The sequence below is a fragment of the Brassica napus genome, chromosome C7 (genome assembly GCF_020379485.1).
Source record: "Brassica napus cultivar Da-Ae chromosome C7, Da-Ae, whole genome shotgun sequence".
Lineage (NCBI taxonomy): Eukaryota > Viridiplantae > Streptophyta > Magnoliopsida > Brassicales > Brassicaceae > Brassica > Brassica napus.
Window position 1 is genome coordinate 3,797,150 of NC_063450.1, and position 71,855 is coordinate 3,869,004.

The 71,855-nt window shown below is 40.8% G+C and overlaps 3 protein-coding genes, 1 non-coding gene and 2 pseudogenes across 12 annotated transcripts; 3 read left to right on the forward strand and 3 right to left on the reverse strand.

Annotated features, from left to right (window-relative positions):
- Positions 1-840: 840 nt before the first annotated feature.
- On the forward strand, positions 841-3,858 carry LOC106357622. 2 transcript variants are annotated; one of them, XM_022712653.2, is made up of 3 exons: positions 841-1,778; positions 1,994-2,042; positions 3,550-3,858. In XM_022712653.2, exons 1-2 carry the CDS (start codon positions 912-914, stop codon positions 2,027-2,029), a joined length of 903 nt encoding a protein of 300 aa, XP_022568374.1. In that variant the 5' UTR covers positions 841-911; the 3' UTR covers positions 2,030-2,042; positions 3,550-3,858. The 2 variants fall into 2 exon arrangements, with proteins under 2 accessions (XP_022568374.1, XP_013652748.2); XM_013797294.3 differs by lacking the exon at positions 1,994-2,042 and having other exon boundaries at positions 843-1,778.
- LOC106357620 lies at positions 3,791-7,600 on the reverse strand. Of its 8 annotated transcripts, none has more exons than XM_022712651.2 (8): positions 7,390-7,582; positions 6,488-6,722; positions 5,181-6,385; positions 5,020-5,077; positions 4,825-4,928; positions 4,562-4,652; positions 4,287-4,334; positions 3,791-4,184 (listed from the first exon to the last, which is right to left on the reverse strand). In XM_022712651.2, exons 2-8 carry the CDS (start codon positions 6,632-6,634, stop codon positions 4,116-4,118), a joined length of 1,722 nt encoding a protein of 573 aa, XP_022568372.1. In that variant the 5' UTR covers positions 6,635-6,722; positions 7,390-7,582; the 3' UTR covers positions 3,791-4,115. The 8 variants fall into 8 exon arrangements, with proteins under 8 accessions (XP_022568372.1, XP_022568370.1, XP_048618207.1 ...); XM_022712649.2 differs by adding an exon at positions 6,810-6,968 and having other exon boundaries at positions 5,181-6,722; XM_048762250.1 differs by having other exon boundaries at positions 5,020-5,074; positions 7,390-7,572.
- A 13,564-nt stretch (positions 7,601-21,164) lies between these two features.
- On the reverse strand, positions 21,165-29,848 carry LOC125589896. The gene is made up of 2 exons (XM_048762562.1): positions 28,438-29,848; positions 21,165-28,265 (listed from the first exon to the last, which is right to left on the reverse strand). Exon 1 carries the CDS (start codon positions 29,657-29,659, stop codon positions 28,679-28,681), a length of 981 nt encoding a protein of 326 aa, XP_048618519.1. The 5' UTR covers positions 29,660-29,848; the 3' UTR covers positions 21,165-28,265; positions 28,438-28,678.
- A 320-nt stretch (positions 29,849-30,168) lies between these two features.
- Positions 30,169-34,826, forward strand: LOC125589897 (annotated as a pseudogene).
- Positions 34,827-44,754: 9,928 nt separating this feature from the next.
- LOC125590748 lies at positions 44,755-44,861 on the forward strand. Its single transcript, XR_007326752.1, has one exon. It is a non-coding gene; the product is annotated as a small nucleolar RNA R71 (small nucleolar RNA).
- A 25,293-nt stretch (positions 44,862-70,154) lies between these two features.
- On the reverse strand, positions 70,155-70,252 carry LOC125590917 (annotated as a pseudogene).
- Between the last annotated feature and the right edge of the window lie 1,603 nt (positions 70,253-71,855).

The following is a 71,855-nucleotide window of genomic DNA, read 5'->3' on the forward strand; positions in this document are numbered from 1 at the left end:
ATGATGACATGGCTAACAAGATTGATGACATGGCTTATAGTTAATATGACATGGACAATCACATTTATTACTGACATATATTTTTGGTACACTTTATAGAATATAACAATAACTAATACATTACATTTAATGTTGATTTATATTTTTGTTAAACTTCTTAAAATATGGTAATAATTCATAAATCATCACTAAAATAAATATATTGAAATATGCATTATAAATTTCGAAATACATTATTTATTGTATTTTTATAATTATACAATTTTTATTACTAATATTTTCAAAATTTTCTACATCTTTTTAAAAAAATTAATAAATTGTTAATCGTAATTTCATTAGTTTCTTTTAGATATCTACAAATTTTATAAATATTGTTTAGTTATAATTTTTAATAACTATATAATTTTTATATGATTTTTAGTAATTTTATACAAGTTGATTTAATACATTTAACCAAAATAAATAGATAAAAATTTTATCTAAGATTCGAATTTTAAATATATTACATATATATTATTAAATGTAATTTAAAATAAATAAAATTATATTTTTCTTAATTTTATGGTTAAATAGTCAACTTTATATTAAATATTAGTCAAAAATAATAAAATATATATTATTAATAAATTTTATTTTAAATATAATTTAATTTTTTTAAAATTTATCACTGCACATGAAAGTATCTATAGAAAATCAAGGGGAAAACAATGTCATGTTTAATAGCAATAGATAAAAGATTGATAAAATAATAGAATGGCCACCTTTTACCAATTCAAATTGCGGCCAATAGTGGGCTTTTAAGTGGGCCTTGAAGCTTTTATTAAAAAAAAAGAAGCCAATTTACACGCAACAAATACTCTCGAGATATCTCCGTCTCGTGTCGTCTCGTCTCGTCTCTCTATCCCTCTCGAATGGACTCTCTGGTAGCGAGCTACGCTTCGTCGGACGAAGAAGAAGAACTCGAGCCATCTACACAATCCCTCACCGTAAAATCATCATCTTCTTCCTCCGTGTTCTCAGCTATTCCTCAACCTAACCAATCCAGATCTTCCAAAGACGAGGCTTTTAATTCATCTTCGTCGTCTTTCCTCTCCTCTCTCCCTCCTCCCAAATCCTCCACCTCTCGCCAACAAAACCCATCTCCGTCCTTACCTAAACGCGTCGTTCAGATCAAGCTTCCTGTAAACCCTAGACCGACCAATCTCGATGACGAAGACGACGAAGAAGAGGAGAAAGCGAGGAAGAAGCGTAAACAGATGGAATCCGCCGCTGCGGCGTCAAACAATTCGTCAGTGAAATCCTTCTTATCCGCCATGCCTGCTCCAAAGAGCTCTCAAGCACTCGGCGCTCTTCCTTCACTGGGGTCAGGATCAGGATCGGGGCGAAGATCGATTCTTGAAACAGAGACGCCAAGTACTGATCAAACGCAGTCGTTTAGTAGCGAGGCGGAACAAGTAGATGCTGGATACGAGCAGAACCCTAGTGGAAATGTGGATGCTTTTGGTTACGGTGGATATGAGCAGAACTCTAGTGGAAGTGGAGATGTTGTGTCTGCTTATGATGGTGGTAATGCTTGGAACGGTGGTGGTGGGTTTGAAGGGACGACGGGAGTGCCTGAGGCGTTTATGGCGATGGATAGTGGTGCGAGGAGAGGAAGGAGAGGGAGGAATGATTTTCCCACGGAGATAGTTGAGGTTAAGCAGGATGAGCTCATGAAGAATAGGCCAAGAGTTGATCAAGTTAAATCTACTGGGATTGCCTTTGGTCCTGCGTATCAGGTTTCTCTTTGCTCTTCTTTTACTGCTAGAATTTGGGATTTGTCTCTTCTTGATCTGTTTTGGTGAATCAAAAGTACTTTAGATTGCTTATAGGATGATGATGAATGTTTGGGAACCCCTGAAATCTTAACTGTAGAAAGCGTGTAGAATATGAATTGTAAATTGTCCAGTAATGAGTAGGATGTTTAGTTTCTAAACTCTTACTCTTGCTTCAGATCTGTTTGCTACAAGAACTAGGGAGTTGTCTGTGATTCGTCTGATTTGGTGAGTCAAAAGCACTTTAATTCCATTTAAATAGCTTCAAGGATGATGATGATGACTGTTTGAGAAACCATTACATTTAACCGTAAAAGTAGACAGAATATGAATCATCTCCTATAATGAGTATTGAGTAGGTTTGTTTAGCTTCAATCTTTTACTCTCTTTCTTGATACCTTTTTGCTCTACTGTACGAACTTGCGAATTGCTGTGATCGCTTTATTGGGTGATAAGAGTATTTGAGAAAAGCCTGGCATTTGACTTTATTTCCTGCTTGCTGCTTCTATTTTGAAGTTTGTTCTGTCATTGTGCACAACCTTTTTGTGGGGATTTATAAGGAGAGAGCTAGTCAAATGAGTAGGATGTTTAGCTTCTAAACTCTTGCTCTTTCTTGAGATCTGTTTGCTGCAAGAACTTGGGAGTTGTCTGTGATTGTGTAAATCAGAAGCACATATCGTCCATTTAGATAAGCTTCAAGGATGATGATGAGTGTTTGAGAAATTTTGAAATTTAACTGTAAAGGCAGAAAGAATATGAATTGTAAATCATCTCCTATAATGAGTATTGAGTGGGTTTGTTTAGCTTCAAACTCTTACTCTCTCTTGAAACCGTTTTGCTAAAAGAACTTGGGAATTGCTGTGATGGGTCTGAGTATGTGAATTTAATTTTTTTTTCTCTTCGGAGATTTCCATTTGAGGGCTTAATCGGGTGATGAGTATTTGAGAAAAACCTGAAATTTAACTGTTGAAAGTAAAAAGAGTAGGAGTCCTGAGTTTACCTGCTGCTTGCTGCTTCTATTTTGAAGTTTGTTCTGTCGTTGTGCACAACCTTTTTGTGGGAATTTATAGGGAGAGAGCTAGTTGATACGACACCTAACTTGATATCTTAAAGCCCTTTTCTTTCATTGAGATAGCGTTAAGGACGATGATGAATGTTTGAGAAACCCGAAATTTAACCATAGAAAGCAAACATAATATGAATTGTAAATGGTCTCCAATAACTAGTAGGTTTGTTTAGCTTCCAACACTCGACTCTTCCCTGGATATTTTTTTGCTGTAAGAACGTTGGATTTGTCTCTAGTGTCTGTGATTGCTTTGGTATGGTTAGTCTAAGAGCCTTTTCTTCCATTTAGATAGCTTAAAGGATGGTGATGACTGTTTGAGAAACCCTGAAACTTAACTGTAACAGGCATATAGAATATGAATTGTAAATCATATCCTATAATGAGTAGGTTTTCCATGCGTGTAACCTCGCTCTTTCTCATTTTGCTGCAAGAACTTGGGAGTTATCTGTGATTGCTCTGATTATGTAAATTTAATGGGTGATGAGTGTTTGGTAAAATCCTAAAAGTTTGTTTTATCTTATGTTGGTGGCTTCCATTGTCAAGTTTATGTGTCTCGCTGGACAATTTATTGGTCAAGAATTATAGGAAGATAGAGCTGCTTGATTCCATACCAAGCTTGAATTCTTTGTATTGCCTTTTAACGTTTTTTTGTTTACATTTGTCTTGCAGCCTGAGTCATCCTCATCTAAGGGGAAAGTGTCAAAGCTTCATAAGAGAAAGCATCAGATCACTGCCTTATTCATGGACATGAAGCACAAAGAGTCGGAGCTAGCAGAGAGGCGTTCAAAAGGATTGCTCACTAAAGCCGAGACACAAGCTAAATACGGATGGTGATTTGCTCTTTGTTTCTCTTAATCATGTGAGATTGGCAACAGATTTTCTGTAACTCTTTTTCTTTTCTTTTCTAAGCTTTGAATGTAATACTCATTTACTTATATGAATGAATCTACACTCAGCAGAATGCTTTACAAGGCTTTATCACTTTGAAAATAATTCTCAGATTTTAATCCAGAGCCTGCCCCCGAACACAAAAGATCTATTCACCCACTACTGTTTTGGGAGCTAACAAAAACCCGAACCTGATCAATCTTTTATAGAGCATCTCAGCATCCTGAAGTTTCGCAATTGGTACAAAACTCATTTGCGTTTAACAAAATTTTCTGAACTACCTTTCTAGAGTCTGATGCAAAAGCATATGCAATTGATGTTGGCTAAGCTTGCGTCCATCAATATTTTCATTTTTGTGATCCGCTTCGCCCCTTTGGTCCTATCTTTCGTGTTTTGGCGTCTGAACGCGGTCTAAGCTGCATTGTAAAGTGACCATTCAGTTCTTATAACCTTGATGATGATTTGGATGATAGAAAAGAAAGTTGGAAGATAAAGAAGCAGTGGAAAAGACGACAAACCATGTTGATGTACTTGAGTTGTTGCATAATCTCATCTGTTTCCAGTTCCTGAGGAAACAAACAGAAGATGCATTGTATTAACTCCTAATGTATTCCTTAGGAGTATGTAGAAAACCTGTCTTAAGAATCAGTGACGTGTTCATGGAGGAAGATGAAGCAAGACTACATGAATGTACACTGCTTAGGCTTTCACAGCTACTAACTTTTCACCCTTGAAAGGATTCTTTTTGAGGAGGAAAAGAAGATGTGAGAATTGTTAGTAAGAGAGTTCGGACCTGAGGGACGGCACAATCAGCATGCAATGGATCCCAAAAGACGGAGCAGAAGCATTCCCACTTGTTGGTCTGTACCTCTGAGCGAGGAGCCCTGAGTATAAACTAAGCATACTGAGTAATTCATTTTACACCAATGGCAACAGTTAACAGATATGAGACAAGGAGGGAGATAACGGTAAAAGCCTAAAATGCTTGATGAAAAGGTGAAAGATATCAACATCCAGGAAGAGGAGAAATAGAACGTGTTAAAATGTTCAGGTTACCTACGCCACTTTCCGCATATATCACCATTTCTATCCTCCTCTCTGCATTGGAGCCAATTTTCTGCAGACTGTGGTTTCTTACCATTCTTGACCACCTTGAGATCCTGCAAAGAGAGAAAGATGACAATCCTCTGAAATCCACTTAACACTATGGCAACTTAAAAAACATTACTATCCACTAATTGAGGAGCTTACATGCATATATTCTGACTCATCAATCACCAAGGGCGCACCAAGAAAAGAAGTATCACTGCTTTAAGATCAAGCAAAAGCCACTCATTTTGGTGAAAGAACATCTTTTATTTCACAATAGGACTCAAAAATTCAGAGAACTGGTGATAATTGAAGTTAAATACCTCATGATTGGACCTGACCAGTCTGGAACATCTGCTTGAAACTCTTTTCCTACTCGAATTCTAATCACAAATGGTCCTCTAACTCTCCATTTCCGTTCCCGTGATCTCCCCTTAATCTTTGTCTTTGATGGCTTCTTTTTCAAACAGGATCGACAGACCCAGTCATCCATCTCCGCAGCTTCTTTCACTCGAACACGGCAGCACCTTGGATGGTATGCTTCTTCACATTCATCACAAATTAACATCTTCTCCACAATTCCTGCCTTATCACAACGTTTGCATTGTCTGAAAGGGCTGATACTACCGTCTGTATCAGAGGAATCGCAATCTGTAGCTTCATTTTCTCCATTTTTACTGGAACCTGAAGCAAGTTGAGAGCTGGATTGTGAAGAGCAGCTGTCATTTGTTCCATCAGAAGAAGATAGTTGTTTACCACGAGAAATACTATTTAGTTTAGGCTTCTTCCGCGTATACACTAGAAAGCCATTAACCCGAGCACCAACAGATCTAAGTTCCAGAGATCTGCACGCTTGTTCAGCATGAGAAATACTATTTGCTTTGGTTTTCTTCCGCCTATACACTAGAAAGCCATCAATATGGGCACCAATAGATTTCCCTCTCAGCTTCCTCCGGCTATACATAAGCAAGCCATCAGATGCATCACCAGTTCTCTTGGTTCCCCAAGTGTGACATTCAGCAAAACTGCCATTAGATTTCACCAACGGGTTACTTTGGCTGTAAAGATGTCGATGACCACTATTCTTGACTTCTACAGGGTTAGATCCAGTAAAGCCCCCATCAGCTTTAACTATCTGCTCCCTTTGGCTAGATTCAAAAGAGTCAGCTTGATCCCCGCCACAACTGTTAGACTTTACTCCACCTTTCTTTCTGCGGCTGTACATGAGACAAAGATCTAATTGATTGTCTCTTCTCTTGGTTTCTCCACAGTTGTGCCCAGAGACAACAGCATCATCAATCCCATCAGCCCTTCTTATAGTTTCGCCTCTCTTTTTCTTTCGGCTATAGACAAGGCAGTTGTTGAAGCGATTTTTCCTTTTTGTGCTTTCTCCAGGGTTATAAACTGGGACAATAGAGTCATCAAATGAATCATCCTGTTTCTTGCATTTTCCTAGGTTATGTTCCTCAGGTACCACACTCCTCTTTCTTCGACTATACACAAGAGAAGTCAGGACCTTTTCCGGTACCTTATGCATAACATTTTGCTCAGGACAACTTACTTGAAGTTTTGGATGTTCTTCTGATTCATTAAGATCCATTGCATCAGGAACAGCAACAAGAAAGCTTACTTGAGAGTGTTCGGGAAGTTTGTGGATCATGTGATAAGTTACAGCAAGCGACGACATCCAATCATTTGCAGGAAATGGGTCTTGATATTCGGATGTGTTCAGTAGACTAGTTTCAAGGGAAGAGCTGAACAAAGTTTCCACCAACATGTTTGCAAAGTATCTGAAAGCACATCCCTTATCTAAGCACCGGTGACTCTGTTGGTCAACTTCTTTATGAGTCCCTCCAGACAGTAAACTGGGAAACAAAACATGGAAAAAGATTCAATATACAGAAAACAAACTCCATAATGGAGTAACAATAGGTTCCCTTCTGATTACTAACTTGGATCAATTTCAAGCTGGTACATAATTTTAGCCTTATCTGAGTAACTGTGTGGTATTGATCATCTCCAATCTCACATGAAAAACCCAGTTCGTCTCTATAATGATAAGGTGGAAACTTTCCACCCAGATTTCTTGGGTGTTCTTCAGTTCTGGGATGCTATTTCAGATCCAAAATCCAGCACCCAGGTTTAGAAAAAAAAACCGCAAAGATTCGGATCTAACTTTGACTCAAATCTAGAAACCCATCCACTTTTCACCACAGCAACCCACATGGATTATAAGCAAATCTATAGCATCTTAAACCCAATCAGGTACATAAAACGATTATGCAGCAAGGAAATTTATTTTCTATGCTAAAATTCCAGTTGCAAATCGAAGCAAATCTTCCTTAAGCCTGAGAAATTCATAACAAGGACACATACGCTAGAACAAAAATCAATTTACACACAAAACCATAGGAGACTAAAACACCCATTCACAAATTCGATTCCAGTAATGCACAAACATTCTCACAAATCAGGTACAACTATAAACAAGTTTCTTGGAGGAAGAGCACAAACAAGAGCAATCGCATTTACCAAATGACCACGAAGAATCAATAGAAACGCTTTTTGGGATTATTCTCCTAGCTGCTGTGGCCTTCTTCTGCACTTTGCCCCACTTCTTTCTCTCTCACTAGTCGCTCTCTAATCTCTCTCTAATCGCTCTCTCTATAACAACTTTCTTTTGATTTTCCTATGGACTTTTTTTTTCCTTATATAACTTCTTCAGAATCTGTTTTATAATTTCACCGCTCTTATATTTGTTTTTGCTTGTGTAAAAAAAGGGGTCTTGTTATGAAATAACTTATAATTTATAGTATCGAGAAATTTAAATAAGAGTAGAATTTAATACCCGTAGGAAGCAAATAACACTACTATAAGTGAGAGAGTTTATTATAAGTAAGAAGAAGAAGATGTAATGGTTCTTTTCTTATAAACTCTTGTTCTTGTTTATGGTGTACAAAATAGTGAGATGAGTGATGATATTTATAGTGAACAACAATGCATAAAATATCAAAGATGGTGCTTGATTTGGTAAATGAGTGGGTGATCATAGTGCTTGATGAGTAGATGATCATAGTGCTTGATGAGTAGATGATCATAGTGCTTGAGTTGGTAAAGGAGTGGAGGATCATTTCAAAGTTTATCTTATAACACTCCCCCTTGATCATCCATCTTGTATTAAATTAAGTTTCGTAACACTCCCCTTGGGAACCGGTGTCACTCTCCGCTCTCGCTTAACGTCTTTGTTGCCTCGTTAAAAACCTTTCTAGGAAAACCCAATGGGAAAAACCATAGTTAGGTAAAAAGAGTACAACTACGTAAGCTCCCCCTCGATTGAGCAGTCATAGATCCTTCTGATGACGCATTCCAATGTTATGGACATGTTTTCTGAATACCGAAGTAGGAAGTGCTTTTGTGAAGAGGTCGGCTGCATTGTCGCATGATCGGACATATCTTACTTCAATCTCTTTCTTCTTCTCGAGCTCTTGGGTGTATGAGAAGAACTTTGGATGTATATGTTTTGTTCTATCACTTTTGATATATCCTTCCTTCGTTTGAGCAACACATGCTGCATTGTCTTCATATAGAATAGTTGGCCCCGTACTTTTGTCAATCCCACTACTTGAACAAATGTGTTGGCTTATTGATCTTAGCCATACACATTCTTTACTTGCTTCATGGAGTGCGATGATCTCAGCATGATTTGAAGAGGTAGCCACAAGCGTTTGTTTCTGAGAACGCCAAGATATAGCAGTGCCTCCGATCGTAAAAACATATCCTGTTTGCGATCGGGCTTTGTGTGGATCTGAAAGATATCCTGCATCTGCAAAACCAACCATTTGACCATTTGAATCTTTAGGGTAAAATAAGCCTAAATCAATAGTCCCTTGTAGGTAACGAAAGACATGTTTAATTCCATTCCAATGTCTTCGTGTTGGAGATGAGCTAAATCTTGCTAGAAGATTAACAGCGAATGATATATCAGGCCGTGTACAATTTGCAAGGTACATCAACGCTCCAATTGCACTTAGATATGGTACTTCCGGACCAAGTATCTCTTCTTTTTCCTCAGGTGGTCGAAATGGATCACTTTCAATGTTAAGTGATCTAACGACCATCGGGGTGCTAAGAGGAGTTGATTTATCCATGTTAAATCGTTTCAACACTCTTTTAGTGTATGTGGATTGATGCACAAATATACCATTTTGTGAATGTTCTATTTGTAGGCCAAGACAATACTGTGTCTGTCCAAGATCTTTCATCTCAAATTCTCCTTTGAGATAGTCTGATGCCTTTTGTATTTCTTTTTGAGTTCCAATAATATTTAGATCATCAACATATACCGCGATTATCACAAATCCGGATGTTGTTTTCTTGATGAAAACACATGGGCATATAGGATCATTCACATATCCTTCTTTTGTTAAATGTTCACTGAGACGATTGTACCACATACGTCCAGATTGTTTTAACCCATATAATGATCTTTGCAATTTTATTGCACATAACTCTTTAGGTTTGGAACTTAATGCTTCTGGCATTTTAAATCCATCAGGGATTTTCATGTAGATATCAGTATCTAATGATCCGTATAGATAAGCTGTAACAACATCCATGAGACGCATCTCAAGATTTTTATCAGCGGCTAGACTCATCAGGAATCTAAATGTGATCGCATCCATTACAGGAGAATATGTTTCCTCATAATCAATACCAGGTCTTTGAGAAAATCCTTGGGCTACAAGGCGAGCTTTATACCTTGTAATCTCATTTTTCTCATTTCGTTTTCGAACGAAAATCCATCTGTACCCAACTGGTCTCACATCTTCAGGTGTGAGTACAATAGATCCAAACACTTTTCGTTTGTTAAGCGAATCAAGTTCGATTTGTATTGCTTCTTTCCATTTATTCCAATCATGTCTCTTTTGACATTCATATATGGATTTCGGTTCTGGATCATCGGTATCTTCATTTACCTCACCTGACACGATATATGAGAAAGCATCATCAAGATCATTTTGTTCATTTCTATTCCATATCCTTTTATTATGGATGTAATTAATAGAAATCTCATGATTATCTTTCGATTCATGATGCTCTGATTCATCAGAGTCCTTATCATTTATTTCTTCCAAAATATTTTCTGCTATTTTGGGTGCATCATATATTTCAGCTTTCTTCTGTTTCCTAGGATTCTTATCCTTAGAACCAGCAGGTCTACCACGCTTCAGGCGTGTTTTTGGCTCTCGTGTGTCATCCTCCTTTTCTTGTTCATTTGGCATTTTGATACGAGCAGGAGCATTTGCAGCTGGTATATGAGATTTAGTTACCGTCTTGGTATCTGCAAATGCATCAGGTAGCTGGTTAGCTATACTCTGTAAATGCATAATTCGTCGAACTTCTAGTTCTGACTCTTTAGTAGGAGGATCAAGATATAACAATGATGGTACACTCCATTTTATATCACTTCCAACATTTTTGTTTTCTCCCCCTAGAACTGGGAATACATTTTCGTCAAAATGACAATCAGCAAAACGTGCTGTAAAGACGTCACCAGTCTGTGGTTCTAGGTATCTTATAATTGATGGAGAATCACAACCAACATATATTCCCAACCTTCTTTGTGGTCCCATCTTTGTTCGTTGTGGTGGTGCTACAGGCACATATACCGCACAACCAAAGATTCTAAAGTGGGAAATGTTTGGTTCTCGACCAAACGCTAACTGAAGTGGGGAATACTTATGGTATGCACTCGGTCTGATCCGAATGAGTGCTTCTGCATGCAAAATGGCATGTCCCCATACAGAGGTTGGAAGTTTTGATCTCATGATCAATGGTCTTGCAATCAATTGCAGACGCTTAATTAAAGATTCAGCCAAACCATTTTGCGTATGAACATGAGCAACTGAATGTTCAACTTCAATTCCCATTACCATACAATAGTCATTGAATGCTTGGGATGTGAATTCACCAGCGTTGTCTAGTCTAACTCTTTTAATAGTATAATCAGGAAACTGTGCTCGCAGTTTGATTATCTGAGTTAGAAATCTCGCAAATGCCACATTTCGAGATGATAATAGACAAACGTGTGACCATCTACTGGATGCGTCAATTAATACCATAAAATAGTGGAATGGTCCACATGGTGGATGTATCGGTCCACATATATCACCTTGAATTCTTTCAAGGAACTTTGGTGATTCTTTATCGATTTTGGTTGGCGATGGCCTTACGATCAATTTTCCTAGAGAACATGCAACACATGTCATTTTATTCCCTTGAGAAATCTCCTGGATTTTCAGTGAATGACCATGTGAGCTCTCTATGATTCTACGCATCATTGTACAGCCTGGATGGCCAAGGCGATCATGCCATAACGTGAACTCTTCTGGGTTCCGTTTTACTACAAGATTTGATTCGATCTCATCGATATAAGTATGATGTAATCCCGAAGGAAGTTCTGGAAACTTTTCCAATATGTGCTTTCTGCCACATTTTTCAGAAATTACATACATGTATTTCTTTCCATCCTCAGTTGCAGACTGAGTATCATATCCGTGAAGATATATGTCTTTAAAACTCAACAAATTCCTTTTAGAACTCGGAGAATATAAAGCATTATTTATGGAAAATTTTGTTCCATTCGGCAAAGTAAAGTTTGCTTTACCAGTTCCTTCAATCACGTCTGCAGGACCTGATATTGTATTGACGACAATTCTTGTCGGTTTTATATCAGAGAAATATCTCTTTTGTCTCAGAATAGTGTGCGTTGTTCCACTATCTGGTATGCATATTTCACGAATCCGTTTCTTGGATTTTGCTCCATTAGTATTTTGATCCATTTCTGAAATTATTATAAACATTAAATAAAAGTGAAACGTGAAATTTATTCATTGATTATATAAAGAAAACACACAATAATTATACATATATTGTTGTTAAAACAACATTATTCTTTGAAAACATAATTATTATACATTACAAATGAGGACTATTCAGCAGTCTTATTAGAAACATTTTCGTACTCTTCAAGAGTATTCTAGTCCAGCTCATTTGCGAAATCAGAGGATTCAAGGTATGAGGTCCCTTCAACGTTTTCCGTGAGGTTCACCTCTTTAGCCTTTCCTTTTATGGATTCTTGATATAACTTGCACAAATGTGGGGGAGTACGACAGGTACGGGACCAATGTCCTTTACATCCACATCTGTAACATACAGTCTCACTTTTCTTTGTGGTATCCTCTTCGGTTTCTTTGCCTTTATGAGGTTGTTCAGATCTAACCCATTTGTTAGATCTAATACTTTTAGGATAGTAAGGCTTTCCACGTTTGTTGTTGAAACGCCGACCACGACCTCGGTTGGTATGGTTTCTCCTTCCCGAATATTCTACCGCCGTAGCATTCACTTCGGGAAATGCCTTGGCTCCCGTAGGTCGGGAATTATGGTTTTTGATTAGTAACTCATCGTTCTTTTCAGCCAACATGAGTGTTACCATCAATTCAGAAAATTTGGTGTACCCACATTTTCTGTAAATTCGGGATAAGACGTTGTGTTCTTTGTGGAAGGTATTGTATGTCTTGTCAAGCATTTCTGCTTCGGTGACAGGGTTACCACAATATTTTAATTGTGCAACTATCCTTAAGATAGTGGAATTGTAATCTCTAACCCTTTGGAAATCCTGAAACCTCAGGGTTTTCCACTCTTCAAGAGCGTGAGGGAGATTGATTTCCTTTTGATTATCGAATCTGTCTTTCAAGGCTTGCCATAGTACAGCTGGGTCCTCAACGTCTCCATAGTCGTGAGTTAGATTCTCATCTAAGTGCTTCTTCAGGAAGATTATCGCCTCGGCTATATGCTCGGGTGGCGATTTGTTACCGACTTTTATAGCTTCGGATATCTTTTTTATTACAAGATAAGGTTTCACATTTGTGACCCATCTGACATAGTTTTCGCCGGTTACTTTTAGAGCGGGAACTGGAGTTTCTCGATGTTTGCCATTTGTATTTCTAAAACACAAAATAGTAATTTTATTAGAACTTCATAATTTAAAAACCGTTTACATTAACCATACAAGCAATTACAAGGAGAAGCGATGTAAATAAAATTAAACCGATAATCATCTTAAATTCACTTGGAGTAAATTCTCCATCGAATAAACCATAAATAGAAACACAAATAAAAATGGCACATAAAAACAAAAGTGCGCGAATCATCTTTCTTGAAAAATTGGAGGAGAGCGATTTGAAATTTTTGAGAGAAGATGAAATATTTTGGATGATGAAATGAAGTGAAAATGAGTTGTATTTATAGATGAAAATTATTGTTCATGACCGTTGGAGAAAAGGGAAATTTTTGAAAAAATTTCTTTGTGACCGTTGGGTTAAATCGAGTGCACCAAAAATTAGTCTGAAAATATCGTATTAAACGGTCAATCAAATCTATAAAATTTCATAAAAGTGAAAAATTATGACAATGAAATATTTATGTTATATGACAACAAATCATGCGACGGCTCAGCCGATCAATGCAGAATAATAAATAAATTATACGGCGGCTCGGCCGACCAATTAATAATAAACAGAATATAAGGCGGCTCAGCCGACCAATAAATAATAAACAGGATATAAGGCGGCTCGGCCGACCAATAAATAATAAACAGGATATAAGGCGGCTCGGCCGACCAATAAATAAATTAAATTACTAGTAAATAATATAGGCGGTATTCCGGCCATTATAACATGATATAAATAATAGTAGAGGCGGTATACCGACCATTATAACAGGGTATAAATGATACAAATAAATTTTACCGAATCGCAGAGTGATCGTGCTGATAACGTGTTATGAAATAACTTATAATTTATAGTATCGAGAAATTTAAATAAGAGTAGAATTTAATACCCGTAGGAAGCAAATAACACTACTATAAGTGAGAGAGTTTATTATAAGTAAGAAGAAGAAGATGTAATGGTTCTTTTCTTATAAACTCTTGTTCTTGTTTATGGTGTACAAAATAGTGAGATGAGTGATGATATTTATAGTGAACAACAATGCATAAAATATCAAAGATGGTGCTTGATTTGGTAAATGAGTGGGTGATCATAGTGCTTGATGAGTAGATGATCATAGTGCTTGATGAGTAGATGATCATAGTGCTTGAGTTGGTAAAGGAGTGGAGGATCATTTCAAAGTTTATCTTATAACAGGTCTCTCTTTTTTTAAAAAATTTCTTGCATTCTAATAATCCATTTAATCTGAACTAGTATAACAGTTACAGATTTCAATCTTTAGAAACAAAATTAAAAAGTCAAATAACAATGATATTTACACAACCATAGTGTTGAGCTGTACAAGTGTCTACACATGTCCATCGAATCAACAAATAACACACAACTACAAGTCTACTACATCTGATTCTTCTGCAACATAACACATATCTCCTAGAAGCTGAAACATTCTGTTATGGGAACACACAACTATTGAATCCTAAACAAGAAGACTTGCCTAAGCAATTCCTAGAACTTTCTGGTAACAAAATGCTTCATAGTCGTTTTCTTGTCTCTTTCTCTTCAAGTGCTTAAGCTTTGTCAAGGGCCTATAACTCAATGGTGACGAAAGTGTGACAATTCAGTAACTGCAAAAGGACTGTGCTTACTTATTGCTATGGTCAGACAACATCACAAGTTATGAGAGCAGTAGTAATATATCATGATTTTTGGACTTACAACTAAGAGTTAATTAGTATAAGAAAACTAGCTGTGTTGTTCTACTGTGTCTTTTAATCTGCGACTAAAGAGACACTTTCCTGCTGGAAGAAGCAGTCGCGTTTGCAGAACCTTGAACTTGATTATAAGCCCACAATTTTCAGAGAGTGAGGTAGTTAAGAGAAACCTTTTTTAGACTATCTTTAAGAGCTCATCTTCTTACTCCATAATGTCAGATGTTGTTGCACCATTTGCTGACCTGAATAACGAAACTTAAGCATATGATTACCAATAAGAACCAACACTGCGAATACAATACTTTTAGCCTAACACATAATAACTTTGGATGCTGGACTCCTATACAAACTGAAAACAGATGCTTTTCTCACATTAACAATCTTCGGTTCAAAGTTCGACTCTAATGAAAGCATGCTCTTCATGGCTTTTCTGACACCTGGCTTATGATTACCGTTAAGAACCAACACTGACAAACCAATGTCTTTATTAGCTATTTGAATGAGGATGTTGTAACCTTAACACATTTTAACTTTAGATGCTTGATTCCTATACCAATTGAAAACATATGCTTTTCTCACATATACAATCTTTGGTTCAAAAGCTAACTCTAATGAACTGTACAGGCCTACATGTGTCCATGTAATCAAATAATACATCTGACTCTGCAACCTAACAACATATCTCCTAGAAGCTGAAACCTCTCTGTTATGGGAACAAAAGTATAAGAATCCTAAACTAGAAGACTTGCCTAAGCACTTCCTAGACTTTCTGGGTACTACATCTTCAGGTCCAAACGAAGCTTTAATTTTCATTAGAACATTTATACAAGTTTTTTATTAATTAAAAAAGCCTTATCATTCTAGAAAGTGGCCATAACATTCTAAAGAACAAATGTATACAACAACTCCATCGTTGGAAACCTTAAGAACAAAAGGGAGCTTGCGTCGAGAGTTGCAAGCAGCGCAACGTGGTCTACAAATAGAGGTGTTGGACACCACTTCTTCATTGGAGCTTGTCAATGTCAGTGAACGCTGCTGGATATATTTGCTGTAACTTCCAGCTGCGGAGGCAACATAAATAAAAGAACCTGGCATGATATATGAGAAGTCTCCAATAAGGCATGAAATATGCAAAACGACTCCACAGTCGTTGCATGTGTAGAAACCTTTCATTGCGTCCACTTTTGTTTCACATGCCTCACACCAATACTTGTCATCCATATTCATGTCACCATATGATAAGAAGAGAGGATGACAATCACACTATTTTTCATTACCTGTTTAGGTAACATAGGAAATTGGCGACGAGAAAGGCGATTACGGAAACGAGAAAAGATCTACGATCCCAGCTGTCTCCTCAGGCAGTCGGGATGGTTTTGAAGGAGGCTCCGGCTGATCCTCCGCCTCTGGTCACGCAGAATTGATCATGGGTAAAGGTAGCACAGACGAAGAAAGTTATGAAGACGTATGAATTTGAAATCGGAGTTTCAGAAGGAAAGAAATCTGTGGAGGTTCCATCTGAGATCGTTGAGAAATCAAGTCCGCTATGGGATGATTTTGTAATAATAAGGTTTTTGGTAACGGCTCCACACATTGCAAAGGTACATGTCATTCTGAACAAGATCTGGCTATTTGGGAATAAATCTCAGAAACTAGATGTCTTTGAAATGGATTCGACGACGATGCGAGTAAGAATCACAAACCTTATGGTTCGTGAAAAGGTGGTACGAAGAGGGATGTGGAACATCGCAGGAGTACCGATGGTGGTTTCGAAATGGTCTCCGGAGGAAGATTCTTTGAAGGGGAAGCTGATACCTCTTTGGGTTCATCTGACAAATGTACCGATGAGTATGTATTCCTGGGAGGGTCTGAGTTTCATAACAAGTGCGACGGGAGTGCCGGATCATCTACATCCTGAGACATTAGCTTGTACAAACTTTGAAGTTGCGAAAGTGTTTGTTAATGCTGATCTGACGAAGGAACTACCTGAACATATAAGCTACACAATCAAAGGGGAGGAAGTTACTGTCAATTTTGCTTACCCATGGCTCCCATTGAGGTGTACTACATGTGGAAAATGGGGTCATATTGCTAAGGTGTGCAGCGGCAATAAAAGAGAGACCGTGGAAGAAATAATAAAGGAGACATAGAAGGAGACAGAGAAGGAGACAGAGAAGGAAATACAAAAGGAAGGTGTAGAAGACTTACCAAAAACACCCAACTCGGATGAAAGAAATGTAGGAAAGGAGGAACAGGGAGGAAGAAGTGAGATAAAGAGTAAGGAAAAGGGAGAACTGGAAAGGGAGAGTAAGAAGAAGAGTGAAGAATGGAAGGATGTATCTGAAGGAAGAGTGAGTAGAAGTTCAAATATGCAGAGTTTGAAATATGGTCAAGTTATTATTGCTACACCCTCAAGATATCCAGTTTTGAGTAACTCAGGGGAGAATGGAGAAGAACTAGAACAAGGGGAGATAGAGCAAAAGGAAGAAGATGAGAAAGAGGAGGATGAGATGGATAACATTAGCCACGAGGAAGAGGAACAAATGGAGATGGAAGGGGGATATACTAGGCAATATCTTCCTAGAAAATCAAAGTATAACCACAGAGCTGTCTCAGTAGACACCTTAATTCTTACTAAGGAGAAGAACCTTGGTAGTTTGAAGAAGGGTGCTCGAAAGAAACACTAATGGCTAGCTTCTTTTGGAATGTTCGCGGATTCAACAACAACTAAGCATGCAGTAGTCCGGAACTGGATAAAGGAGCAGTCATTTCATTTTGGGTGTTTAATTGAAACGAGAGTAAAGGAGAGAAAGGCAAAAAGAATTGTGGAGGAGGTTTTTTTATGGATGGGATTTTTTATCAAACTATGAAGATAATCAACTGGGTCGCTTGTGGGTTATATGGAGATCAACAGTGCGGATGACACCCATTTATAAGAGTGATCAGATGATTACTTGCTCGGTGTTAATGCCAGGGAGTAAGGATGAGTTTTTTTGTTCTTTTATCTACACAGCAAATACGGTGGAGGAGAGGAAAAGGTTATGGGAAGATGTAAAGAATCATCATGATTCTCCTATATTCAGAAACAAGAAATGGATGCTGATGGGAGATTATAATGAGATATTGGAAGGGGGGGGGGGGGAGCATTCTGGTTTTGAAAATTCTCCAAGAATTCCAATGGGAATGAGGGATTTTCAAGAAACAGTAAGATACTGCAGCTTCACGGATATGGGTTATCAGGGGCCAAGATTCACATGGTGTAATAAAAGAGAAAAAGGGTTGATATGCAAGAAGCTGGATACGGTTTTAATAAATGAAGAATGGTTGAACAGTTCGAGAGCGTTTTGTAACTTTGATTCGGGAGGGTGTTCAGACCATTTGAGGTGTAGAATTCAACTAGATGTGGAAGAAAAACAGAAAAGGAGACCTTTCAAATTCACCAATGCAGTAGCAAAAATGCCAGAGTTTATGCCTTTAGTGGAGGAACAATGGAGAGATCATGAAGCTTTGTTCCATTCAACTTCTGCAATGTACGCTTACAAAAAGATTGAAGGCTTTAAAACAACCGTTGAGATCGTTGAGTAAAGATAAACTTGGAGATCCACCGAAGCGAACTAGAGAAGCACATAAGTGGTTATGTATAAAGCAGAAAGAAACTCTGGGAAATCCCACTACAGAAGCAATGCATGGAGAGATAAAAGCTTATGATAGATGGCAGAGACTGGCTATTTTAGAGGAGGAGTATCTAAAACAGAAGTCGAAGATGCATTGGTTGGATGTTGGAGATGGAAACAACAAGTTTTTTCATAGTATAATAAAGATCAGAGAAATCAGGAATACAATACACGAAGTCCAACGTGTTGATGGAACAAAGGCTACTACTGATGAAGAGATAAAAGTGGAAGCTGAGAAATTTTTTGAGGAGTTTATGACTTTCCAACCACCGGATTTCGAAGGGACTACAGTGGAGGAAATGAAGGAGCTTTTGGGGTTTCAGTGTAATGAGTTGGATTGTGCAAAGTTGATTCGAGAAGTCACTAGTGATGAGATAAGGGAGGTATTGTTCAAAATGCCAGCAAGTAAGTCTCCTGGGCCAGATGGTTTTACGGTAGAATTCTTCAAAGAAGCGTGGGGTATAATTGGAGAGGATATCTCAGTAGCGGTTCAGTCTTTTTTCATCAAAGGATTTCTTCCTAAAGGTCTCAACTCAACCATATTAACTCTCATACCGAAGAAGGAAGAAGCAAAGGAAATGAGATATTACAGGCCTATATCATGCTGTAATGTCTTATATAAGATGATTTCAAAGATCATAGCCAATAGGCTCAAAGGTATACTGCCAAAATGTATAACACTGAGCCAGTCCGCTTTCATAAAGGAGAGACTGCTAATGGAGAATGTACCTTTGGAAACTGAGTTAGTGAAAGACTACCACAAGGAATCAATCTTGCCTCGGTGTGCTCTTCAAATAAACATTTCTAAAGCCTTCGATTCGGTGCATGGGTCGTTTCTTCTGAAGGTGCTGCAAGCTCTAGGTCTTCCGGGTACATTCATACATTGGATTTCACTCTGTATAACCACAGCTTCATTCTCGGTCCAAGTAAATGGTGAACTGACGGGGTATTTCCAAAGCAAGAGGGGGTTAAGACAAGGATGCTCGCTTTCACCATACCTGTTCATCATTTGTATGAATGTTTTATCAAAAATGCTTGATGGGGCAGCTGCTAAAGGAGTTATAGGATACCATCCGAAATGCAAAAACATAGACCTGACTCATCTATGTTTTGCAGATGACTTGATGGTATTTACTGATGGGACGCAAAAATCCATCGAAGGGATACTAGGAGTGTTTGAGGAGTTTGATAAAATGAGCGGTCTGAAAATAAGCATGGAGAAGTCGACTCTGTTTATGGCAGGGAATGAAACTCAGAGAAACAAAGACATTCAGAATCAATTTCAGTTTGCAGAGGGGAAGCTTCCGGTGCGTTATTTGGGTCTTCCTTTGCTTACAAAGAACATGACAGTAAATGATTATCTGCCGCTAATTGAGAAGATAAGGAAAAGAATAGGAAGCTGGACAGGAAGATTCTTATCATATGCTGGGAGACTGCAACTAATAAACTCAGTGATATCAAGTTTAACAAACTTCTGAATGGCAGCTTTCAGGCTTCCAAGTAGTTGTATTAAAGATATTGAGAGAATCAGTTCTGCATTTTTGTGGTCTGGGTCAGAGTTGAATGGGAAAAAAGCAAAGATAGCTTGTCATGATGTATGTAGGAGGAAAGAAGAAGGAGGTTTGGGCATAAGACCATTGAAGGAGGTTAATCTAGTGAGCTGTCTTAAGCTTGTTTGGAGGATCCAGTCATTTCATTCCTTATGGGTTAACTGGATAAAAAAGTACTTGATCAGGAAAGGATCTCTCTGGATGATAAAAGAAAATACTCAGACATGTTCATGGATGTGGAAGAAGATCTTAAAATTTAGAGAGATAGCAAAGTTGTTCTACAAAGTGGAGATAAAAAATGGGAAAAAAGCTTCTTTTTGGCATGAAGCCTGGTCTACTTTGGGATGTTTGAAGGATCTTTTGTGTGGTAGAGGTTACATTGACTTTGGAATTCCAGTAAATGCGAAAGTAGAAGCTAGTAGAAGTCACAGAAGAAGACATCACAGAGTCCCTATTCTGAACAGAGTGGAAGAAGAGATAGCGAGATATAAGGAGAATATAACACAGGAGGAGGATATTTACTTATGGAAAACAGAGAAGGGCAAATACAAAAAAGTGTTTTCTTCCCGAGAAACATGGCTCATCATTCGGGAAAAGCATCAGAAATGTAGCTGGTACAGTGCAGTGTGGTTCAAGCATGCTACTCCAAAGTACTCAGTTATTCTATAAATGGCGATGAAGGAGATACTTTCAACGGGAGATAGGATGATTCATTGGCAGGGGAATGTTGATACTTCATGTGTGTTTTGTCAAGAGCCGTTGGAGACAATAAATCACTTATTCTTTAAGTGTCCATTCTCTATGAAAGTGTGGGAAGCTCTGATGAAAGGTGTGATGAAAAATCAATATACCATGGAGTGGGCGAGTATCATCAGGCTTGTCACAGAGGGTTCCCATTGGAGTAAAGCGCAGATGTTCATAGTCAGATATATTCTCCAATCAACAGTCCACACAATATGGAGAGAAAGGAATAGGAGAAGACATGGTGAAGCGTCGACTCCAATAGTCCTTTTGGTGAAACGAATTGATAAGAATATGAGGAATAGATTCAGCATACTTCAGAAGAAAGGAGATAAGACTTTGGAGGAGGGAATGAGATATTGGTTTGCAAATACATAAGCAATATGAAATATAAAATAGTCTTTTTAATTCAGAAACTTTTATAGGAGGTCACACTTGATGTAAAAAAGATATTTTTTCTTTTGAGTTAAATTTAACATTTAATTCAAAAAAAAAAAAAAAAAGAGCACACTTGCCGTCCAATCTTGTTTAATTTCTTGCATTCTAGTCCCTTAATCTGAACTAGTATTTTTTTTTGTGCAACAGTCTGAACTAGTAATAACAGTAGAAACGTTTCACAGATTTCAGTCTTCAGAAACAAAATATAATAATAATAATGATATTTACACATACATAGTGTTGAACTGTACAAGTCTTACATGTGTCCTTGGACGTCTTAATCCCAAGAGAACCAAACAAATACCAAACTACATCTGATTCTGCAACATAACAACTACTAAATCCTAAACAAGAAGACTTGCCTAAGCAATTCCTAGGACTTTCTGGTAACAAAATCTTCAGGTTCAAACAAAGCTTTTCTCTTAACGCTTCATACTCGTCCTTCTCTTTTCTCTTTGCTCTTCAAGTGCTTAATTTTTGTCAAGGGCCTAAAACTCGATGATGCCAAAACGAATGTGCCTACTAATTGCTATGGTCAGACAACATCACATGCCATGAGAGCAGTAGTACTATATCATGATTTTTAACTTCTTTTTTAGACTTACAACTAAGAGTTAAAAGAGGAAAACTAGTTGGTTGTTACTACTGTGTCTTTTAATCTGTGAATTAAGGAAGAGAAAAAAACAGTAATAGCAATGCTGCCACAAACAAGTGGCGAGGAGAGTTCTTCTCTCTACTCAGACTCCAACCTGTCTTGTCAGAGATTCAAACGATTCAGATAGCAGTGCTGCCTCAAATCATGTCTTCTGATTGAAAACAGTAATAGCATAGATTCACTATGTGCAGAGAACTCATCTGTCTCCTCAGAACCAATAAGTCTTGCTGCCATAGATTCAAACTACATTGGAAATAATCCACATTGTAGTACTAGTTAAGATGAACACACATGTGTGGATTCACCTCTTCCTGAATCTCCCTATTCAAGAAGTGAGTATCCAAGAACTCAATCCAACGAAGAAGATTCCACAGATAAATCTGTGAGCATTATTACTAAGGAGCACAAGCTTTTAACTGGAATAGTCCAGTGGTTTCGCTTCAACAACTGTCTTATAACAATGATACAAAGTTTTTTTTTTTTAACACCAAATATTTATATTAATTTAAAGGTCCAGTGAACTAAAACAATTAGAACCGGAGAAATATTTGACGGTAATACAAGATAACTGAACCATAACGAAAACGAAAAATAGAGATGACCAAAGAGAAAAAAAACTCCAGAGAAGCTTCACTTGTACTCTTAAAACTCGCATTCAAAGAACTCGGATTTAAAACCGACATCGAAGAACCCAACCAATGGATTTGGTCCTATGAAAACCGTCTCTGAAGATAACTAGATAACTGGAGAGAAAGGAGTTGATTGACCTTCCATTAAAATAACTTGATGGTGAGGAAGTAATGCCGAGAATTCTGGTTCTAGAGTACTCGTCAAGGACGATAAATATATGAAATACGGCTGTAACAACATTTTAAAGAACAAATGTATACAACTCCTCCTCCGTCCTTGGAAACCTTAAGCATGGAAGGGAGCTTGCATCGAGAGTGGCACACATAGCAAACTGGTCTACAAATAGAGGTGCTGGACACCACTTCTTCATTGGATCTTGTTGCTAAACCTTTCTCGATATATCCGTAATATCCAGAAATGGTGCCAATAGAAATATATGAACATGGCATGAAATATGAGAAGTCTCCAAAAACGCATGAAACATGTAAAACGACTCCACAATCGTTGCATGTGTAGAAACCTTCCTTTGGATCCAATTTTGTTTCACATGCCTCATGTAACACCCCAAAACCCAAGCCCACAAAGATTTTGAGGAAAGGCCCGCTCTGCGGCCCATCTTGATTAAAATGCCTAGGGTTTCCTTGCCTCTCCTATAAATACAAAGCCTCCACCCCTTAGACTTCCATCAGAAAGATTAGAAGCGAAGCCCTGCAGAGAATCCCCGAAGATCGGAAACCCTAGCCGTCGACTCTTTCTCTCTCTTTCGCGCCGCCTTTCTCCCTCTTCCCCGCGCCGTCTCTCTCCCTTCTCTCTCTTCGCCGCGCCTCCTTCTCTCCTCTCTCTCCTCGCCGCGAGCAGCCGCGAGTGGTGGTGGTGGTCGTGTGGCGTCTCGGATCTCAACTCTCACTTCTCTCGCCTCTCATCTCAGATCCAGATCCAGATCTAGGCTAAGGTGAGGTGTTCTACCCAGATCTCTTTCATGTTCTTCTATATTGTTGAATGTGGATCTAGGATTGAGTAGATCCTGTTTGTTGCTAGGTTGATAGATCATATTGCATCAGAACTCTCATACTGATCTAAGTCTCTAAATAAACTGGATGTAATGATGATTGACTGATTGATTGTTTGATTGGTTGAAGATCTGTGGTTTGTGATTGAGAGCTAGGATGGTTAGAAAGAAATGAACATACGATCATAAGAGAAATGTTAACCGGTCTGGTTAGATGAATGATAGGATATCTATGAATGATTGTTAAATGGATTGAGTGTGACACCAAGAACGGATGGCGTCTAAAAAGGAAAGTAGAAAGAGTCTAAGGGTAAAGAAAAACGGAAATGATAAGAAAAAGGAAATAAAGGGAAAAGAAAAGTTAAATGATTGAAATACGATCCACCGAGGAACTGGTGGGGAGTATGGGAAATGAATAGAAATGGAATACGAACCACCGAGGGACTGGTGGGGAGTATGGGAAAACGCGGCGGCCGTAGCGTTCAAAAACGGCAGGTTAAGAATATAGGCGCCAGTAAGATTGAGTCACGCCGAGTCTTGGCGGGAAGGGGCCGTAATACACTGCAAAGGGTATAGACTACATCCAAGGGAACCGGATGCCGAGTGTACCAGGGCAGGCGGCTCCACAGGAACGCAGCAAGAAAAGGAGAGGGTTGGTCCGCTTGAGCTGTGTAGGTCCTAGAGTTCTAGGATGACTGGAGTCTTAAATAATAAACTGAATTGTGTGAATTGAGTGATGACTGAGTTCATTGCATTGCTTGTTTTCGTGAAATGAAACCTTAATAGCTAGTCAAGAAATGGGTGTAGTGACTAGTCGGTTCTCGTTTCGCATTGAGCAGTATAAAAGCTCATGGGGGAGGCTGGTCTAGAATCGCTTCACTGAGTATTCATACTCACCCCTCTTTTTCCCTCTCCCTTTTTGCAGAACTATAAGTGGAAATGTCAATGGTAAGAAAGGATACACACCTTAAACTCATGGGACCAGAAACGGGACACACGGAGATGTCGGGAAAGTAGACATGTGTGTCCTAAACCCCGCGCCCAGGAACCCCGGTTGGAAATGGGGAAGGGGCGGGTGTTTCAATTGGTATCAGAGCCAGGTTAAGGTCCCTTAATACTAACTTAAGGGATCATCGTTTCCGATATTGCCCATTTCCCTTATGGTTCTGATAGACCGTCATAGCTAACGTTGAAGGAAAATTCGAACAGCTCAGAGTCTCCGGTCAAGATCAGGTCAACAAAAAGTCCTTGTACCGCAGTGTAGTGGAGTTTCAGAGATTCAGGAATGGGTAACAAGGAGTTGTAAGGCAAGTATACAGAGGGATTAGTCGCCTAGCACGGCAAGTTAAGGGGTAATGGAAAGTCGGACCTACGAGCGGAAGGAAACGTCTCGCCGGCGACACCGCCCCACACCGGGCCGGGAAGGCCGGGGGGAAGAGAGACGGACGCAAGGCCGAGGCGTGCGCAGCTTCACGGAGGAATTAAACTCTGCAAAGAAATGGACTCCTGGCATTCCGATATAACAGTCAAACTCGTTTCCACATATAAAAAAAAAAAAAATATATGGGCGCGGGTCCCACCACCATGGCGTGGGCCCGCCGATGAGGAAGAGGTGGACCAGGGCGGCCAAGGGACTACCGGCGAGACAGTAGGAGAAAGCCGATTTCAGATTGTGAGAACTAAGCTAAGGATCATCTTGGGGTAAAAAGGATGATGGAGGATCATCTTGGGGGTAAAAAGGATGACGGAGAGTAATCTTGAAGCAGAATGCGAAATGCTAATAAGGATATGGGATCTTCATAGGGTAAAAAGGGACGATAAGAACCACATCGTGGATGAGATTTCATGGAATGCTGAAGCAGCACTAGTTTTGAGAAATGATTGAAAAACTGCCATCTCTGCATGACTACTATTACATTCTGATCAGGTCTTTGTTTTTACGCTGCAGGATGTCTTCACCAGTGCATCACGAGCTCGGAGAAAGACGCATGCGCTATGGACCAAAAGGGACAAGGGCGTACGCCCGCAAGCCCTACTGTGACGCTTGGGGTGACATGGTACCTGCACTCTTCCCAGACGAAGAGGAAATGGAGTTCGCGGAGCAGCCGAACACCCCCATCCAGGAGACGACCGTGAGGCGTCGGGTTTTGATGCCCCATTTTCAGCGGGCAGCTGAGTACAGGCGATTGTACCAGGGTCAGGGGACTTTCCAGTTTACGCCTGAAGTTGACATGACACCGGCCACTAAGGGCCGAGGGCGCCCAAGGACGATGGGGCCGACCAGGGAAGGTTCGGGACCGATCAGGATGGAGGACAGTGTACCAACGAGGAAACGTGGGCGTCCAAGGAGGATTCCGAGCATTGATGCAGAGAGCCTGAGGAACATAACCGGAGTATGTCGGTGTGGAACAGTGATGCAGGCCAGGCAGGGACCGCGCTCAGTCCGGGAGTACACAGAGGAATTCCTGGAGTCAGCCAAAAGATGCAAGCCCAAGACAACGGAGGATTGGTGCCGGTGGTACAAGGCAAGACTCCGCGAAGAAATTCGGGGAAAGCTGATTGGTGTGTTGGAACCATGGGAATTTGCCTTGGTGAACCGGATGGCCGGTCAGGCAATGGAGGCTGAACGGACACTTACTCGTCGGGTTGTCGCCATCTCGAGCTCTGAGGAGGACATAGAGGTGGAAGAGGATCCATCGGAGGACTCAGAGTGGGAAGAGGAGTCGGCGTTGTCGACGGGGAGTGGCCGCGTGGCTGGTCCTAAGCCGGAAGGGGAGCAGAAGTCTCCAGTTCGAAGTGGCTAGTTGTGATTCCTAAATCAGCTAGTAGGAGTAGGACACGGTTTTCTTCATTCCTATTGTTCTTTTTAGCTTTCATTTCTTGTTATAAGGATATTCGCGGATTTTGGCGATACCTTGAGACCTATCTATTTATTGTAGTCCTACTCCATTTCATTTATTAAATTCATTGTTGGTTTTAAATGAACTTGAGCAAGTAAGATGCCTTTTGTGTGCTTCCCTTGATTGTGTTTGAAAACTTTCCCCGGGTTTTGAGATGTTAAGATTTAAAGCCTAAAGATTGGAATTCGGGGCGAATTCTGATTAACAGGGGGAGAATTGTAACACCCCAAAACCCAAGCCCACAAAGATTTTGAGGAAAGGCCCGCTATGCGGCCCATCTTGATTAAAATCCCTAGGGTTTCCTTGCCTCTCCTATAAATACAAAGCCTCTACCCCTTAGACTTCCATCAGAAAGATTAGAAGCGTAGCCCTGCAGAGAATCCCCGAAGATCGGAAACCCTAGCCGTCGACTCTTTCTCTCTCTTCCACACCGCCTTTCTCCTCTTTCTCCCTCTTCCCCGCGCCGTCTCTCTCCCTTCTCTCTCTTCGCCGCACCTCCTTCTCTCCTCTCTCTCCTCGCCGCGAGCAGCCGCGAGTGGTGGTGGTGGTCGTGTGGCGTCTCGGATCTCAACTCTCACTTCTCTCGCCTCTCATCTCAGATCCAGATCCAGATCTAGGCTAAGGTGAGGTGTTCTACCCAGATCTCTTTCATGTTCTTCTATATTGTTGAATGTGGATCTAGGATTGAGTAGATCCTGTTTGTTGCTAGGTTGATAGATCATATTGCATCAGAACTCTCATACTGATCTAAGTCTCTAAATAAACTGGATGTAATGATGATTGACTGATTGATTGTTTGATTGGTTGAAGATCTGTGGTTTGTGATTGAGAGCTAGGATGGTTAGAAAGAAATGAACATAGGATCATAAGAGAAATGTTAACCGGTCTGGTTAGATGAACGATAGGATATCTATGAATGATTGTTAAATGGATTGAGTGTGACACCGAGAACGGGTGGCGTCTAAAAAGGAAAGTAGAAAGAGTCTAAGGGTAAAGGAAAAAGGAAATGATAAGAAAAAGGAAATAAAGGGAAAAGAAAAGTTAAATGATTGAAATACGATCCACCGAGGAACTGGTGGGGAGTATGGGAAATGAATAGAAATGGAATACAAACCACCGAGGGACTGGTGGGGAGTATGGGAAAACGCGGCGGCCGTAGCGTTCAAAAACGGCAGGTTAAGAATATAGGCGCCGGTAAGATTGAGTCACGCCGAGTCTTGGCGGGAAGGGGCCGTAATACACTGCAAAGGGTATAGACTACATCCAAGGGAACCGGATGCCGAGTGTACCAGGGCAGGCGGCTCCACAGGAACGCAGCAAGAAAAGGGGAGGGTTGGTCCGCTTGAGCTGTGTAGGTCCTAGAGTTCTAGGATGACTGGAGTCTTAAATAATAAACTGAATTGTGTGAATTGAGTGATGACTGAGTTGATTGCATTGCTTGTTTTCGTGAAATGAAACCTTAATAGCTAGTCAAGAAATGAGTGTAGTGACTAGTCGGTTATCGTTTCGCATTGAGCAGTATAAAAGCTCATGGGGGAAGCTGGTCTAGAATCGCTTCACTGAGTATTCATACTCACCCATCTTTTTCCCTCTCCCTTTTTGCAGAACTATAAGTGAAAATGTCAATGGTAAGAAAGGATACGCACCTTAAACTCATGGGACCAGAAACGGGACACACGGAGATGTCGGGAAAGTAGACATGTGTGTCCTAAACCCCGCGCCCAGGAACCCCGGTTGGAAATGGGGAAGGGGCGGGTGTTTCACCTCACACCAATATTTTTCATCCACATTCATGTCACCATATGACAAAAAGAGAAGATGATCATCATATCTGTTTTTCTTTACCTTTTCAGGTAAAAGAGCACACTTGCCGTCCAATATATAGTCACACTCATCACAACCAAAGAAAATGCAACACTCCTCAATCACATCTACTACAACGTCTGTCTTTGGATGTAGACTCATAGTAGTATAAAATATGTGGATGGCTTTCGTGCTCGAGTGAATCCGAAATAGAAGCACATCGTACATCTATAATCACATTAGGTCCAGATTCGTACCTGAAACCTGTGGAGTGCTGAAGACAACACCTACAATAAAATGTGAAGTGAGAATCTGTGCGTAGCGTGAATGGCAGGTTGTTGCACATATGTCTTTTTTTTCGTGGAAGGTTAGCGCATTTTTCATGGAGAATGAAATCACATTGCTGTTGCTTGCAAATAAAAAACGGTTCTGAACCAATCTGGAAGACGCATGCCTTACATAGTGTGTTTTCAGATAGAATCATCCCATCCTTGTTGATTTGTAAGTTATGATGATCGTGTGGCTGAAATGTCTTATGGTGTTATCGTCAATCACCTCGTACGGTGCAATTTCCTCTTCTTCAGGTGTCCCTTCTCGTTCAACCATGTCCCATACATCTCTTCTTGTTGCACATCTTGCATGAGCAGCAAAACTAGGGCACTTTGAGCAAGTATAAGCCCCGTAGAACCCATCAACTTCTTTACGGCAAACTCTGCATTTCAACTTCATAAGAGATGCGGTGATCATGGCGGTTTATGCTTATGACGCGTGGTAGATCAATGCATTCTCGATGGATTATGAAATTACATGGAAGACATAAATAAGGGCTTCGGCTACCTTGCGTCCCACAAGCATTGCAAGTGAAGTCAATGAGTCTTGAAAAAAGATGAAGTTGATGTTCATGTGTCTTCAAGCATTGGATGTTTAGCGGTGGTGGATTTCTCATACATGCGCTACATATGCTGTAGTTACAAACATCACAGAGGTGAAATTGACGAAATCCCTTCTCGCAAAGAAGACACTTCTTGTCAGCGTAATCAGGAACTTGACCTCTACGAGACTTGAGTGGGTGTTGGGGATGGGAAGTGTGGTATGCTTCAGGAAAAAAATCTACACAATCCACATGGGTGACATATTGGTCGCACTCTTGATATCCACACGCTTTGCAGATTTTCTCTCCCCTCCCACGGTAACTCTCAGAGACGATTTTAAATAGATGCTCGTGTCCGTAGGAATTTACAGGAAGAGCACGCGTACTTGATCTCCTGGCGCACTTCAAATCCAACTTGAAATCACATATTTTACAACAATAACCGGCTTTGAAACTATATCCACAGAAACATGTATGTGATTGGGAATTGTGTAAGGGAAGGGTAGGGATGATCAGTTTGAGAAGGTTGGGATGGAAAGAGTGGTTGATCTCTTTTAAGGGCTTGAAACACTCTTTATGGAACATAATTTCTTCACACCCCAGCTCATTGCAACGGTACCCTCCATAGATATAGCCATAATCATCACTTAATAAGTTGCACGCCTTGCACTGAGTAAGAACAAAGCGATTGAAAGGTATCAAAGGATGCTCGTGAAGTTGTGGTAACTCTACTCTTTCCATGCTTATTTGTTTCCTTCCATCATCGTGATGTGATTTTTCTTTTTCCACCGTGATTTTGTTTACTTCCATAATCTCAAAAAAGCTCTTTTCTTCTACGCTATTTTGAATCTGGTATCTGTTTTTTTTTTGTGCAACTGAATCTGGTTTTAATTTTTCTTCAAAAGTGATTCATCTTTATTTTGATCCAGGATTTTACGCATCCACTAGCTTAACTAGGACCACAAAAGGATTCATCGTCATTGAGAAACATGTATTGGCTCCACCGCTTTTTGTCCTTTTGTAGAGAAACGGTTTCAACCATAGATACATGGACAAGTAGATAAGATGAGGCACGTAGTTGGCTGCCAATAAGTTCATTCTCAAGGATCACTCATCATGTAACTACTATTTCCCACAATACACTTGTATATAATTTTATCGGACACAAAGTCGTATCTCCGTAATAATAATGAATACACACAAAAGATGCATTAGCTTACAGTAAATGAAATAGAAGTTGTTGGCAAAAAAATGAAATAGAAGTTTGGGTTACTGGTTACTCAGAAATAGGCTTTTAATATTTATAGCATCAAGGGAGAAACTTATGTTTTTCTGTTCTGAAACATTGCAAAACGATGGAAACAATAGAACTACAAATGAGCATTGTCTTTCTGAGACTCAAGATGATGAATGTGACTTGTGGGAGATTGGCTTTACTGCCTCTTCTGAGATAGCTTTTACCTCATTTTGTAGAGTAGGGCTTGCAATGCTGGCCATTCAAAGAATAACTGAGCTTTATGTCGACATCTCTGGGATTCTTCTTGTTAGGTGCAATGGTCATGCTTCCTGTTATCATTTCACCTGCGCATATAGTTAACACATCTTCAAGGTAAAGCACTTTTTGCTTCCAGTGTGTAGCCCTATATTTTGGTCCTGCTTTGCATTTTCTGATTGTCTCATGAGTTCTAAACATCGACAAAGAAGCTATTGCATCATACACATTTTTGTCTGTCGTTTTGGAATATCGTATAATCATCATCCTGTGGCGCATGGTGACTGATAAATCAAAGTAGGCTACAAGTGCATGTATATGATCATTACGTTTTGACACAAGCTTGAATGGAGCTGCAAAGGAAGCATCTTCAGACGCCATCTTAGAGATATCCCTTTAGAAGAAAAAAGCAGCCAAAAAAAAAGGAATTTGCATTAGACGAAAGCAACTAATTTAGTATAATATGCTATCAGTCACGATTTGGTTGCCATCAACTGTGTCAGCAAGAGGTTCCGTGATTGCGCTTCTCTTGATGCATGACATGTCAAACCTATACACGTCGTTCAAACTGTATAGGAGAAACAACAAAGAGGCTGTAAACTAATGGAAACGTATAGAATACTAGAAAAAGTGATTACTTCACATTCTACTTTGTCTTCTTCAGCAGCTCAGTTCTAACCCTGAAGAAGCTAGTGATTGTCCTGTGACTGTAAGCTAGGAGAACAGTCCTCCTCAGGAAACTAATTAATGAAGGTAATATGGATTTCCACACTTCAGATGAAGAGAGTTTAACAAGTGGTGAGGAGAATTCATCTGTCTACTCAGACCCAACCAGTCTTGTCAGAGACTCAAACTACATTGAAAACGGTTCAGATAGCACTAGCAGTGCCGCCTCAAATTTGTCTCCTGATGAAAAATGTAATACCATAGATTCACTCAGTGAATAAAACTCATATGTCTCCTCAGAACCAACCAGTCCTACTGCCATAGATTCAAACTACATTGGAAACAGTCCATGTTGTAGTACTAGTTCAGACTCGGTTCCTGATGAGAACTGTAATGGCTAACAAACATGACCTCAATCTAACCAAGAAGATTCCACAGATAAATCTGTAAGGGTTATTTACCAAGGAGAACAAGCTTGTAACTGGAATAGTCCAGTTGTTTTTGAGGTGTAATCGTATTTTTTTCTGGCGAAGAGACTTCTAAGAGAAAGTAAAGAGTCCAAGGGTGAAAGTAAAGAGAACCAAGTGGAATGCTATTCTAAGGCACATCCCTAAGCTTTATTTTCTGTTTGCCATTGTAGAAGTTAGGGTGAAATTATTTATCTGTAAGAACATTAGGGAAAGGCAATGAGGGAAAGCAGAGAAGTATAATCAAAAGGTCATGAAGACAGGACAGAATGTAGGTTAATATTTGGTTTGATTTGTATGATCTCTTTCTGTAAGAACATTAGGGAAAGACATATAATTAAGAGGGATAGATGGATAACAGAAGATAATTTTTGCTTCATCATTTTGTTTATGGATACAGTGACATAACTGATGTTTTTTCTATTATGATACATGGTATGAGACAAAGGTTCTCTTAGGTTGATGTAGAGGTGCGTAATGCACTTCTGATTTCTAGAAGATGTTACAGTTCTCTGCCAGTGTCTGGTTCATATAATGTTTATGCTATCGTGTAAGGTATATGCTTCACATCTTCGGAACCCAAATTTCTTATGCTATATCCAGAAAGCCACTGAAACAGTCATTGCTTCTGTAGCAAAGACTAATCGAAACAATAATTTCTCTAATATTTGACCATTAGTTAGTTTAACAGATATGAATATGCCTAGTCATTGACAAAATATTAAGGGGAAGAAATTTTCAGAAAATTTTATATGAACCTAAATGACTTGGTCATGCTGATTAATTTATGATCGATTTGATCATTAGAGAGGATTTAAATATACAGACAACATGGATATAGTAGAAATGTAGAATAGTCTCATAGAAGTAGTTTAATGCTTAACGTGTCAATATTGTTTAGATTTTCTCTAAGCTTTTGTATAAAACATAAGAGACTTTTTGAAATATAAAAAAATTAATGGCTCTCTACAACTCTCTTCTGTTGGTTACATTCGTAAGCTTTATTGTTCTAGTTCAAGCCCAAGACCAATCAGGTAAATAACTAATGGTTTTGTTTGTGTTGACTCATGTGTGGCTGTGATTGTGAGGGTAAGTATCTATCTGTATGTGTTTCTTTGACAGGATTTGTCAGTATTGATTGCGGACTACCAGATGGTTCAAGATACATTGATGAAACTACAGACATAAATTATATCTCAGATGTTGAATTTGTCGAAACCGGAACAAGCCATAGCATAGATACAGAGTTTAGAACTAGCTCTCTTGAGATCCAGTTCAACAACGTGAGGAGTTTTCCTCAAGGAAAGCGAAATTGTTACCGTGTTCAACCCCCTCAAGGGAAAGGTTCCAAGCATTTGATCAGAACCCGTTTCATGTATGGAAACTACGATGGTCAGCACAAAACACCTGAGTTCGATCTGTATCTAGGGGTCAATTTATGGGAATCTGTTATTTCTAGACAATGAAACTACTATAGTTACCAAAGAGATCATCCACACTCTTGGTTCAGACCATGTTCAGGTGTGTCTTGTCGATAAAGGCAGAGGAACACCATTTATGTCTGTATTAGAGCTCAGGCTTCTGAAGAATGACATGTATGAGACTCCTCATGATAAACTTATGTTGATTGCAAGACGTGATGTGGGCTCAATCAGCAATATTTCTGTCAGGTTAGTTATCTTTGAGCTCTCTTTTTGTTTCACCTGTTGTAAAATCTTTAGCTAATAATGTTTTGTTTTAGGTATAAAGATGATGCTTATGACCGCTTATGGACGCCACGTCAATTTGAAAATTTCACTATCTTGAATACGTCTCTTTCAATAGATCAGACTAGCAGCAATAGCTTGCAACCACCTCTTATTGTCATGAGAACCGCTAATGCACCAAGAAGGGCCATCCAGTATATCAATATGTTGCTTGAACCAAAAGATCCTAAGGGGAAGTTTTATATATACATGCATTTTGCTGAAATTGTTAAGTTGCAAAGAAATGAGACGAGAGTTCACTGTATTGGTCAATGGTGAGCCAATGGAACCTACTGTGTTTAGCCCTCGCTTCTTGTTTACAGATACAATTTCCAACAAGAACCCGGTAAACGGATCAAGAATCGAGATTTCTATTAGACCAACTAATAGATTAACACTTCAACCGATCATCAATGCCATTGAGGTCTATCAAGTCAATGAGTCTCTACAACCACCTACACATCAATTAGATGGTAAAAAATAAACATTATCTCCTTTGTTGAAAAACTGAACAATATACTTAGCTAAAGATGATTTAAGTTATATTTTTTTTCATGTGCCTTAGTGGATGCCATTATGAAGATTAAGGCCATGTACAGAGTCAAGAAGGATTGGCAAGGAGATCCATGTGTTCCTATAGATTATTCATGGGAAGGTCTTAACTGTGAGAATCCTCCGAGAATCCTTCTCTGTGAGAATCTTGCTAAGCTCATCTATGTTCTGTACTTTCAATCTTGTTACAAATGTTTATAAGAAAATATTGGCGCGTTGCAGGAACTAATCCTCCAGCGGGTTGTCTGGTCTGATTGATCCAGCCTTCTGCAACCTTACATCAATTCAGAAATTGTCAGTATTTATTTGTTTGCTGCTATAAACACATAAGGGTGTACAGATTTTGTAATCAATCTTTTCTGCTGGGATTTATCAAACAACAGTTTAAAAGGAAATGTACTTGATTGCTTTGCCTATTTACCGAGTTTAACTGAGTTGTAAGTCATGTCATCTCGACCATGTATTTCATTTATACTCATAGGTGTATACAGCAAGTGATACTCATATGCCTTCTGTGTGTATTTCTGCAGAAACTTGGAAAGAAACAAATTAACGGGCTTGCTTCCACCAAAACTACTGGAGAGATCAAGCACCGGATCACTGAAGCTAAGGTTTACACTAACGTAAATATTTTTGGACACATGTTAATGAGAAAAGATTGATCATATGTATGATTTTCTTACTGGGTTCTTGCTTTTACTGTTGTATTGACAAGCGTGAGCGGAAATCCGGGTCTCTTTTTATCTTCTTCATGTCAAGAGACGAAGAAGAATGAAGGATACATTGTTCTGCTGGTAACATCCATTATAGGTGTGCTCGTGCTTTGAAGTATCATAGATATTTTGACGAAAAAGAATACCGAGAGAGCTATCATCTGAAAAAATAATTCTAAAGATTAAGAGACGAAATGGAGATTGTATATTATATGTCAAGATCTACAATATTGATTTTATTTACATGTTGCTTCATAATTTTACTTTCCTTGTGTAAAAAGTGAAGCTACAAGATTCCTTGTGATTTGTTGCTTTTATATATTATATATTATTTGAGTTGAATCTTGGATTGAAGAGCATAACAGAATTGAATATAACATAACAGAGAAAAACAGAAAGGTCTCTAGGATTGGTAATGTTATTACAGTTTTCATACAGTCAAGACTACATGGATCTCCTGCCAGTTTTTTTCTTCACTTTGCTTGACTTTAATCCTTTGCGGTGTGGGAACTAAAACATGCAATCAAAATTCTAATGTGAATAGAGTAATGATTTTTTTTTTTTGAAACACACTTGAAATCAAGCTGGGGTAGTTGCAGCCAGTAAGGCTAGTTCAGCAGACAAAACCTGCTTTGCTAATAAATCTGCTTCTACATTTCTCAATCTAGAGATCCAGACAAAAGAGATACATTCAAAAGACTCGGCTAAATCTTGAATATCGGCCAAGATCCCATAGAGACCAGCAAGGGAAGTTTTTGCGTTGATGGCTTTGACAAGTTCTGCACAGTCCGATTCACACTTGATTCGCACCAGTCCAAGCTCTCTGCACTTCCAGATAGCTTCCCGTAGAGCGAGTGCTTCAGCGGCAAGAGGTGACTTCACGTGGTGCGCCAAGACCGAAAACGATGAGCTTCTGTTCTGTGAGTCCACTGTCCAGCCTAGCCCTGCAATATTTAAATTTTCATTCCAGGCAGCATCTGATTTGATGAAGACACAACCTGGTTGTATCACAAGCGATGTTGGCAATCTGTGTTTCGGTGCTGGGGTTTTTGTTTGACAGGCGCCCCATTCTCTAGCTAGTGTAATCGCTCTGGAGAGCGTTTCCGTTGCTGAGAGCGGTTTGTCGTTGAAGACCAAATTGTTTCTTGCAGTCCAGATGCTCCATAGAATCCATGGTGCTAGTTGTCCTTCTGACACTCCTGTTGGTGGTAAGTTTTTCCTAGAGATCACGCTGCACCATAGGCTTCTCAAATCTATAGAGTCATTGTACTCAACGCTTGGAAAAACAGGGGCCGAAGACCATATCTGTTTCGCAATAGCGCAATGGAAGAACAAGTGATCTATAGACTCCGGTAGGTTGCAGTGTTTACATTTCCCGTCAACTTTGATTTGTCTGGCCCGTAATGATTCTCCCGCGGGTATTGCGCCGTGCAAGACTTTCCATGCGAAGAGCTTTGTCTTTGGGGAAGCTTTGAGGCTCCATATTGCTTTCTTCCAGTTAAAGCTTAGGTCATCTTGTGAGCCAGTCATCAGGCCTGGTCGCATTGATAGTGTTGCTGCATATCCAGACTTGGTTGTGTAGCTCCCTGATGGTGAGCCTAACCAAGATAGCTTATCTGGAGCGCCAGAGATACTAGGTTTAATGGACCTGATTTTGTGTTCCTCAACCGGAAGTACAAGACGTATCAACTCAATATTCCATTCCCTGCGATCAGGTAGGAGGAGGTCAGCCACAGTGAGGTTTCGAAATTCAAATGGGGCCGGCCCCATAGGTCTTTCTTGGTGGTCTACGCTGAGCCACGGATTGTCCCAGATGTTTATGCTCTCGCCATTGCCAACCTCCCAGCCTGCGTTACTCATGATTATGTCTCTTCCTATTAGAACTCCTCTCCATCCATGGGATATGGTCTCTTTTCCGGAGACCGTAAGGAAGTCTTCGTTGGGACAGTACTTGCCTGTTAGGATCCGTGAATAGAGTAATGATATATCATGGTTTTTATGGGCTTTTAACCATAATATAAATCCGGTTTTAGAGTCTTTTACATATACTTTCCAGTCTTTTCAAGTCTTTGTAGGTTCAGGTATGATTTGGATAAGAATGGAGATGTTGGAGCAATTTGGAACTGAGGAGAATTGAAACTGAAAAGACCAAGTTGGAATTGATATTTTGGCCCCAAAGAATGGTGTCGGTGTCAGATACACTTTCCAAGCAACAATTTATGCGGTGTGGAGGGAGCGAAACAAGAGAAGGCATGGGGAACAGCCTATGCATATGCTAACCATGAAGAAGATTATTGAAAAGGGAATTAGAAACTGAAACTCGACGATTAGCCAAAGTCTTGAAGCCCTTTCCGGCTTTATAAAGCTAGTTTCGTTAAAAAATTTCTACGAGAAATCTTCAAGCACCAAAGCATTTCTTTCAGTTTCCGTTGTACCAAGTGAGTCACGGAAAAGCATCGAAAACATTTGCGACGAAGAAAACTAGAGAATAGATGTAGCATCGAGCACATTAAAGGGAACACTTTCTTCCCGATCGTTGGCTAGATCTACCTCTGGATGACCAATTCGTTCCAGAAACAAATGTGTCATGAGAATCCTCTCAAAAAACCAATGGAAAACGTTCGGCGACTAGATGGTAGTAAAATAAACTTCGGTAACACTCCATGGGTAACTCCAAGCAACTTTCACCTAAGATCGAAATCATAGCAGAAACGTTTCTCGTAAAACCCGCAGAAACAACGCTACTTTGACGTGTGTATACATATCACCGATTTACAATCTTCGTAAAACCGGTCCCCATTTGCTACACAAAATTTTTTTCGTACAATCAGACCAAGTCTTGCGAAGAAACTTTTTGAAAGTAAACATAACTGGCTTTACGAAGAAGTATATTTTGTATAGCAAACACAAAGCTGTAAAATCTGACTTTGGTTGACCAATCTAAAGAGAGATCTCTTCGCATTACGATTTAATAGATCTCATATTTTAGCCATGTGGCTCACTGGCTTCTGCGTTTCGTTCCCCTCGGTCACATCTGAGCAGGCAATCGTCCTGCAACTGACTCCGCACTGGTTCTGTATCAAACCTCTTAGGCTACGTCTTCACCTCTTAGGCTACGTCTTCCTCAGACAAAAACAAATCAATTTTCATAAGACTATAGGTAACATTATACGAAACGTTCATCGTATAACTGAAACCTAAAGCATAGAATCATTTTCTATGACTATCAGCCATCTTAACACGGATAACTTTGGCAAACTTGGCCTATCAATCTCGACAAGCGCTCTTTGGCCCTCGGTCAATTACGCCTTCCAGTAAAAGTCTGAACCAGAATTTGCCATCCCTTTTAAGGACGATCGTAAACTAACATGACCTTAAATGTTAATGTACCATGGTCTAATCCTTGACCTACGACATCCTTGGCTATCTGAGTGAACACATCCTTCACGCCAAGCCAAACTATTTGAGAAACCATCGCTCCATCACTTAACGTCTAAACGACAATCTACGATTTGTCTAAAAACGTCGTGTGACTATTAAGAGAATAATTATCGTATATCCAACAGTCGGAAATCATATGATAAATTCTTCGTAACGAAACTTAGTCCTAACAACCAAACGGTTAACGGAAAACCAAAACTTGTCGACAATCGACCAAGTTTGATACATTCCACAATTCACTTTAAGCCCGCTATGTTTTACCCATAATACGCGGCATGTAAGGAAAAATTCGTAATAAAGCTTCTAGAGCTATACGAAACATCCTCAAAAATGCACGAAATTGATCTCGGAAAGCCAACACTTCACAAAGCACTATGAAAATGCCTCTTCCCATGAACACATTTACGCGACCCCTCAGTCCTAATTCCTCGATCACAAATCAAATTATTAGCATCCAAACAGGAACAACAATTTTAGCTGCGAACATCCGCAGATAAACCAAGACGTTTCTCCCACGCAGGGTTAAGACTAAACCCTTGCACCTTCAAGCCCGCAAACATTTCAAGCACGAAACGCGGCATACGAAAGAATAACAAATCTTCAGCATCGCGAGACGTCGCAGACGCCTGAAGATTCATACTTCGATGAAATGTTCTTCCTTGATAAAAACACATTCTTGGAAGACCAGACAGTCATACGCACTAACATCTTCTCAAAACATATCCTTCGCGAAGACACAAAACGGTAATTTTTACCATTAAGTTTGTTGCTGATCACAACAAACTCTTAACGTCCTAAACAGACTTAGCCATCTCGTAGAGATGACTCTCGTACATCCGACACAAGGATAATAGCGCTATAAAAGAAACCCAAAATTTTTGGTCAGCAATTCCAGGAGGCTTAAAAATTGTCCTTGAAGAGATGCTCGGTTCCAACCTTACAAGTCGTATAAGCCGAGAACCTATCGCGGACTTTAAATCGGTATGGAATCAGGATGAAACTGAAACGGGATACGTAAGTCGAATTAGTCATCGCACCCTCTAAAACCAGGAGTAAACCTAGGTCTTGCCCTAAACCCATCACACTGGTCTCTAACATCTCAAGGCATGATATCCAAAAGTGATAACGAGATCTTAAATCATGTCCCTTCGTCAATATTCTAACTATCTCGAAATTTTTGAAAAATCAAGTTCTTCGAACAATGCCATCTAGAACGAGCAGCGAATACAACGATCCAACAAAAGAGTTAGATACGAGATGACAACTCGTATTTTTCCCTCTACATTAGCACGAATACAAACTTGCTCTTCAAAAAAAAAAAATATAGTCTTCAATTCAGTTAAAGTCCGCAAAGCGGCAGGGATTCGAAGCCACATGGCTCATTCCTGAAAACGTAAATACGGCCACAGTCGGCCAAAACAAACAGCCTTCAAGGCTAATCTCGAGGCCGACAAAGGTCCACTACAAAATGCCATCAACGGCAACATAACCGGACCGTAAAAGGTCTCACTGGAAAACAGGTCATAAGAATCTTAACTCCAAGACGAACTACGAATGGCTTGATCCCTTTTGACAAGGGTACGTAGGCTGCTTTCATAGGGCGCAACCCCAATTTTATCGCGTTCCATTCTTAAAAGAGCGAGAAGAACACTTACCATGGACCTTTCAACCATTAATTCCGCCTAACTTACCTAACTTGCCTAACTTGCCAAGCCACTCGCTAGAACCTCACGCTAGAAGCTCATGGTTCTAACGAGCTGGGGGGCTAACTGTTGGGGTCAAAATCGGTCACGACGGAATAAATGTCTGAAAGTCCCTGTAAAAATCATCATGAACGTTTTTACGAAAAGAAATCTCCGTAAAGAGATCTTTACGAAGAACTTTGCGGTAAAATCTTGTTCTAATCTCAATCGAACCACAAATACCGATTGTCCGAAGGCAACAGACACATATCCAAATCGGCCATGGACAAGCTCAAGTATGGCTATTGGATCACGCACACGGCTCGGTCGCTACGTAGCGACCAAGCTCCAGCCAAGCTCGGTCGCTACGTAGCGACCGAGCACGCACACGGTGATGTTAGGAGTTTTCAAGGCTCCTAAGACAAATGTTGTAGTATAAAAGATTCTCGAACCAGTTCTGAGGGATATCAAAGCACCGAGAATGCAAGTACTCACTTAATCTAAGTGCAACCAATGATTTAGATGGGTTTTAAACTACTACTAATACTAGAAAGCAATTACAGAATGATACTTTCTTGACTAAGGGAAAAGAGAACTCATGGGCATAGGGATTAGACCTTGGGTGATCAAGTATCGAACTAAGGATGACAAATGATCAATCAAACTATCGACCTTAAGCCTAGACACAATTCTAAGCAAGCTCTATGTCTAGATGAATGCTCATTTGCTAACATATCTCAAACATCAAATGTCTTTGGTTGAATAATGTGAAAGCAATCATTACTAACAAGTCTATTAGCTATCTTAGCACCTTAACAACAAATGTCTTTGGCAAAGTACTAAAAGCCTAGGAGAGTTGTCTCAGGCATTTCATCAAACACTTTGGGTGGAAATGCCTATTGATCAACTTTTGAGTGGCCAACTCAGAAGATGCATTATGAATACTCTACTAGCAAGGAACAAGAATGATCTACACTAAAACATCCTAGAACTAACCTAATCACCCTTAATCTCCCTAACCCATGAATTCAAAAGGTGATTACTCACTAATCTCCATGATTCCTCTTAAACCCATATTGGATTTCAGATTAATCATGTAGAGAAATAGATAAGAAATCAACAAGAACACAAGATGAAAGCAATCAAATCTGAATCAAAAGAAGTTTTACTAGTTGTTCTCCTCAAAAAGAGATCTTTGCCTCCAATGGCTTACAAAAGTACTTAACTTAGGTTTTTGGCAATGTAAAACGTGCATAATGAAATGACCAAAAGGCCCTTAGAAAAACATGAGTTCGACAGGCAAATAGACGCGGAGCAACCTCGGCATGTCGCTCCGACAAGTCGCTCCGGCCTTCGGGAGAGACCTCAGTGGGTCGCTCTAAGAGGTCGCTCCGGGCTTCGTTTTGTGTCGTCTCGCGATGGAAACGCGAGCGACCTCGGAGCGTCGCTCTGGCAAGTCGCTATGGGAGGGGTGTCTCGCGATAGAAACGCGAGCAACCTCTCCATGTCGCTCTGGCCAGGTCGCTCCGGGATGTGTGTCACAGCGACTTCATGTAGTCGCTCCGGGAAGTCGCTCCAGGCAGTGCTCGTCCAAAGGTCACTCTAATCACCTCCCTTGAGCTCCAAATGCGCCCAAATGTCTCCAGGAACTCCATGTGGTACTCCAATACCTAATAGAGACATATGTATGCAAAATGCAACCTAGACATGGCTAAATCCTAAACTATATGATGAAAATGCACATGAATAAATGGATAAAACAATGTAAATATGCAAGATATCGACTCCCCCAAACTTATTCTTTTACTTGTCCTCAAGTGAACTTTCTAGAACTCATAGGGAGAGAGGTTTGAAGGTGGGAGCTCATAACCAAAAGAAACACACAAAGCACTCAAATCAACATCTAAATTCAGCATTAGTACACCCTCTCTTATTATACTCTAGCTTCTCTAGGCCTATCTCAACTCTTTTCATCCCTACACTCATCATCATGCATTCACACATGCAAATCAGCAAACTCTCAAGTTCATTAAGCATAGCATCAAGTGAATTCTTGCAAATGGTCAATTGGTCCAAATCATTTGGTTGAGTAAAGGAAGACTTTTACTCAAGTGGGTCAAGAGGTTCAAAATCCATCTACCCTTTTAAAGTGGTTTACTCTCAAAACAAGTAGTCTTGACATTGCACATAATATATCTAAGAAAGGGAGACAACTCATGCATACAATGCTCAATCTCCATTGTTCTACCCTTTTCCCAAACATACAAGTTACACAGTCACTTCCCAATGTCAAACCCAACTCCCATCTCTCACCAAAAGATCCCAAGAACACTTTGCACATAAAACTCTTTTTCTTTGAAATCTATAAAGAATTTCTCAACTTCTAAACAAATCTTAGCTCTAAACAACTTTGCTACCCTTTTTCTTTCTCTTTCTCTTTTTTTTTTTATATATATTTTTTTTCTTTTTCTCTTTTATATTCTTTTGTTTTTTTTCGGGGGCCAAGACTTTTCATAAACTCGAGCTAGATGTTTATCTATTAATTCCAATAAGATTATCCATTTAAACACAAAAAGTCTATTCTTTTCCTTCGAACTTTTCATGCTTCCAAACCATAGTCACAACACTCACCCCCACCTATAGCTAGACAATAGAGTGCCTAATCTAGCAAGAATGAAGACCAAGCATTGTCGTTCCCGATACTATCAACATTATGCACATGTAAGGCTTTCCGAAAAAGGCCTCACTCATCATTTAATGAAAGCTCAAAAGGAGGGAAGGGTTTTGGGAATGGTGTACCCCTCGAGTTTGTCAAAAAGATTGGCATAAAGGATGTGACAACTCAAGTGTGTATATCCATGACTCAATACACAAGGGACCATAAGCAAGAAGCATTAAGTTCGTTCAGTTCAAACAAGGTTGTAGTTGGCTTCAAAAGTTGAGTTTCAGCAATCAACAAGTTTGAGGAAGAGTTTTCAAGGCTCGAAGAATACAAGTCTTTTTGAGAGGTGCATAAGCTACTCAGGTGCAAAGTAATGTTCTTTACAAGGCATTTAAATCATTGCTCCCAATGCAAGTAAATGCAACCTATATGCTCTAGACTCTCCTAGAAATCCAAATGATGCAAACTAAATGATTTTTTTTTTTTTTTTCAATTTTTTTTTATGCAAATAGGTATGCAATGCATGACTCAATGAAACAACATCAAAGCAAACATGATCAAATACTTGGTACCTCCCCAAACTTAAATGACACAGTCTCTGTGTTGTCAAGGAGAGAGAGATACCCAAAAAGAGAAAACTAATATGCAAAAACGAAATGGTATATACAAGGGAAAGTAGTGGGTTACCTTCTATGGGGAATGAGTAGAGGGAGATGCTCCCTCCTCGTCGTCCTAAGGTGGTAACTCTTCAAGGTGCTCATCAGTAGGAGTGCCCATCTCTTCAATGTAGAAGGCTTGCCCGAACACAGTTGGTTTTCTCATTTTCCCTTTGATGTCAAAGTGGAGGATGTTCTCTTTACCCAAATGGAGATCAATCGTGCCTTCCTTCACATTAACAATAGCTCCTGCTGTAGCTAAGAATGGCCTTCCTAGAATCAATGGGTCTTGAGGCCTCCTCACCCATCTCAAGCACCACAAAATCTGTAGGTATCTCATACCTTCCAATCTTCACAGGGAGGTCCTCTAAGATGCCCACAGGGTACTTCACCGAACGATCAGCTAACACCAAGAGAGTCTACACTTCTTGTACTGAGTGAATCCAAGCTTCTTTGCAACAGACAAAGGCATCAAGCTGACACTAGCTCCCAAATCGCAGAGACATTTCTCAAATACCATAGGTCCAAGAGCACAAGGTAGTGTGAAGCATCCTGGATCCTCTAACTTCTCTGGAACATCAAGCCTCTGGATGATGGCACTGCACTCATGGGTAAGAATCATCATGCCTTCCATTCCTTCTTCTTTGCAGCTACAACATCTTTCAGGAACCTGTTGTATTGAGGAATCAACATGAAAGCATCGATGATGGGCATTGCAACCTGAGCTTCACTCATTTGCTTCTCAAACAGAGCTTGTACTTCTCTAGCAGCTGCCTCTTGAATCTACCAGGGAATGGAAGTTTGGGTTCATAGGGAGGAGGAAAAGAATTCTCACTTGCTGGAGCAACAACTTCACCATCTTTCACTGTTTTCTTCTCTTCCCCAACCTTTCTTTACCTTTGGCTTCCACAATCTTCTCCAAGATTTCATCATTGATTTTCTCATCAACAATCACCACTTCATCATCTAAGTTGATGGCCACCTCCTCACCTAGTTTTCAGCATCCCTGGTGAGGGTTGTAGGAGGTAACTGCTTACCACTCCTAAGGGTGATAGCTTTGGCCTCCTTGGGGTTTGGTCAGATTTTCCAGGTAGAGATCCTTGCTGGCGATTCTGGTGAGTGTTCATGGAAGCAAACTGATTCTCTAAATTCTTGACTGTAGAAGCAAGATGTGAGAATTTGTTGTTGAGCTCATTGTAGCTCCCATCAATCTTGGAATGAAGGTTCTTCAACTCATAACCAACATGCTTCTCACTTCTAGTCTGAGACTCCAAGATTTGTTTCAGTAAGGTATCAGTGCTGCTCTCTTGAGGAGCAGAGGAACCAGACGAGGGGTTTTGCTGAGGCTGATAGCTGCCTTGCTGGTTGTTTCTAGGCGGATAACCACTCTGTTGGTTGTTGGGATATGATTTCTGTTGGTAGTTGTTGTACTGAAAGTTGGGCTCTTTTTTGTACCAGCTACCATTGTTGTTGATGAAACACAGCTCTTCCTGACCTTCCAAACCCTCAACCTCATGGACAACAGGTGGTGTCTCTTGGCTTGGGTTACCAACAAAGTGCAGCTGCTCTTGGGTGGCTTTATCAGCAATGAGGATGTCTATCTTATCCTGTAGAGCTTTCAACTCCTTCCTCATCTGCTTATCATCTGTTCGACTGCCTCTGTCGTGGTCTCCACTGTAGACTGCATCACTCTTTACCATGTGTCAACCAGCTCCTCTGCATCTTCCTCAGTTCTCCCCAAGAAGAACCCATTGCTAGCTGTATCCAGTCTGGCTCTGTACTTAGGAAGAGCACCACGGTAGAATGTGCTCAGCAAGCTCTCCTTAAAGAAACCATGGTGTGGGCATTGAGCTTGGTAGCCCTTGAATCTCTCCCAGGCTTCACTGAAGCCTTCCAAGTTCTTCTGTTGAAAGCTGGAAATCTCATTTCTCAGCTTAGCTGTTCTTGAAGTAGAGAAGAACTTCTCCAAGAATGCTTTCTTGCAGTCATCCCAAGTGGTGATAGAGTCGCTGGGTAGAGACTTCTCCCACTGACGTGCCTTATCCCCCAAAGAGAAAGGGAATAGCTTGAGCTTTAAGGCATCTTCGGACATACCATTGGTTTTTGACAACCCACAGTAGCTGTCGAACTTGTCCAAGTGATCAAATGGGTCCTCTAGAGCCAAGCCATGATACTTGTTGTTCTCGATCACATTAAGGAGTCCTAATTTTATCTCAAAGTTGTTGGCTGCCACAGCCGGTGCTCGGATTCCCAGTCTATGACCATGAATGTTGGGCCGGTCATAAGTACAAATGGGTCGAGCTGCCCGCGGTTGGTTTTCTGCCCCTTGCGGTGGATCTGCCATATCAATATCCAATCTCTGCAAGTGGGCTTGTTGTTCTTCTTCTCTTCTAGCTCTAGCACACTCCCTCTCTAAAGCTCTGATGTCTGCTACTATTGGAACTAGGTTTGATGGACCCCTGCTCCTCAAGTTCATACACCTGAAAGTTAAAGGTAGGTGAAGAAGAAGAATCAGTAACAAAACAAAATTAAAATGACTTAGTCTCAAGCAAGTGACTAAATCTCAATGTTCAAATCTACTCAGAATTTGGCAACGGCGCCAATTTGATGTTAGGAGTTTTCAAGACTCCTAAGACAAATGTTGTAGTATAAAAGATTGTCGAACCAGTTCTGAGGGATATCAAAGCACCGAGAATGCAAGTACTCACTTAATCTAAGTGCAACCAATGATTTAGATGGGTTTTAAACTACTACTAATACTAGAAAGCAATTACAGAATGATACTTTCTTGACTAAGGGAAAAGAGAACTCATGGGTATAGGGAATAGACCTTGGGTGATCAAGTATCAAACTAAGGATGGCAAATGATCAATAAAACTATCGACCTTAAGCCTAGACACAATTCTAAGCAAGCTCTATGTCTAGATGAATGCTCATTTGCTAACATATCTCAAACATCAAATGTCTTTGGTTGAATAATGTGAAAGAAATCATTACTAACAAGTCTATTAGCTATCTTAGCACCTTTAACAACAAATGTCTTTGGCAAAGTATACTAAAAGCCTAGGAGAGTTGTCTCAGGCATTTCATCAAACACCTTTTGGGTGGGAAATGCCTATTGATCAACTTTTGAGTGGCCAACTCAGAAGATGCATTATGAATACTCTACTAGCAAGGAACAAGAATGATCTACACTAAAACATCCTAGAACTAACCTAATCACCCTTAATCTCTCTAACCCATGAATTCAAAAGGTGATTACTCACTAATCTCCATGATTCCTCTTAAACCCATATTGGATTTCAGATTAATAATGTAGAGAAATAGATAAGAAATCAACAAGAACACAAGATGAAAGCAATCAAATCTGAATCAAAAGAAGTTTTACTAGTTGTTCTCCCTCAAAAGAGATCTTTTTGCCTCTAATGGCTTACAAAAGTACTTAACTTAGGTTTTTGGCAATGTAAAACGTGCATAATGAAATGACCAAAAGACCCTTAGAAAAACATGAGTTCGACAGGCAAATAGACGCGGAGCAACCTCGGCATGTCGCTCCGACAAGTCGCTCCGGCCTTCGGGAGCGACCTCAGTGGGTCGCTCTGAGAGGTCGCTCCGGGCTTCGTTTTGTGTCGTCTCGCGATGGAAACGCGAGCGACCTCGGAGCGTCGCTCTGGCAAGTCGCTCTGGGAGGGGTGTCTCGCGATAGAAACACGAGCGACCTCTCCATGTCGCTCTGGCCAGGTCGCTCCGGGATGTGTGTCACAGCGACTTCATGTAGCAACGGCGCCAATTTGATGTTAGGAGTTTTCAAGGCTCCTAAGACAAATGATGTAGTATAAAAGATTGTTGAACCAGTTCTGAGGGATATCAAAGCACCGAGAATGCAAGTACTCACTTAATCTAAGTGCAACCAATGATTTAGATGGGTTTTAAACTACTACTAATACTAGAAAGCAATTACAGAATGATATTTTCTTGACTAAGGGAAAAGAGAACTCATGGGCATAGGAATTAGACCTTGGGTGATCAAGTATCGAACTAAGGATGAAAAATGATCAATCAAACTATCAACCTTAAGCCTAGACAAAATTCTAAGCAAGCTCTATGTCTAGATGAATGCTCATTTGCTAACATATCTCAAACATCAAATGTCTTTGGTTGAATAATGTGAAAGCAATCATTACTAACAAGTCTATTAGCTATCTTAGCACCTTTAACAACAAATGTCTTTGGTAAAGTATACTAAAAGCCTAGGAGAGTTGTCTTAGGCATTTCATCGAACACCTTTTGGGTGGGAAATGCCTATTGATCAACTTTTGAGTGGCCAACTTAGAAGATGCATTATGAATACTCTACTAGCAAGGAACAAGAATGATCTACACTAAAACATCCTAGAACTAACCTAATCACCCTTAATCTCCCTAACCCATGAATTCAAAAGGTGATTACTCACTAATCTCCATGATTCCTCTTAAACCCATATTGGATTTCAGATTAATCATGTAGAGAAATAGATAAGAAATTAACAAGAACACAAGATGAAAGCAATCAAATCTGAATCAAAGAAGTTTTACTAGTTGTTCTCCCTCAAAAGAGATCTTTTTGTCTCCAATAGCTTACAAAAGTACTTAACTTAGGTTTTTGGCAATGTAAAACGTGCATAATGAAATGACCAAAAGGCCCTTAGAAAAACATGAGTTTGACAGGCAAATAGACGCGGAGCAACCTCGGCATGTCGCTCCGACAAGTCGCTCCGGCCTTCGGGAGCGACCTCAGTGGGTCGCTTTGAGAGGTTGCTCCGGGCTTCGTTTTGTGTCGTCTCGCAATGGAAACGCGAGCGACCTCGGAGCGTCGCTCTGGCAAGTCGCTCTGGGAGGGGTGTCTCGCGATAGAAACGCGAGCGACCTCTCCATGTCGCTCTGGCCAGGTCGCTCCGGGATGTGTGTCACAGCGACTTCATGTAGTCGCTCCGGGAAGTCGCTCCAGGCTGTGCTCGTCCAAAGATCACTCTAATCACCTCCCTTGAGCTCCAAATGCACCCAAATGTCTCCAGGAACTCCATGTGGTACTCCAATACCTAATAGAGATATATGTATGCAAAATGCAACCTAGACATGGCTAAATCCTAATCTATATGATGAAAATGCACATGAATAAATGGATAAAACAATGTAAATATGCAAGATATCACACGGCTCGGTTGCTACGTAGCGACCGAGCACGAACACGGTTTGGTCGCTACGTAGCGATCGAGCTCCAGCCAAGCCCGGTCGCTACATAGCGACCGAGCACGTACACGGCTCGGTTGTTACGTAGCGACCGAACTTTCCCAAAACGTCGATACGACACGAATCCATGCATTCTCGTCTACTCTTTAATGCTATCTCCTGTAGGCCATGGCTAAACCATTCTTTGTTTCTCATCACTCGAAGTCATCAGTCAAACTTTATGATAAAAACCGCGGGAAGTTTGTTTTTATCGAAGAAACCGTAATAAACGTTTCGCGTCAAAGACGGCCCAAAGAGATCTAAAACACGACTCGAAGCCCACTTACGATTTCTTAACCGAAAACCCATAAGCCTTATGATGGTTTATGCTTGGTTCATAAGGCAGGATAAATGTCAAGTTTCCGCGGATAAATGTGAAGTTTCCGAAGATAACAACGAAGATCGGGAAAATTGGAATATCTCCATTTTTGAGCTATGACGGCTTAAGGGCAGAAGAGGAAAGGCGCAAACCGACCTAGGAGCAAGTATATAAAGAGTCCTAGGCGAGAGGCAAAGGGGGACTCTCGACACTTAGAAACTTTGAGGCATTATTCTCGACATGCTCTTTTTCTATGACTGGCACACGATTACCAGATGAACGCACACAAGCAGCTCGATCTCTTGGTTCACTCTTGAACTACGTTCGGTTGATCCTCGAAAGGGGTACGTAGGCAGCATTTCATAAGGTTCAGTCCGAAATCAATCAAAACCATTTTCATATCTTTTCCGTCTTTTGTTATCGAGCTGCGACTCAACTAGGTTTAAGGTTTTAGGTTGCTAGAACTAGGTAATTCGCCGACAGCTCTTGCGGCCGAAGCTTTTGTAATCTTTTGTAATGATCGCAACGCTCTTACGCGGATTCGAAATAAGTTCAACTCTTTCTAAACTCGCTTTATCGTCTTTACATATTTTCCACATTTATTTGGTTACTTGTCGTTGGCTCTCGCAGAGAATCCGGGACCTCTGGGAAAGTTAGGGTTTCTTGAATTTCCTAATTTAAACGGAAATCGACAGTGCGAATTTCGATTCCCACATGCATAAAAAGATTTTTTTTTTTTGATTAACTGGTCTACGAGTACAGGTGTTTACAATATTTTAAAGAACAAAAGTATACAACAACTCCTCCGAGATTGGAAACCTTAAGAACGGTAGGGAGCTTGCATCGAGAGTTACACATGGCAAACTGGTCTACAAATAGAGGTGTTTGACACCACTTCTGATGTGCCTCAGTCCATGGACCAGTCCAAGGAATCAGACCAGCATGAAGATCAGGACGTTCCGAACGTCCCAACCGAGGTTCACTCTTCCGACCGTACCAGACAGACTGATCGGGCCGTGTACCGGATCGACCCACGAACGTCTAGATTGGAGCTTCGGCCAGATCCACGACCAGATGATCAAACTGACCGAACTGAAGCTCGTCTTTCCCGAACAAATCGACAAGCTAAGGCTGATGGTCAAGCCAAAATCAACTTAGGACGAGCCAATTCCAATTCAGACCGCGGCTTCTCTCTTTTGGCACGTTTGGCCCGTACTGCATGTACCGGCGACTGTGCTGATGATCTTGCTTCCTTGTTTGATCCGATGATGGACTTCTCTTTTGGATATTTATCTAAGGCAAGGATCCTTAAGCTTTTAGAAGACTTGGGCCACGCTGGAAGGCAACTTGTCCGATCAGAACGTCCCGCGTCCCTTTCCGCCTTGGACACAGCCAGTTCGGATGAACCTGGACAGGAGCCGAACGGTCATCTTGACTAGTCTTCTCCATTTTCTGTGCCTTGACCAGATCTAGTCAAATTTATCTTTTCTATGTCTTGTTTTCCTACAATTCTCTTTATTACAAAACTCTCTAAGTATGTCATCTCTTCCTTATGAAATGATAATCGATTTTGTCTTGAATTTTCTGAGTTGAAACTCTTTGTTCTTTGTAAGAACTTGTCTTGTTTCTTGGTGAGTCATATCCAAGTAAACACTTCCTCAAATCGTTGGACTTGTGAGTCATATCAAGCAACGACGAGAGATCCTTCACCTGGTGTTCTTGTGAGTCATATCAAACACCATTTGGAGTCGAGAATATCGGAGGCCTTCCGAAACCTTCGTGTGACCCTTCAATCCATTCAGTTCTCCATCCGGAGTTCATATCCAAACCATATCCAAAACAAAGCTAGGGTTGTATGAGTGGCTTGTGATGCCATTTAGTCTTACTAATGCAGCTAGCACTTTCATGCGTTTGATGAATCATGTCTTGAGATCATTCATTGGTCATTTTGTTGTTGTCTACTTTGATGACATTCTTATCTACAGCAAAGACATTGAAGATCATAAGAGGCATTTAAAATCTGTTCTTGAAGTTCTTAGAAAAGAAAAACTGTTTGCAAATCTTGGTAAATGCTCTTTTGGAACATATCACGTGGTGTTCTTAGGTTTTATTGTACGTGCTGATGGACTTAGAGTGGGCGAGGAGAAAATCAAAGTCTTCCGAGACTGGCCGAGTCCAACGACCGTGGGCGAGGTGAGGAGCTTTCATGGCCTGGCCGGTTTCTATAGGCGGTTTGTTCCGAACTTCAGTACCATAGCAGCCCCACTCACTGAAGTGATCAAGAAGAACGTTGAGTTCAAGTGGGAACAAGTTGAAGAAGAGGCATTTATGATTTTCAAAGGGAAGTTAACTCAAGCTCCTTTACTTGTACTTTCTGATTTCTCTAAAGCTTTTGAAATCGAATGTGATGCCTCCGGAGTTGGTATTGGTGCTGTGTTGATGCAGGATAAGAAACCCATTGCTTACTTCAGTGAGAAACTTGGTGGAGCCATGCTCAACTACCCCACTTATGACCAGGAGTTGTATGCTTTGGTGAGAGCTCTCCAAATGTGGCAGCATTATCTTTGGCCTAAGGAGTTTGTGATCCACACGGATCATCTGTCTTTGAAACACCTTAAGGGCCAGCTGAAGTTGAACAAGAGACATGCACGTTGGGTCGAGTTCATTGAGACCTTTCCTTATGTGATCAAATACAAATAAGGTAAGGAAAACGTGGTGGCTGATGCCTTGTCTCGAAGGTATGTTCTTCTTTCAGCACTTGAAACCAAGTTGCTCAGTTTTGAATTCATCAAGGATTTGTATGCAACTGATCAGGATTTTAAAGAAGTTTTCAGAAAGTGTTCCAAAACGGGTTATGGGAAGTATTATCAAATGTCTGGATTTTTGTTCTTTGATAACCGTTTGTGTGTACCCCAATGTTCTTTGAGGAAGTTGTTTCTTAGGGAATCTCGTGGAGGATGTCTTATGGGACACTTTGGAGTTAAGAAAACATACAAGGCGGTTTATGATCACTTCTACTGGCCAAGTTTGATGAAAGACGTAGAAAGGATCTGTGGCCGATGTGTGACTTGCAAGAAATCTAAGACCAAAGCATTAAATCACGGTTTGTACTCAGCTCTACCCATTCCCTCTGATCCTGGGGTAGACATTTCTATGGATTTTGTGCTTGGTTTTCCTAGATTTAAGGCAGGACGAGATTCCATCTTTGTGGTTGTTGATAGATTTTCGAAAATGGCTCATTTCATTCCATGTCATAAGACTGATGATGTTGTGGAAGTTGCTGAGTTATTCTTTAGAGAAATGGTTAGATTGCATGAAATGCCTAAGACAATTGTTTCTGATCGTGATGCTAAGTTCCTTAGATATTTTTGGAAAACTTTGTGGTCTGATGTTTTCTACAACTTGTCACCCACAGACTGATGGTCAAACTGAAGTTGTGAATCAAACTTTGTCCGTATTGGTTAGATCATTGGTTAAGAAAAACCTTAAGCTTTGGGAAGAATGTTTGCCTCATGTTGAGTTTGCTTATAATCATGCTATGCATTCTGCTACTAAGTTCTCACCTTTTGAAGTTGTTTATAGCTTTAATCCTTTATCTCCACTTGATCTTTTGGCTTTGCCTTTAAGTGAAAGAGTTAGTACATATGGCAAGAGGAAAGTATACACTATCAAGAAGTTACATGAGCAGGTTCGTGCCAATATTGAAGCCAAAACCGAAGGATAGAAAAGATATGCCAACAAGAAGAGAAAGGAGGTGATTTTTGAGGAGGGTGATCTTGTTTGGGTTCACTTAAGGAAGGAACGATTCCCGAAAGAAAGAAAGTCTAAACTCATGCCTCGGGTCGATGGTCCATTCCAGATCCTTAGAAAGATCAATGACAATGCTTATCAGTTTGACTTACAAGGTAAGTATGACATTTCTTCAAGCTTTAATGTGTCTGATCTTTCTCTTTTTCTTGTAGATGATCCAGATTTGTGGACAAATCCTTTTGAAGAAGGAGGGAATGATGTGCCTCAGTCCATGTACCAGTCCAAGGAATCAGACCAGCATGAAGATCAGGACATTCCGGACGTTCCAATCGAGGTTCACTCTTCCGACCGTACCAGACAGACTGATCGGGTCGTGTACCGGCTCGACCCGCGCACGTCCGGATTGGAGCTTCGGCCAGATCCACGACCAGATGATCAAACGGACCGAACTGAAGCTTTATATCACTCAAATTACCCTAAGGAGTGAATTACTCTCTCAAATAAGAGGTTCGGATGTAGTACTTAGGGATCAAATCCACAGAGACTCTAAGATTACACAATAGATTTTGGTCTTGAAATAAATCTAGATTAAATGGTTTATAAGTTTTAATGCAGTAAATGAAGTGGTGAGCAAGTATATTGCTCGATTGATTTGTTTTGAGGTTGTTAACAGTTGGGAGAAATAGCTAGATTCAGGTATATTCTCAGGTATGATAAGTAAAACTTAATTTGGTTTTTTTAGGGGTTATTGATATTAATCATTCTTGAATTCAAACTTAAGATATAATCAATCTGATTATCTAATCTGGATCTCGGATTTCAACTCTCGTATGTTAATCACGAGAAAGTGTCGATCGATAATTCTTTATGAATATCGATCGATACACCTTTCAAAATATCGATCGACAGGGCTATCGCTGCATCGATCGATACCTCTTCCAGAAAGCATTACGGATAGGTTTGATCTAAATTCTCTAACTCACTAACCAACTCTCATCTGTATCTAGTCAGTTAGATCATACTAGTTATTTTCAGGTATTGAGTCAAGCGATGGCTTGATCCCAATTAATCCTAAGATCTAAGTTTAAAGGGTGATCAATCCTAAACTTAGCTTTAAGCATAGCTAGATGAAAGAATTATATTTCTAAACACCCTAACAATTGTTGTTATCAGTAATACATTTATCAACCTATTGAGAAACCGAAATCTAACAATAAAGATTACTCATACATATTCATGGAACACATAGTTATGATGGTCTGAATAATACTTAAATAAAATGAGTAAATAGAGTAAGCAACAAAATGAATAAAAGGAAGGGAGTTCAAGATATTCTTTGTTTTGCAGTGTTGATCTATCTCTCCAATCCTAAGCTCTTCCCTTTCAATGGTGGCTTCTTGCTTCCTTCAAACTAGGTCTAAAAAGGTCTCTAGGCAAGTCTGCCTCTAAAATGATACAAAACCCTAATAAATAACCTAACAGGTGGCCATAGACTTAAAATGTACTTATTGAAACTTTTGTGAAACTTTAATTCTTCTAATTTGTCATTAACTCTCGGGTGGCTTCGTCGTCGATCGATATGAAGAGTTCACCATCGATCGATATTCCTTGGTAACTATCGGTCGATATTCTAACAAGTAATCGACCATCCAGCAAAGCTCAGAAAGTCTCCAAATAGCTCCAAATACATCATTTTCTTCCAGTTAGTACCTGAACCTGTAATTACTCTAAATAGACTCTATATAGTAATAATATATCTTAAAATACTCATAAACCATGGTTAAAAGTGGGTAAAATCCATGGTCTATCAAAGCTCGTCTTTCCCGACCAACTCGACAAGCTAAGGCTGATGGTCAAGCCATAATCAACTTAGGACGAGCCAATTACGATTCAGACCGCAGCTTCTCTCTTTTGGCCCGTTTGGCTCTTACTTCATGCACCGGCGACTGTGCTGATGATGTTGCTTCCTTGTTCGATCCGATGATGGACTTCTCTTTTGGATATTTCTCTAAGGCAAGGATCCTTAAGCTTTCAGAAGACTTGGGCCATGCTGGAACGCAACTTGTCCGATCAGAACGTCCCGCGGCCCTTACTGATCGTCCCGCACGCGTACTGATCCTTTCCGCCTTGGACACAGCCAGTTCGGATGAACCTGGACAGGAGCCGAACGGTCATCTTGACTAGTCTTCTCTATTTTCCGTGCGTTGACCAGATCTAGTCAAATTTGTCTTTTCTATGTCTTTTTTTCCTACAATTCTCTCTATTGTCTTTGACTACAAAACTCTATAAGTATGTAATCTCTTCCTTATTAAATGATAATCGATTTTGTCTTGAATTTTCTGAGTTGAAACTCTTTGTTCTTTGTAAGAACTTGTCTTGTTTCTTGGTGAGTCATATCCAAGTAAACACTTCCTCAAATCGTTGGACTTGTGAGTCATATCAAGCAACGACGAGAGATCCTTCACTTGGTGGTCTTGTGAGTCATATCAAGCACCATTTGGAGTCGGGAATATCGGAGGCCTTCCGCAACCTTCGTGCGACCCTTCAATCCATTCAGTTATCCATCCGGAGTTCATATCCCAACCGTACCAGTAGAGTGATCCGTTCCTAGGGTCCTTCAACTTCTTCATTGGAGCCTGTCACTGAACCACGGTCGATAAATAAACCACAACCTGGCATGATATATGAGAAATCTCTAAAAACGCATGAAATATGCAAAATGAGTCCACAATCTTTGCATGTATAGAAACCTCCCTTTGGATCCAATTTGGTTTCACATGCCTCACACCAATACTTTTCATCAACATTCATGTATGACCAGAAGAGAGGATGATCATCATATCTGTTTTTCATTACCTTATTCGGTAACATAGCACACTTGCCATCCAATTTATACTCGTCACACTCATCACAACTAAAGATATGATGTGTCTTGTCCTCACATCTACTACAACGCCTATAGTTTAATGTTGAGTAGTATAGACGATGTGGATGGCTTTCATGATCAAGTGAATCTGAAATCAAAGCACATCGTACATCTATAGTCACATAAGGTCCAAATTCATACTTGAAACCGGTGAAGAATTGATTGCAAAGCCCACACTGATATTCGAAGTTCATATCTGTGCGTAGCGTGAACAGCAGGTTATTGCACATATGGCATTTTTCCGTGGAAGGTTTGCACATTTTTCATGGAGAACGAAATCACATTGATGCTGCTTGCAAATCTAGAACGGTTCTGAACCAATCTGGAAGACGCAAGCCTTGCATAGTGTGTTTTCTAATAGAGTCATCCCATCATTGTTGATTTGTAAGTTATGAGCATGGCTGAAATGTTTTATCATGTTAGCATGAATCACCTCTTAAGGCACAATTTCCTCTTCTTCAGGTGTCCCTTCTCGTTCAACCATGTCCCACACACCTGTTCTCGTTGCACATCTTGCATGAACAGCAAAAGTAGCACATTTTGAGCAGGAATAAGCCCCGTAGAATCCTTCCACTTTCTTACGGAAAACTCTGCATTTCCACTCTCCATGACCAAGGCGAGGGGTGTATGAGATGCGGTGATCATGGCGGTTAATGTTTATGACGCGTGGTAGATCAATGCACTCCCGGTGGATCATGAAATTACATGGAAGACAGAAATAAGGGTTTCGGTTACCTTGGGTCCCACAAGCATTGCAAGTGAAGTCAATGAGTCTTGGAACAAGATGAAGTTGATGTTCATGTGTATTCAGGCATTCAACATCAACCGGTGGTGAAGTTTGTGATGGTATCGATCGAACTTCATCTCGCATAGAAGACACTTCTTGTCTGCGTAATCAAGGACTTCACCACCAAGTGACTTGAGTGGGTGTTGGGGGTGGGAAGTGTGGTATGCTTCTGGAAAGAAATCTACACAATCCAGATGGATGACAAATTCTTCGCACTCGTGAAATATATAATTATGGACTTCCAAGTATACGTTTATCCCACACGCTTTGCAGCTTTTCCATGGATTCTCAACGTTAGGCTCACATACGAGTTTGAGTGAATGCTTGTGTCCTTATGAATTTTCAGGGATAACAAGTGGTTTTGGTCTCCTGGCACACTTCATTTCCAACTTGAAATCACACATTGAACAACACTACCCGACTATGTAACTAGCTCCACAGAAACATTTATGTCGCTGGGAATCATATAAAGGAAAGGTAGGGATGATCAGTTTGAGAGGGTGGTCGGGATGGAAAGAGTGGTTGATCTCCTTTAAGGGATTGGCGCAATATTTGTGGAACACAGCTTCTTCGCAACCCAGCTCATTGCAACGGTAACCTCCGTATGTGTTAACATTAAATTCGCTAACGTAAGGGCTGCACACCTGACACCCTTTAAAAGCAAAGTGAGTGAAAGGTATCAAAGGATGCATGTGAAGTTGTGGTAACTCTACTCTTTCCATGCTGCTTTGCTTCCTTCCAAAATTCATTGCTCTTCTCTTTAGAGCTTCCAAAATCCAACCAAAAGCAAAGCGAGTAAAAGATATCGAAGGATTATAGTGAAGTTGTGGCACTTCTTCTTTTCTTCTTCTTGAGTCCCATCATAGTTTAGTAGACCCTGTGCAATCTCCATTGCAAATTTCCATAACAAATTTCCGCAACCATGCACAACCGTAACAAATCTCCGTAGACAAGGTATGAAATGCACACCATGCACCGAGTAAAAGCAAAGCGAATGGAAGTTATCAAAGGATGCTCGTAAAGTTGTGGGAACTCTACTCCTTCCATGCTTATTTGCATACTTCCATCATCGTGATGACCTGGTACCTCTTCTTCTTCTTCCATGGTTTTGTTTACTTCCATAATCTCAAAAAGGCTCTTCTCTTCTACGCTAGTTTCTTGTTTTTATCCTACTGATATATCATCATTGTGTCATCTCCACGTGTCCCTTTGTGGATAAATTTCAGCCACAAACCTTGGACAAGTAGATAAGACGAGGTACATAGTTGGCTGGCAATAAATTCATGCTCAAGGAGCACTCTTGTAACTACTTTATCCAATTATACACTTGTATACAATTTAATCGGAATACAACGTATCTCCTTAATAATGAACACACTAAAGATGAATTTTTTTCACTCATTTTTTTTGCAGTAAAGGAAATAAAAGTTTGGGGTAACCAGATCAGTTTCTTTATTTTATATCACTGGTTACTCAGAAACTGATGGTGTGGAGTACATATACAAGTCCAAATCTGATCTTTCTTCTCTGGTGAATCACCTTTGGTAAAGACTTGACTGCATGTTTGCAGCAAAAACCCACCTCATGTTCTCAAAATAACATCATTCATTGTTTCACCAAGAGTATATACATCTTGAGTTTTTGATGATGTTGCCTTTTCATTGTCTATTAACTGTGATTTGGGTGGATGCATGTGTTGTCCCAAGAGGAGAGAGACAGAGAGTTAGGCCATCTCCAACAATACACCAAAACATCAAATTTGGTGTAATTTCATCTCCAACAAGATACCAAGTTTGACACTATTCCACCAAATTTGGTGTAATGGAAATAGTGTTGCACGAAATTTGGTGTAACACTATTTATCACACCAAATCTTTAAAATACATATTTTATTATGTTTCATTTAATAATGTAGTTCTATTGCTATCAAATTTTTAATTAAACATAAATATATTATGTTATTTGTATTTTTAATTTATTTTCACATAATTAAAAAATTAAAATTATTATTTTTATTTTCATAAAAAAACACTAAATAACTATTATTATTTATCACTTACAAATAATAAAATATAAATAATAATCTAAATGTGAATAAATAATTATTTATCAATTGCAAATAATAAAAATATAAAAATTTAAGAATTGAAAACATCAAATAATATATAATATTACATTTGGTGTCGTTGTTGGAGATGACAAAAAGATTATGACACCATAACACCAAATTTGGTGTAATTTCAACACCAAATTTGGTGTCATTGTTGAACATGCTCTTAGAGATAAGCTTTTAATAGCATCAATTGGAAAATTCATAATTTTCTGCTCTAAAACATCGCAAAAAAAAAAAAAAATTACTAGAACTACAAAAGAGCATTCATTGTCTTTCTCAGACTCAATATGATGAATGAGACTTGTGGGAGATTAACTCTACTGCATCCTCTGAGATAGCTTTTACCGCATTCTGTAGAGTTGGGTTCTTGAGATCTTGCAATGCTGGCCATTCAAAGAATAACTGAGCTCTATGTCGACATCTCGCGCGGAGATTCTTCTCGTTAGGTGCAATGGTCATGCTTCCTGTAATCGTTTCACCCTCGCATATGGTTAACACATCTTCAAGGTACAGCACTGTTTGCTTCCAGTGTGTATCCCTAGATTTTGGTCCTGCATTGCATTTTGTGATAGTATCGTGAGTTCCAAACCTCGACAAAGAAGCTATAGCATCAAACATATTTTTGTCTGTTGTTTCGAAATATCTTATAATCAGAAAACTTCACATATCTTTTTCTGTCGAGAAACCAATCATCTTGTGGCACATGGTTAATGATACATCGAAGTAGGCTAAAAGTGCATGTATATGATCATTCCGTTTTGCCACAAGCTTAAATGGAGCCATCTTAGAGAGATATCCATCGTCTTTAGAAGAAAAACAGCCAAAACAAATTGATTTTGCATTAGAAGAAAGCAACTGAAGAGGGCTATTAGTAACTACTTTAGTATAATCTTTACATACCTCGACTAGGTTGCTCTTAGTCACGATCTGGTTCAATCAAGCATATCAAACAAAGGCCAGTCATCCATCTCTGCAGCTTCTTTCACTCTAACACAGCAGCACCTTGGATGATATGCTTCTTCACATTCATCAAAAATTAACATCTTCTCGACAGTTCCTTATTGAATCAAACTATAACCGTAACTCAACGATTATGAACTCAAGAATCTCTTAAACTCAAACTCTTCTTATAACTCTTCTTATAACTCTTCTCAATGCTTTAGAAAATAACTCAAAACTAAAGCTCTCTCAACTCACAAGTTATGCAACACTCTTGCATATCCTTATATAACAAACTAAGTTCCTAAACTCATTAGGAAACCACTCTTAGAGATAACTATCAACTTATAACTAACTTTCCTAATCCACAACGCAATAGGAAAGTGATAGCTTGTACTCCAAGCTACTTCAAGTTCACTTCAACATACACCCCCTTGATCTTGAAGTCTCCATTTGAAACATCTTGCATCCCGATCAGATCTCTCATCTCTTTAAACTTGATTCGCCCAAGTGCTTTAGTAAGGATGTCTGCCTTTTGCTTCACACCCGCGATATGCTCCACCCTCACTAGATTCTTCTCAACACATTCTCTTTATGAAATGAAATCTTGTATGTATGTGCTTACTGCGGCCGTGGAAAACTGGATTCTTGGTTAATACTATTGCCGGTTTATCATCAATCCTTATTACCACATTGTTATCGCTCGTCTTTCTAAAGATCTCACCAAGAAGGCATTGCAACCAGATTGCTTGCTTAGTTGTTTCTGTTGCTGCCATGAACTCGGTCTCACATGATGATAAAGCAACAATCTCCTGCTTCTGAGAACACCACGTGATAGGATTGCCTCCAAGATAGAAAATATGACCGGTCATACTCTTACCATCATTGATATGTTGTGTTTTTGATACATTCTAACAATGTTTTCTAAAGTGTTTTTGAGTCTTTATCGAGTCTTTCTAGTCCTTTCGAGTCATTACAGGTCTGGAGTTGCATTGGGTAGGAGATGGACCAGATAGAGTAAAAGAGGCAGAAACCATTGCAATTTGGTGATTTTCACGCAGAACAGTCTGAAGTGACTGTTCCGATCGAGCGGAACAATCCGAGTGCATGTTCCAGCGGCATAGATTTTTAAGGAAACTACAACCTCTTTCGGGATTTTCCCTAATCTCCCTATTTTCTCTCCCAGCCGCATGTGGCTTCGACATATCTTCTTTTTCTGTTTCTCCTTATTATTGTACGCTGTTTTTGAGACAAGGAACCAGACTTGAGCTTTTAGAGATTTGTGATTTGATACTTTGTAAAGGGAGAAGGCTCCATCTCTCTCACCATAGAGAAGAACCCCCTGAACCATTATTATATTTTATCTACACATGTTTTATTCAGTCTCAGTCTCTATGTTTTCTTGCTTCATGGCTGAGTAGTCAGCTTGCTTAGTCTAGGGTGTTAGGGTGTTAGATCTGTGAGCTAAACATAAATAAGTTAATCATTCAATTGTCTTCATTCATAACTGTTCTTATTGCTTGCATTAAACTGGCCAGTTATTGTTAGATCCTAGGTTTAACCTATTCATTAACCGTGTAATAGGTTGCTAGATCTGTTATGAATGAGCCTTGCATCCCTAACCAGCGAAAGTAGATGTTAGGGTGTTTCGTGAACAGATCAGACTTGATCTTAATGTTTGTCATCGCGTCTCAGTCCAAACGAGGGTTTAGGTACTGAGATCGATTGACAAAAGGTGAAGTGTGGGAACCGAAATTCGCACTGTCGATTTCCGTTTAAATTAGGAAAGTTAGGAAAACCATAATTTCCCATAGGTCCCAGATATCTGCTAAACCACACGCCAAGCAATCAGAACACGAAATAAAGACGAGAAAAATAAGAAATGGTAAAAAGAGAGCTAAAAGAAGTCTTATTCCGAATTTGCGTATGAGCGTTTACAACAAGGTAGGAGCCTCGGCTACAAGAGCTGTCGGCGAGTTACCTAGTTCTAATAACCTAAGACTGCTGAACCTAGTTGAGTCGCAGCTCGAAATAACAAAAACGGAAAGTTGCCGAATTGCTCTAAGTGCCAAGTTTGCTCTAAAAAAAAGTTCCCTTTGTGCCTCTCGCCTAGGACTCCTTATATACTACCTCCAAGGTCGGTTTGAGCTTTCCTCTTCTACCCTTAAGCCGTCAAAACTCGAAAATGGAGATTTTCCATTTTTCTCAATCTTCATGATTATCTGCGGAAACTTAACATTTATCTGCGGAAATTTGACATTTATCTTTTCTTGCGGACTAAGTATAAACCGCCATAGTATCTATGGGTTTTTCCTTAAAAAATTGTAAGTGGGTTTCTAATCACGTTTTAGACCAATTTCGGCTGTCTTTCGACTCGAAACGTTTATTACGATTTTTATCGATAAAACTAAACTTTCCGCGATTTTTATTGTAAAGTTTAAGTGATAACTCTAATCGATGGGAGTGAGAAATGATATGGCTGCGGTACATAGGAGCTAGCATTAAGGAACAGACGAGAATGCATGGATTTGGGTCGTACCCCTTGATCGACGTTCGAGACAGTTCGGTCGCTACATAGCGACCTGATCCGCGCTGGATCGGTCGCTACGAACGAATGGCTTGGACGGTCGCGGGTTGGTCACTACGTAGCGACCGACTGAGTGGCTTGGTCGGTCGCTACGTAGCGATCGACCGAGTGACTTGGTCAGTCACTACGTAACGACCGTCTCATTTTGGACCGGTCGCTACGTGGCGACCTTGTTTGGATCCTTTTCCTATGTTTTATGAACGTGTTCTTAGACTATGGGTGTTTAGTTTCGATGGATCAACCGAGATTAGTGCAAAATTTCACCGCAAGGTTCTTCGTAAAGATTTCTTTACGAAAATAACTTTTTCGTAAAAGCGTTCATGCCGATTTTTACGGATATTTGGATGTTAACTTTGTCATGTCCATTTTTGACCCCAACAATTAGCTTCCCAGCCCGTTAGAATCGTGGATTGCGATGAGATTCTAGCGTGCGGTTTGGCGATTTGGGCAAGATAGACGTATTTGGACGAAGTTTATATCCAAGAATCTGTGGACAAATAGTAACTTTTAATGCCTATAAGAAGGGAGGTAACTTTCCTCATAATTTTCACTCCCTTATTTTCATAAGAAGTTTCTTGAGAAAAAAATTTTCTTTCCCTCTCCTTCTCTTTTTTCTTTAAGTTTAAAAAATGTCTAGCAGAAAAAAGACTTTGAAAAGAGGTACCACCCGTGGTTCTTCGTCCGAGGGTGTTCACGATGACAATATTCTTGTCCCGAAGGCCGAATTCGTGCCTCACTCGATGGATCCTGCCTATGGTGAGGCGTACTGGATAGCGAGATATGGTTCGATTACTCCCCCTATCGAGAAGTCATTTCCTTTCATGAACCAGCATTCGGTCGAAAAAGGCGCGCCGAGCAGAAGCACCGGTGAATTTCTTAAGGCCGTTCGGGCGTTCTGCCAGATTTCGGATGCGGTAGAGTTTCGAATTCTTATCGCGGGAAAAGTGCTGATAATCCCCCGGAGGGTTACTTTACCTGCTATGAGTCATTCTTGGTGCGCTGTCGTCTGTGGTTTCCGATCCCTGAAATCATAGTCCGCGTGTTGGACCGCTTCGAGGTATCGATAAGCACGCTGAATCCCACCAGTTTTCAGCATCTCATAAGCATAGCATGGCCTCTCCCTTACCACTGACCACTTTGAAGCGATCTTCAGGCTGCAACTTGTTTCGAAACCGCACCTCTACCGGTTGGTCCCTCGGAAATATATGACGGTGATTAACAGGCTTATTTCCAACTCTAACTCGTGGATGAAGTTCATCTTCTTTGTTCGTGTAAATGCTGCGTCCGTCGAAGAGAATTGCATCCCACTGTTCCGGAGCAAGCCGAATGACAGTCCCTTTATCAACCCGCTCTACCCATTCCCCGAAGACATGATCGAAATGAGGGATCTTCTCAGGAATGGTCCATTTTTCTGGACCTTCTTTACGCCGAGGAGAGTTTGCAAGGCGTTGAGACTCTTGCATCCCGATCTTGGAGTGGGCGTAGAAGCGGATAATGATTCCGAGTCCGATGATCCTGCTCCTTGCGACGTTCCCGCGGAGGAAACAAACGTGAGACCTTCTAAGGGTAAAGGCATTGATCTCGGTGATATAGAGTTTTCCATAGATGACTCTATTCTTCCGAGATGGGACCCGGACCTTGCTTATGGTGACGGTAGTGGTTCGAGCGAGGTACCTATTCCGGATTTTGACGAGTTCTTTGCTGGTCTACCCTCGAGTTTCGATCCTCCTTCGTCTGTGGACGAATTGGGAAGGTCCAAGGTAGTCGTAGAAGGATCTCACATAATCAACGGGGTTAGTTTCTTTTCTTTTTTAAACACGTTAGTCGTTTTTGCAGGGTCTGAACATGCTTGGCTCAACCCTTCAGACAAGCCACATGGAGGCCATGGTTTATCGCTTCAGGGCAGAGAAAGCGGAAAAAGACCTTGCACGTGTTCAAAACGAAATTTTAGAGCGAGATTTGAAACTTGCCAAGAATCATTCCGAGGCCGTCCGTCAAGCGGAAAGGAGAGGTAGGAGAGAGATTGTCGAGGTGTTGAGAAACCGTGCTTCTCAGTTCAAAGCCGAGTATGGAAACATTAAGGAGGCTTATTCCTCGGTGGGCGATTTTCGCGAGTGTCGTGGTTCAGTTGGTACCCTCTGGAAGACGCAGGCAGACGACTTTGTTTTCAAGGATGAGATGGAACTCATGAAAAGTGGCATGAACGATCACGCCCATGCTGAGGCGCTTATTTCCCCGATCGATGGGAGGATTCAGGGATTCTGGGATCTCATCCCGGTTTCTCCCGATACGGAGGAGGTCGCGACCGAGGTTGCTGGTTATGATGAGGAAGTGGATTGTCCCGCAGATGCATTCGGAGCTTCCATGTCCGGGGGTTTTAACTTTGATCTGTGAGAATCGAAGTTAGCATTTGACGGGAAGAGGTTTCCCCCTATCTTGTGTTTATGGCAGAGTGTGGCCTTTATTATCTGTATCTGGCCGAGTGTGGCCTTTATGTTGAGACTTTGTGTTGGCCTGTTTGGCCGCTTTGTTTTTCTCAGGACTGGCCGTTGGTGGCTTCGAATCCCTATAGCTTTGCGGTTTTATATATGTTGAATATTTATCGAACTACATTGTTCTGAATAAGTCTGAAATAAATATGAGTTGTTGTCTCATATTCAGTTCTAGCGAGACGTTCAATCTGTTGGTTTGCTCGAGATGTGAATTTTCGTAAAAGTTACTAATTTATTTTTACGAAGTTCCATGAACGCTAAGATATGGACAGAGAGACATGTATTAAGATCTCATATCAATTTTTAGATATCATGTCTTGAGATGTTAGAGACCAGTGTGCTGGGTTTAGGGCAAGACCTAGGTTTACTTTCGGTTTTAAGATTTATGCGGTGACTAGCCGGCTATCGATTTTCCTATTGCGATTTCAACCTGATTCATACCGATTTAAAGTCCGCGATAGGTTCTCAGCTTATACGACTTGTATGGTGTGAATCGAGCATCTATCCAGAGACAAATTTTAAGGCAACTAGAAGTGCTTGACCAAAATTTCGGATTTTTTATATAGCGCGCTTTTATCCTTGTGTCGGATGTTTGAGGATCAGAATGATCAGGGTGTGTTTGTTTAAGATGGCTGATGTGTTCGTCGGGGCCAATCGACGAGCAGGATGTAAATATTCATTGAAATTTTATTGTCGCGTTTGGATAGTTGTTCGTATAGTTTCGATTGTAACTTTGGCGATGTCTCGCTGTTATTTCGAAGACTATACATTCGTTTTAAGTTCTGAAAAGTTTACGAATGTTTTGCGATTTGGACCAGATACGGCTGTTGACAAGAATTTAATGTTTGTAGAGATTTTTGCGTAGCTGAAGCGTAAGAGTTCATAAAATGCGTATTGTAGTAAAAGTTTTAAGAAGCTCGAGTACAATAATGCATGTTTTAAAACGTGGGAGTATACGAGTATATGTACCCACTCCCCCCTTTTTTAGAGAGGGGGATAGCTGAACTCGTCTTTCGATGAGCTGCCTACGTACCCCTTTCGAGGATCAAGCCATATCGTAGTTCTATTTTATGCCGCGAGTGTTTCTACTCGGCGGTCGGTGCTGTGTTGACCGCCTTAATCGTGGTGACTGTTGCAGGATCAATGTCTTTGTCCGGGTTTTTCTTTTCCGGTTGAGTGACAGCGTTGACTTTGGAATCAGGCTCAATTTTGATATCCGAGGCGTTTGCTCCGGCAGACGATGTCGGGTCGTCTTTCTTTGAAGTGTTTTCAGCCGAAGGCTGAGTTAACTTCGTGCGTTTGCGACTTACCATCGCGGTGGTTGTGATTTGTCTTAAATTATACTCTGCGAGAAAGCAAAGTCGCGACTGTTTCTGACAACCACAGATGGCAGCAACCCCGCTCTGGGTCGGGAATTTGATGCCCAGGTGATATGTAGACGGAACGGATTTCATGGTGTTCATCCATGGGGTTCCCATGATCATATTATAGATGGCAGGATGATCGACCACCGCGAAGTCGACGATCTTGGTGACTTCCTTGGCCATGACTAGTAGCCGGATTGATCCGAGAGTCATTGACGTTTCGCCTGAAAAACCCGTCAATGGTTTTGGTATCGGGGTAATTTCCCCGAGTTTGATGTTCATCCTCTTGAGAGTGTCACGGAAGATAACATTAATCGTGCTCCCTGTGTCAATGAGGATTCTTGTGACTTCCAGATCTCGTATGACGAGAGGATCGCAGTAAGGCCGATCGATTCTGCCGGCTTCCTCTTCCATGAAAGTTATCGAGTTGCTTTGACCATCTTGGGGAGGAGACCACGTAGGCCAATTTGCACTTGACTCGGCCTTTCGCTGGTAGGCCTTAATGGCCGAGACCGTGTAGTTGCACTACTGTGATCCTCCGATGATCATGTTCACTCTGCGACGATTGTTATCGTTTCCTTTGTCGTCAGTTCTCCTTCCGCGTTTATCCCCTGCTTGATTTCTTCGAGTAGAATTTTCTACGGGTGGAGTTTTGTCGGTTTTTCGAGGATGATCGGTCTCAAGGATGAGATCTTTAACGCTAGTTACTTCGAAGAGCTCTCCAGCTAGTAGCTTTGCGGCCAGTCTCGCTCCCAAGACTTTGCAGTTAGTCGTCGAGTGTCCTCGAGTCTGGTGGAACTCGCAGAATGTGTTTTCGTCGTATCCTGGGTTGCGAGTCCATTTATTGCCTGAGGTTCTGTCTTGTTCCGAACTGACTGCATAGTTATACGCGCCTTGGAGTTCTTCCCCCTTGTGATGGACGTACTTGTCGTTACGAGAGTTTTTCTTCTTAGTCTTTTGGTGTGCATCTTTCGAGGACGTCTTTGTCGGCTTATGTTTTTGCGAAAAAAACTTTGGTTTCTTCCTCTATTATGATGTAGCCGTTGCCTTGTGAAGGGCATCTTGGATCGTTCGTGGTTTGTCGAGGGTTATCCATTTTTTGAATTTCGACTTGTACCAGAGCGTTCTTCTGAGTGCGTCTATGGCCACCTTGTCGCTTATTCAGCTAACCCTTGACATAAACAGCTTGAATCGGCTTATGAACTTGCGGAGAGGTTCGTCCTCTCTCTGGGATATACTCCAGAGATCGACATCGGATGTTTCTCTATCTATGAACATAGAGTACTGTTTGAGAAATTCCGATGCGAGCTGGCGGAAACTTCCGATGGATTTTCGTTTAAGGCGTGCGAACCATTCGAGCGCCGCTCCTTCCAGATTATTGACGAACAGACGGCAGTAGCCGGCGTCTATTTCGCTCTCCTTCAGCCTGGCCCTTCCCATCGTACCATTGTATATTGGTACTTTGATTTTTCCCGGGTCAGATACCTTGGTATCAGAGATGCGAGCAGTGAAAGGTGTTTTCCGAGTTCCCTCAAGTAATCTGTCGATCTCTGAGGCTGCGCTGGTAGCATGATGGATCTGGGATTTCACGGCCCTTACTTCTGCTGCAGTTTTAGTTATGTAATCACGAAGGTTGCGTATGTCCGATTTTTCACCAGCAGCTTTCCGAGCCTGTCGGCATTTGCTGCGAGTAATCTCGGTCTTTTTTTCGGCTAACTCCTCCTGTTCGACCCAGTAGAGGTTTTCCTCTTCTTTCGTCATAGGTTTATCGAACGAAGAGCCTTCTCGAGCCGAACGGCTTCTGGTTCTTCTTGGATGTACGTCAGCGTCCTCTTCCGTATCGTTGGAAACGTCGTTGGGATCCAAGTTGAAAGGATCGAATTCATCGACCTCTGTGTCCCTTGCGGGAGGTAGAGGGTTTTCAGAGTTCTGTTTCTCAGCAGGGGATGTTTCGCTGGGGTTTTGACCCGAAGGACGTTCCCGCGACGTTCCAGGCCTGTCAAGTGGAGTTGTGAAGTCAAGTCTTTTCCCGCGAATCTTTGTGGTTCCGCGGGGACGGATTGCTCGAGTCCTTGCTGTTAAGATTTCGACCTGTTTAGTCAAGGTGTTCACTAGTTTATCCTGTTCTTCCGACCTTTTTTCATAGGTGGCGAACATCTTTTTAAACTCCTCGAGCGTTTCGGCGTTGGCCGCGGAGACATCCGCCGCTGGAGTGTTTAGATTGGTGTTGCTTCCTTCGTTGAGTGGAGTCTGCAGGTCATTCGTGTCTTCAGTTGTCATGTCTGGTTGAGCGTTTTGTGGCTGAGAGTTAGATTGATCCGTACCCCCCCCCTCCTTTTAGCGCCAAACTGTGGGAACCGAAATTCGCACTGTCGATTTCCGTTTAAATTAGGAAAGTTGGGAAAACCCTAATTTCCCAGAGGTCCCGGATATCTGCTAAACCACACGCCAAGCAATCATAACACGAAATAAAGACGAGAAAAATAAGAAATCGTAAAAAGAGAGCTAAAAGAAGTCTTTTTCCGAATTTGCGTATGAGCGTTTACAACAAGGTAGGAGCCTCGGCTACAAGAGCTGTCGGCGATTTCTCTTGTTCTAATAACCTAAGACTGCTGAACCTAGTTGAGTCGCAGCTCGAAATAACAAAAACGAAAAAGTTGCCTAATTGCTCTAAGTGCCAAGTTTTCTCTAAAAAAAGTTCCCTTTGTGCCTCTCACCTAGGACTCCTTATATACTTCCTCCATGGTTGGTTTGAGCTTTTCTCTTCTACCCTTAAGCCGTCATAACTCGAAAATGGAGATTTTCCATTTTTCTCGATCTTCATGATTATCCGCGGAAACTTAACATTTATCTGCGGAAATTTGACATTTATATTTACTTGTGGACTAAGTATAAACCGCCATAGTATCTATGGGCTATTCCTTAAAAAATCGTAAGTGGGTTTCTAATCACGTTTTAGACGAATTTGGGCCGTCTTTTGACTCGAAACGTTTATTACGATATTTATCGATAAAACTAAACTTTCCGCGATTTTTATCGTAAAGTTTAAGTGATAACTCCAATCGATGGGAGTGAGAAATGATATGGCTGCGGTACATAGGAGCTAGCATTAAGGAACATACGAGAATGCATGGATTTGGGTCGTACCCGTTGATCGACGTTCGAGACAGTTCGGTCGCTACGTAGCGACCTGATCCGCGCTGGATTGGTCGCTACGTAGCGACCGAATGAATGGCTTGATTGGTCGCTACGTAGCGACCGAATGAGTGGCTTGGTCGGTCGCTAGGTAGCGACCGACTCATTCGCGGGTCGGTCGCTACGTAGCGACCGACTTGTTCGCGGGTCGGTCGCTTGGTCGGTCGCTACGTAGCGACCGGCTCAGAAACGAGCTGGTCGCTTCGTGGCGACCTTGTTTGGATCCTTTTCCGATGTTTTATGAACGTGTTCTTGGACTATGGGTGTTTAGTTTCGATGGATCAACCGATATTAGTGCAAGATTTCACCGCAAGATTCTTCGTAAAGATTTCTTTACGAAAATTACTTTTTCGTAAAAGCGTTCATACCGATTTTTACGGAAATTTAGATGTTAACTTCGTCGTGTCCGTTTTTGACCCCAACATGAAGCACCACGACAGTGGGCTGATTTATCTTAAGTGATCTGAGTTCTTGACTAGGCTAGCATTCTCTTTAATCTGAGATTGTTTGGCTCACACTTGTTTAACACCCGATCAACCCACCTTAAGCTAGCATTCTCTTTAATCTGAAAACCTAAATCCAATCTGTTACTTCTTTATTTCGCTTCTTTAAACTCAAAACCCCCATATTGTTTTAGCTTAATATTAAACTCATAAAGATAAAGTGTAAACTAGTCCTTGAATCTGAAATACTACATCTACACTGTTAGCTTGCAGTAGTAAAGACACAATTTTTAGTGCATCAAGTTTTGGCGCTGTTGCGATGGGGACCAGCTTTTTACCTTTATTTTTCGGTTCTATATTTAGTCTAAGACCTCTAACTTGCTCTATCCTATTTGTTGCAGCTAATGCTCCAGGTGCATGACCAGTAGACATACTCGGAGAAACGCACAAGGAGAATTAGTTACACTTACCAACCAGGAGCTAGCAAGGTTAGAAAGACAGAACAGACAACAGACAAGGCCAAACAACGCCATCATGGGCGACACCGGCCATCAGGATGATCTCGCTGGTGCAATGCAACTGATGCAACAACAGATGTTTCAGATGCAGCAGGCCATCCAAGCTCAGGAGGATGCTGCTCAATAGGCTGCTCTCGCGCAGCAAGAACAGCAGGCGCAGGCTGCTCCGATTGGGGAGAGAAACCTTCTGCGTAACTTCCCTACTACGCGCTCTGCCATTCTTCCTCCAGACTGCACCAGGAAGGACTTCGAGATCAAGCCTGCTTTGATCAGCCTAGTGCAGAGAAAGGTGTTCTCTGGTCTCTCTACAGAAATTCCAATGGAGCATATTGAGAGTTTCGAAAAAGTCTACAGTTTCACTCGCGCGAATGGTGTTCCACCAGAATACATCAGGTGCATACTATTCCCATTCTCTTTTGATGGAAAAGCTGCACGGTGGTTGAACTCTCTCCCTACCGGCTCTCTCACTTCATGGGAGCAGGTCCGACCAGCATTCCTTAGCCATTTCTCCACTAAGGCGAGAACTGCAGCATTGAGGAACAAGATCACCTCTTTCAGACATAAGCCTTTTTGTGACGCATGGGAGCGTTATAATGACTACCGCAGAGAATGTCCTCACCATGGATTTGATGATGATTACCTTCTGGGCATTTTCTATGATGGAGTAGACTAGAAATACCAAAGTGCTCTAAACTCTTCGAGCAATGGAGACTTCATGACTCAGACCACTGATGGAGCGTTTAAGCTGATTGAGAACATGGCAGCTTTCTCAGCCAATGAGAATCAGGAGAGCGACCGCTCCGAGAAAGTGAACAGTGCTGATGTTGGGGAAAAATTTTCCATGAAGGGATTACTCCAGCTTCCGGGTTCCTGCCCCCAGCAGGTTCCAGATTCCTGCCCCCAGGTTCCGGGTTCCTACCCCTGGGCCTGGGTCCCTGCATCCGGGTCTGGGTCCTACCTCCGGCTTCCAGGCCGAGTGATTTATCCTGCCTTAGGATAAATGGAAATCTTCCTTTAATAAGGTACCAGGTTGGACAAGAAGGAGTCTCCCTAGATCCGAAAAAATGGAAGTATTCCAATACATATGACCTCCCTTAAGAAAAAGGGAAATATTCTATTATCTAAGGATATAATGAATTTTTCCAAATCCTAAGAGGGAGGCACGACCTCCACTATAAATATATGTTTCTAAACCTAAAGAAAAGGGTCCAAGACGTCCAGAACCAGAGCTCCCCAATTCTACAGCCGCCAAGGCAAGGTTTCGCACCTAGAAGACAATCTTCATCTACAAGCTTACAACCGACGAATCCCTGCGGTTACTATCATCCAGATGAAGATATATGCTCACTGCAGCATGTCTACAACTCTCCTTACTGGCTCAGGCCACGATCTCCAGCTCATCAGCAGGGTCCCTCCATGCTCACTGAAGCACCTCGACACATCATGCTCACTGCAGCATATCGACAGGTCCGCCAACTGTTCCGGCCATGTGCCCTCTAGAACAGATGGCTCCTACCCACTACAGAGCTACGTGCTCCCAAGGCTACGTGTCCACTAGGCCATGTGCCCACTAGAGCCCCGTGCTCCCTAGGCTGCGTTCCTCCATTGATCCCTCACTAAAGGGTTTGTAGGCAATCCCCACTGAAGGATGCACCTATAAATCCAAACACCTTCCACACCTAGACGCTCAGGGACCGCCCCTGGTGTTCGGAACCATCAACTACAGATCAGGATGCATCCAAGGACTGATCCTGATAGTTGGAACCATCGATCATAGATCAAGAAGACCCTGCAATCTTCACTATCGGTAGGTGGCCCCCGCCTAACGACCAATCTCCCCAGCTGCTACTAAGGCACCGACGACATATACTGGCCCATACGCATATGGCAGTATCCTAAGAGCAGGATCTCCTAGTTTATCAACTATCGAAGCAGGAGAATACATTCAACGATGCGTCTCCTTCCTCCTATCATTCTGTAGACCTGAGCACGGATCGCTTGTACACAAAAATACCCTAACTGTTTGGCGCTAGAAGGAGGAACATTCATATACTACGTGATAAAGTGATAGGCGGAAGAGACATTACATCTATTCCTGCAAAATCTCTCAACCCCAGCCACCTGGGGGCAAGAAACAACTTCTTCTGCTGGAAACACCTCCCCATGGGAGGGTAGCACCATGCTAACATCAGTAGCAAGATCCAATAAGGGAATTACCTACTAGTTCCTG

Excerpts from the sequence above, each read along its gene's own strand:
- LOC125589896 (XM_048762562.1), bottom strand. The coding sequence starts at position 29,659 with ATGGAAGTAAACAAAATCACGGTGGAAAAAGAAAAATCACATCACGAT.
- LOC106357622 (XM_013797294.3), top strand. The coding sequence starts at position 912 with ATGGACTCTCTGGTAGCGAGCTACGCTTCGTCGGACGAAGAAGAAGAA. Across the intron at positions 1,779-3,549 it reads CCTTTGGTCCTGCGTATCAG|CCTGAGTCATCCTCATCTAA; the intron begins GTTTCTCTTTGC and ends TTTGTCTTGCAG.
- LOC106357620 (XM_022712649.2), bottom strand. The coding sequence starts at position 6,634 with ATGTTGGTGGAAACTTTGTTCAGCTCTTCCCTTGAAACTAGTCTACTG. Across the intron at positions 4,335-4,561 it reads CTGATTGTGCCGTCCCTCAG|GAACTGGAAACAGATGAGAT; the intron begins GTCCGAACTCTC and ends TTGTTTCCTCAG. Across the intron at positions 4,185-4,286 it reads AACTCAAGTACATCAACATG|CTTAGACCGCGTTCAGACGC; the intron begins GTTTGTCGTCTT and ends TTTACAATGCAG.